At 42.0% G+C, this 72,089-nt stretch overlaps 2 protein-coding genes across 2 annotated transcripts; one reads left to right on the top strand and one right to left on the bottom strand.

The window, feature by feature from the left end:
- The first annotated feature begins 19,061 nt into the window (after positions 1–19,061).
- DNASE1L3 (deoxyribonuclease 1 like 3) lies at positions 19,062–40,710 on the top strand. The gene is made up of 8 exons (XM_061622022.1): positions 19,062–19,243; positions 23,413–23,501; positions 25,835–25,918; positions 28,544–28,656; positions 30,025–30,137; positions 30,918–31,075; positions 37,054–37,150; positions 39,301–40,710. The coding sequence occupies exons 1-8, from the start codon at positions 19,112–19,114 to the stop codon at positions 39,448–39,450; spliced, it is 936 nt and encodes a 311-aa protein (XP_061478006.1). The 5' UTR covers positions 19,062–19,111; the 3' UTR covers positions 39,451–40,710.
- Positions 40,711–64,209: 23,499 nt separating this feature from the next.
- Positions 64,210–70,377, bottom strand: LOC133380637 (protein SPMIP1). Its single transcript, XM_061618327.1, has 2 exons — positions 69,551–70,377; positions 64,210–66,343 (listed from the first exon to the last, which is right to left on the bottom strand). The coding sequence occupies exons 1-2, from the start codon at positions 69,987–69,989 to the stop codon at positions 66,225–66,227; spliced, it is 558 nt and encodes a 185-aa protein (XP_061474311.1). The 5' UTR covers positions 69,990–70,377; the 3' UTR covers positions 64,210–66,224.
- Between the last annotated feature and the right edge of the window lie 1,712 nt (positions 70,378–72,089).

Raw genomic sequence — 72,089 nt, 5'->3', positions numbered from 1 at the left:
AAAAGTAGGGGAGGCCCTGAAAAGAGCTTCTGAAGCAGCTTCACCAAGCAGGGACCTCTGTTTCAACAGGTGGGGGTCCAGAGATAGTAAAGGAAAAGCCAGCTTCTGGCTGGCTAAGTGATTCAGCAGGCAATTTCAGGTAGAGTGATATTCAGCAGAGTTGCTGACCAAGACCCAGAGCCCAGAACAGCGATTCAGCAGGTGATGTCATAGTGGGACTGGGCAACTGGCAACCAGCAACCAGAACCCCGAAGATGGCTCTAGGAGTCCAGTTTTTATACCTTTCTGGACAAAAGCCTCATAGGAGAATGCAGAATTGATTGGATCAGGCTGGTATCCTTCCTTAATTTCCATACCTCCAATGAGTCGTATGGTCAGGGTAATGAGCTTCTCTTTTGTGAGCTTTTCTTTTGTGACGCTACCTTTTAGCTAGCTGGATAAGATTTGAGCAATGGGCTCCTCTCTTGAGGGCCAAACTTTTACAATTACTTTTGGGATTGCATTGCCTGGATTGCCAAAGGTCATGTCCTGTGCACATGACTGGCATCATCCTCTCGGTTGAAATGATAGCCTTAACTCTTTCAGCTACTTTTTCCATCAGGTCTCAACCAGCCTCTGTGCAAATGAACCAAACTGAAGCCATCTTAAAAATCATATAGGGCATGATGGGGTGAAGTAGCTCTCAGGTTTATAGGTTCATAGCCAGCCTGCCAGAGGCATAATGCTATCTGCCTTTAACAGAATGTTAAAGAGCATAGGGGACCACACAGCCCCAAAGCCGTGTAATCACACAGCAATCTCCTGGTACTACTTTCTGGTAGCAGCCCGATCCCACCTCTTTCAGTCACTTCAGAATGACATCGTCAGCAGTGACAAAAGCCATTGAGAGGTCAAGGAGGACCAACAGGGCCGCATTGCCCCCCTCTCTCTCCCAAAACCAGGCTGGCAACCAGACTGGAATGGATTTAGATAATTTGGTTCCTCCACGCATGCCTGCAGCTAGCTAGCCAGCCACCACCCTCTCAGTCACCACGCCCGGGAAGGGAATATTGAGACAGTAGTCTCTAATCTCTGGATCCAGGGAGCACCTCTTCGAGAAGGGTCAAACCACCACCTCTTACAAGGCGGTGGGCATAACTCCCTCCCAGAGCTTGGAAAATTTACTTTTTTGAACTACAACTCCCATCAGCCCAATCCAGTGGCCATGCTGGCTGGGGCTGATGGGAGTTGTAGTTCAAAAAAGTAACTTTTCCAAGCTCTGCTCCCTCCCATAGTAAGCATCGACCACTCCCTGGGCACATCCAGTCAATCCCCGCCTACTAGATTTTACCAACCATGATGCGCAGGGATCAAGAGGGCAAGTAGTTGGCCTCACTGCCACAAGTGTCCTGTCCACATCCTTGGGCTGCAATAACTGAAACCAGCCCCACAACGGTGTAGTTGCTGATGTGCACGCAGCCTACAGGAGCTCTGCATCTGGCCTGGCCACCCCCTATAGAAGCAGCAGAAGCGCACCGTCCTTCGTGATCTTCCCGAGGTAGCAACAGGTTACCTGACAGAAGCGTCCTGTAGCTTCAAATAAGTAGGACGTTTAAAAATGTAGAAAGGAGACTGCTCAGGGAAACCAATTTATTTATTTATTTATTGCACTTGCATACCGCCCCATAGCCGAAGCTCTCTGGGCGGTTTACAGCAATCAAAAACATTAAAACAAATATACAATTTAAAGCACATATTTCAAAAACAATTTAAAACACAATTTTAAAACTTAAAACAATATAAAAACAATTTAAAACACATGCTAAATTAGTGATTCTCTCCTCCCCCCCCTTTAAGCAAGAGACCAGAAGCCATTTACTGAAAAGGATAGGAAAACCACTGAACAGCTCAAGGATCCTAGTTATTTAATTGCCAAGTAATTCTGGGGCAAAGGATTGGCAGTAATCATTCTTATGACAAGAGATAATTGCCTCTTAGTCACTATGAACTTTGATCCATTTTTTACTAGCAACCTATTATCTCTAACTTGGAGATCACTTCCTCCCCACTAGGCTAGCACAATGCTATATTGTTATATAGTTCTAAAAGAAGAAGGATGTCTTTGTCGGAGGCTAAGCACAATGACAGTTCTTCAGAGACTGCCTTGTGTGCTCCAAAAGGAAGGAAAAAAATATTTTCAGCAACTAGTTGTTCTTGACTCTTGAGGAATATGTTTCTCACCTGAAAGCTTTAAACTATACAGGAGTACTTAAGTAAAGTGGTACAAAAAATTAGTCACTTGAAGGCAGTCCATTTTTTTTTTTAAAAAGACAAATTCATGGAGAGTAAGGCTATCAGTGGCTACTAGCCACGACGTCTGTGTTCTGCCTCCATTGTCAGAGGCAGTATGCATCTGAATACCAGTTGCTAGGAATCACAAGTGGGGAGGTTGCTGTTGCACTCATGTCTTGCTTGTGGGCTTCCCTTAGGGATCTGGTTGGGCACTGCCCAACACTCCCTCCCAATGCAGGCGGCACTGGTTTAAATAGGTCTGCCCACCCCACCTGCTCCTGTGCACTGCACATGCATGGCTGCCATCACCCAACATGGCAGCGGGGACATCCCTAAGGGGCTGACGTCCCTACAGCCATTTTGAGTAATGCCAGGTATGCACGTACGCCGTGCTAGCACACTGATGTGGCAACACAGGGAGTAGGCAGGGTGGGTGGACCTATTTAAGTCTGTGTCACCTGTATGGGGATGTGTTTTCTGGGAGAGTGGAGCTCCTGTTCTGTGGCAGCATCAGGTCCCTGGGCCCTGTGATTTGATGCTGATGTGGAGAGCAAGCTCCACCCTCCCAGCCTAAGAAATGGCCCCTCAAGGGCTACAGGTTCTCCATCTCTGCTTTAAGGAGTGTTGGGTATGGAAATATTACTGACTTGATATAAAGTAGATATCGGTTTATTTCCCGATGACCTGACCCCAAACATTCCAGTGGCTGAGTGAATAAAAGCCTGATTGAACTGGAAATGTGTTCCCCTCCCATTTCCTTGTGCATATCTATACTCTATGTCTTATATGATGTTACCAACTGTATCACAAAAGAATGCCTATGTTTCATTTACATGGTTGTAGACCTTGACACGTATACGCTTACAAATGCAAAATGTAACCTGAGTGTAATTCTTAGTTTAATGATCCCACTTGTAACCGAACCTCCCCTGCTCCTATCTATCCTTTGTTCCTCTGGCTCTGAGTGCTTATCTCAAGGTCGTGTAAACTATGCAAGACTATGCCTGAAGAAAGGAAATATGTTCCTGGCTTTTGTTATCCTAAGCACCTTATCTTCCTTATCTATAATATTACTATGTCTAGCAGTGTTTTTCTTGTAGTTCATGACGTCTGCTCCCCATTTTTGTAACCACTGGGGAAACCTATATAATCTGTTGCATTTCAATAAACGGGGTTCCCACTTCTGAAAGGCATCTTGCTGGCAGGTTTTGGGACCCCTTTGCAAAGGTAATATTGTGTGTTATTTCCTGGCCTCTGGCAATAGATTCTTGCTCTCAACTCCGCACCCTCCCGGGTGGATGTGAGCTGAGTAGACAGTGACAGCTTGTGTGTTGGGTTTGGACCTAACAGGAGTATTCTTTTAGGAGCTATTTCATGCAATCATATGCAGCCAGATTCTATTCCTATATACACTTACTTGGGAGTATATCCTGCTGACCTCAGCGGGGCTTACTTCTCAGTAGAAATTCCTAAAACTGTGTTATTAGGCTAGCACCCAAAACAAATCCCAACAATCCAGAAAGCAGGATGATGATGATGATTATATTGCTATGGGATTGGGGGTTGAGATAGATGATTTCTTTGTGGGATCCCTTTAAGCCTATGATCTAGTATCTGAAAGTTGGGATATGCAAGCAATAAACCTGCTTGTCAGAGTAGTTTCCATTGTTAATCTAATAGAGTGGCCAGTCAGCTTGTGAGTTAATGGGGTTTTTGAGCGATCAATCTGCATATCCAAAAGGACATGGTCAAGAGAGATCCTGTTTCTACTGGGACTCTTTTCAGGGGAAAGGCCCTCCTCCCCGCCATCCAGGCGCCAGAGAGAGGCTTGTCTTTTAGTCTCATCTTGGGGGTGAAGCTGGAAAGACATAGAGGGAGGCCTGTCTGTGTGTACCCCCAAAGCAAGATCTGATGGACTGTTAATGGTGAGAACCCCTTCCATCTTATGCTCAGCTTGTATATATGTGTAATATTTGCCACCCTGGGATCCTACTGGGAGAAAAGGTGGGACATAAATCAAATAAATAAATAAATAGAACCATATATCCTAAAGACACCACGGTCTCCACTGACCTTCTTTCCAAGGAAATCAAACCCTGGTTAAGCGCTGGTACCCCTGGAAGTCTCACACCACTCAGAGATGGGGGTGATGCACAACAATATGATATCCAACTGTGATGGCCCACTTGTGCAATGGACTTCCACTCATGAGTCTTCCCCTTCCTATACTGCCCCCTGCAGTACCCCGCATGCCCCCAAAAGCTGTTCCAGAAAGTTGGGGGACCCTCTGGAGCCGGTTGAGGAGGCATGGGGGCTGCAGGGGAAGGAGAGGAAGAAGTCCCATTATGTCCACTGGCAGAATGTTAGATCTCACCCTATTCCAATCCATGAAAATCACTTTTAAAACAATTGCCTGAACCATGAAACACATCTTGTAAATTGCTGGCTATTCTGAATGGAAGTGCACTTTCAAAACAGCCAAAGCGATTCTTTCTTTGGAACGTGAGTGAAGGATTGATTTGGTGACATCAAGAACTTACAATGGAGAGTGGAGAAAGACATAAGCCAAATCAAAACAATATTCAGTTGCTCAAACATGAGCATTTTTAAATGGGGAATTATAATTCATTACATGTTTTATCCAGAGAATGTTCATTCTATTCAACAGGCAATGAACAATCCCTCTTTATACAAAACTGGACAAATTCCCAAGTGAAGCATGTAATTTATGTCTTTGGTGGAGGAAAACTGACCAGGAGCTAAGGGACACCAAAAATATCCAAAGCCCCTCTAATTGTATAATGAAATCTATACCATTGATCTAGATTGCATTGCACAATCCTGTGATTTAGAAAACCACACAAAACCTTGCTTTCCATGTACATAGAAACCTAACTCAAATTTCCTGTCTTCACTGCCTTGGCATTTCCCCCCCATCTCTATATTTTAAGAAAAAGCATTCCCCATAATGATACTGAGGATCGCTAAAAGATTGGCATGACTAAAGAGTAGACATTATAAATGCTACCACCTGGTGGACACAATTAATTAACTTGAATCCTTCCCTGCTTACAATATAAAATTATACCTATTGTTTTGACAACATGGAATGTTCTTACATATCTGTCAATACTTCACATTAGTTAGTTCAGGAGAGTAAATATGAGAGAAGTAAAGATCCCAAGCTGCCCCTGAGCCATTTCATTGACATTTCTCACATTTTCCCATGGAACCCTTATCCAAGGTGGAAGTTTTAAATTAATTTTAATTAGTTCCACAGTTACCTTCTATCAGGCTGTCACCATGTGATAATTAAGAAGTAACATGTATTGCAAAATGTGTAAAAGGAGATATAACAGGACACAAATTTTGGTAAAATGTCTTCTCATGATCTCAGTTTTCATAGACTGTGGCCTGATTTTCAAGGGTGTTTTTTTTCCATCTTGTCATTATTGGATGATTAATCTTTCTGATAAATACACCTCCAGATGGTAAGATGTGATTATTTCCCATGTCTTAGAGAACTTGACTTTTTATGAGTCAGAGAATGCACTGCAGCAGGATAGGACTGCTAACTGGCCATTGGTATCTGGTACAGTTGGCCATGTATGGTCCAAATCAGCAAACCATCTCAAGAAGGGATTGGAAATCTTTGGCCCTCTAGATGTTTTTGGACTCCAATTCTCATCATCTCTGACCTTGGCCATGCTGACTGGGGCTGATGGGAGTTGGAGTCCAATCAAATTTGGAGGACCACAAGTTTACCATCCCTGATCTAAGGGCACAACAACAATAAAATGAGCCCATTCCAGCCTTTGGTAGCAAACATTATTGGTTTAAAGCCAACCAGTGATTAATTGCCCCTTGTAGAGCAGGGTGCTCTCTATATGTTTGGCTGCACAATAGCATTAACCCACAGCCTGGCCCATAAGTTTCTTAGACTCCCATTCTCTGGGTCCAGCCAGCTTGCTTTCAGAGTGGATTTTTTCTCTCTTCAAAGCTGTTATCAGAAAGATTGTTGTTGTTATGTGCCTCCAAGTCAACTACGACTTATGGCGACCCTATGTATCAGAGACCTCCAAGAGCATCTGTCATGAACCACCCTGTTCAGATCTTGTAAGTTCAGGTCTGTGGCTTCCTTTATGGAATCAATCCATCTCTTGTTTGGCCTTCCTCTTTTTCTACTCCATTCTGTTTTTTCCAGCATTATTACATTTTCTAGTGAATCATGTCTTCTCATGATGTGTCCAAAGTATGATAACCTCAGTTTCATCATTTTAGCTTCTAGTGATAGTTCTGGTTTAATTTGTTCTAACACCCAATTATTTGTCTTTTTCGCAGTCCATGGTATGCGCAAAGCTCTCCTCCAACACCACATTTCAAATTAGTTGATTTTTCTCTTATCTGCTTTTTTCACTGTCCAACTTTCACATCCATACATAGAGATCGGAAATACCATGGTCTGAATGATCCTGCCTTTAGTGTTCAGTGATACATCTTTGCATTTGAGGACCTTTTCTAGTTCTCTCATAGCTGCCCTCCCCAGTCCTAGCCTTCTTCTGATTTCTTGACTATTGTCTCCATTTTGGTTAATGACTGTGCCAAGGTATTGATAATCCTTGACAAGTTCAATGTCCTCATTGTCAAGTTTGAAGTTACATAAATCTTCTGTTGTCATTACTTTAGTCTTCTTGACGTTCAGCTGCAGTCCTGCTTTTGTGCTTTCTTCTTTAACTTTCATCAGCATTCGTTTCAAATCATTACTGGTTTCTGCTAAGAGTATGGTATCATCTGCATATCTTAAATTATTGATGTTTCTCCCTCCAATTTTCACACCTCCTTCATCTTGGTCCAATCCTGTTTTCCATATGATATGTTCTGCGTATAGATTAAATAAATAGGGTGATAAAATACACTCCTGTCTCACACCCTTTCCGATGGGGAACCAATCGGTTTCTCCATTCTGTCCTTACAGTAGCCTCTTGTCCAGAGTATAGGTTGCGCATCAGGACAATCAGATGCTGTGGCACCCCCATTTCTCTTAAAGCATTCCATAATTTTTCATGATCTACACAGTCAAAGACTTTGCTGTAATCTATAAAGCACAGGGTGATTTTCTTCTGAAATTACTTGGTCCGTTCCATTATCCAATGTATGTTTGCGATATGATCTCTGGTGCCTCTTCCTTTTCTAAATCCAGCTTGGACATCTGGCATTTCTCGCTCCATATATGGTAAGAGCCTTTGTTGTAGAATCTTGAGCATTACTTTACTTGCATGGGATATTAAGGCAATAGTTCAATAATTACTGCATTCCCTGGGATCCCCTTTCTTTGGAATTGGAATGTATATTGAACGCTTCCAGTCTGTGGGCCATTGTTTAGTTTTCCATATTTCTTGACAGATTTTTGTCAAAATTTGGACAGATTCAGTCTCCGTAGCTTGTAGTAACTATTGGTATGCCATCTATTCCTGGTGCTTTGTTTCTTCCAAGTATTTTAACAGCAGCTTTCACCTCGCATTCGAAAATGTCTAGTTCTTCATCATATGGTTCCTCCGTGAATGAATCTGTCATCCTGGCATCTGTTTTATAGAGTTCTTCAGTGTATTGCTTCCATCTTCCTTTTATTTCACCTCAGTCAGTCAGTGTGTTCCCCTGTTGATTATTCAACATCCCTACTCTTGGTTTAAATTTCCCTTTTCCTTCTCTAATCTTTTGGAACAGGGCTCTTGTTCTACCCTTTTTGTTGTCCTCTTCTATTTCTATACAGTAACTATTGCAATAGTTCTCTTTGTCCCTACGTACTAGTCGCTATATTGTTGCATTTAGGGTTCTGACTGTGTTTCTGTCTCCTTTTGCTTTTCTTCTCTCTTTAACCATTTTAAGAGTTTCTTCAGTCATCCATTGAGGTCTTTCTCTCTTTTTAACTAGAGGTATTGTCTTTTTGCATTCTTCCTTGATAACGTCTCTGACTTCATTCTTCTGGTTCTCTGTCAACTAAGTTTAAAGCCTCAAACCTGTTCCTTATTTGATCTTTATATGCTTCTGGGATGTTATTTAAATTGTATTTTGGCATGATGATTGCTTTGTTCTTCTTCTTTAGCTTTACTCTGATTTTTGATATGACCAGTTCATGATCTGTACTGCAGTCTGCTCCTGGTCTTGTTTTCGCAGAAAGTATGGAACTTCTCCATCTTCTGTTTCTAATTATATAATCAATTTGATTCCTATAGTGACCATTTGGTGATGTCCACGTGTACAGTCATCTTTTTGGCAGCTCAAAAAATGTGTGTGCAAGAAACAAATTATTGGCTTCACAGAATTCAGTAAGTCTTTCTCCTGCTTCATTTCTGTCTCCTAGGCCCCATTTCCCCACAATTCCTAATTCTTCTCTGTTCCCTACTTTTGCATTCCAATCTCCATCAGAAAGATGGACGTTCTTAATAGGGATAGTCAAACAGCAACTCTTCAGTTTCATCCATTCTCAAAGCTTTCCTTCTGGCTTCTTGCATCTCATAGACTCCTCAATCATTATTATGCATCTCAGCCTAATTCTTCTGCATGAGCTGGCACTTCCAGCTATGAGGGATTGTATTTTTACCACAAAGGAGGGGTAGGGGTGCTTGTGATATTTTCTACCTCAGGTGCCAAATGATCCCTAGCATCAAATTCACCTTTTTTTCCCACAGCTGCTGCACACTGGGTCGACATCTCCATCTTACACAATCCTTGGAGCACTGAAAAGGAGCACCCAGGATCTATTTCTTTTGAATGAGGTCACTGGAGGTGTGTGGCATTTTTGCAATATATGGTATTATTTACACACACACAGGTTGTGCATAAGGGCAAATACTGCTTAACTCTCCAACAGATCCCCCATAGTTCACTGTTACCAATAAGATTTCTAGGGTGACAGAGCCAGCCCCCGAAAGCTGTTAGTTCCCAGAATGTAGAGCTCACGGCGACAGAAAAAAGCACAAGATAAAAAGCACTGAACTCAAGCTGTGCCTATAAAGGAAGAGTCAGGAGCCAAGGCGCAAGTTCAAAAATTGCCAAATTCAAGTCAGGGCTACAAAGGAAGAATCTTCCTTTGCAGTCACTTGCAGTCATGGCTTGATTTTTCAATTAGCTTGCATCCAATTACATCAAGTGATTGGCAGGTAGGTGGCCCTACCACTTGTCAAAGTAGCCCACAGAAGTTGGCCACTTTTGAATCCAGCCCTCTGGCCAAATCCAGCTCCCCACTCATGATTCAGACAAACCCCTCATTTCATTGAAAATGAAATGGAAATGGAATGCCTTCAAGTTGATTCCGACTCATGGCGACCCTGTGAATAGGGTTTTCATGGTAAGCGGCATTCAGAGGTGGTTTACCATTGCCTTCCTCTGAGGCTGAGAGGCAGTGACTGGCCCAAGGTCACCCAGTGAGCTTCATGGCTGTATGGGGATTTGAACCCTGGTCTCCCAGGTCATAGTCCAACACTCTAACCACTATGCCACACTGGCTTTACAATATTTAAAAAGACACACATGAGAAAGTAGGCATTAATCCTGAACTAAAGATCAGTTGCAGAATGTGTATGTGTGTTATGTGCCTTCAAGTATTTTACGACTTATGGCGACCTGAATCAGAGACCTCCAGTAGCATCTGTTGTAAACCACCCCATTCAGATCTTGTAAGTTCAGGTCTGTGGCTTCCTTTATGGAATCAATCCATCTCTTGTTTGGCCTTCCTCTTTTTCTACTCCCTTCTGTTTTTCCCAGCGTTATGGTCTTTTCTAGTGAATCCTGCCTTCTCATGATGTGTCCAAAGTATGATAGCCTCAGTTTCATAATTTTAGCTTCTAATGATAGTTCTGGTTTAACTTCTAACACCCAATTATTTGTCTTTTTCGAGGTCCATGGTATCCACAAAACTCTCCTCCAGCACTACATTTCAAATGAGTTGATTTTTCTCTTATCCACTTTTTTCACTGTCCAGCTTTCACAACAAATGCCTTTAAGCTCTGTCATCTGATCCAATAGGAGCTACACTTGAGCTACCGCGTCCAAGAATGTGACCCAGGAAACTCCAGGCCTAACTACCAGTGGTGGCTGGTGCCCTTTCGACTGGTAAGACAGAAAGCAGGGAGCCCAACAGTAACCAGAGCCAATGACGGGCAGTGTCAATCCATTCTAGTTTTGTCCCCATACTCTGTCCTGCTAAGTCCTACAACGGCTAAAAGTAGACTAAGGAGGAGAAAGCTGGCAGCTAGTTCTTACCCCTGGGCTGGTTATAAGGGAGAAGGCAGGCAGGCAGGGACTGGCTGAGGACAGACTGAGGCTGGTGGGTCAGTGTCGCATTCATCCTGATGGACCAGCCTTCACTGCTAACTACTAATCATGTCACTAATGCCATCTGTAATCATGTTGTGCGTGTTTTAAAAATTAAATAGGGGGGGGCAATTGCTATCAAGATCACAGTGCATAGTGAAGGAAGGTTTAAGCCTTCCCTCCCCAGCCATAATGGCTGCAACCCCCCCCCATCCCACACAGCATTAAGAAAAAAGGGTTTTTTTCACTAATATCGTCACGGGGAAGGGGGGTAGCCGGAGCCTCCCCTCAACATGCCGTATGTGCCTGAGGACAAACCTTTTAAGTGAAAAGCTTTATCCTAGTCTGCATCGGTACTGGAACTATTTTTAACTGTTTTTATACATGGAATTGTTTTTAAATGCTTGTATTATTTTTATAAATCAAATTATTTTTAATTGTTCTATATATGAAACTTTATATATGGAACTGTTTTCAATTGTTTTACACTTTTCTTGTTTTATGGTTGTGTTTTACTTGATTCAAAATTATATGTTTTTCCAATTTAAAAAAATGTATTTTACATCAATAAAAAACACATCAAGAACAAAAAGTTATATATTTTAGAGTTGAACCCTCCCGATGTTATGGTAAAGATAAATATTTTTTCTGGTGTTATTGACAGTTTCAAACAATTTGTATTGTACAGCCATGAGAGTGGCTGTATGCTATAGCCAGTATGGATTTTTCGCATTCCGCAATGTTAAATTGAAAATATCCCCATGCCATTCTGATCCTTCCCATAAACTCATTTCAAAACAAAACCTTACAAAACTTATAGTCCTGAACTCAGAAATGGTTGCTTAACAGTCCTCTAAATTTTTATGGCAATACACAAAACAGTCATAGAGAACAGAGAGTTCAAAGTGTAAAAAGAGAGAAAAACCAGACCCCTTTTGGACTTTTTTCTGTCAGAGTTCTCATAATCTGTTGAAATTAATTAAAAATCAGCCATGTTCACAGAGTACCTGTAATCCTGTTACTGACCTCTCCCCATACTCTGACCTTCATCTTCTGCAGTTTAAAAGTAAAAAAAAAATGCCTGGCTGATTTTTAATCAATTTAAGAAATTTTACATTGAACTCAATGATAATGTCGGGCATGTTCAGTAAGAACCAACTGTCAGTGTTCTAAAAGCCAGACTCCCAGCTGCTGGGCTTGCCAAATAAGGGGGGCACGCCCACACCAGACTTTGATTTCACATGAGACAGTCATGGCTTTCCCCAAAGGATCCTGGGAAGTGTAGTTTGTGAAGGGTGCTAAGAGGAGACTCCTATTTCCCTGACAGAGCTCCAGTGGCCAGAGGGGTTTAATACTCAGCTGCTCTGATTGAAGCTCTGTGAAGAGAACAGGGCATCTCCTAGCAATGCTCAGCACCCTTCACTAACAACACTTCCCAGGATTCTTTGGGAGAAGCCATGACTGCCTAAAGTGAAATAACAGTCTGGTGTGGATGTGACCAGGGATAGCTTTAGTTTAAATTTGGGTAGGAGGCTACATGTGCCTGATGTAGAATAAAAATGTGGGGGAAATGCTAAAAAGAATGATACTGTTCACAATGTTTTCCTTTTGGAAAGGAAAGGGGTTTCCCCTCTGTCCAGTGCCCACCCACCCAATCTCTTCCCCTCCCACTCCCCTCCCCTCCCCTTCCTGCCCTCTCCCCCCCACCGCTTCCCCAGGTTAGTTTCACCTATCCTAAGCATGATTGCACAGGAGTAAATCCCACTGAACTCAAAAGCATGTAAATTATCAAACCTGCCCTTCCCTCCTCCTCCCTCCTATCCCCTCCCTCTTGCCCCTTCCCTCTCCCTTCCTTCACCCCTCTCTTCCCCTCCCCCATCCCCTTTCAATCCTCTTTTTTCCCCTCCGCCCTCTCCTCCACCCTCCCCCTCCTCCACCCCATTGTCATTTTTGCCTATCCTAGGACTACAGCCTAGGAGACCAGGGTTCAAATCCCCACACAGCCATGAAGCTTACTGGGTGACCTTGGGCTAGTCACTGCCTCTCAGCCTCAGAGGAAGGCAATGGTAAACCACCTCTGAATACTGCTTACCATGAAAACCCTATTCATAGGGTCACCATAAGTTGGAATCGACTTGAAGGCAGTCAATTTCATTTTCAAGCATGATTGCACTGGGGTAAATCCTATTAAACTCAATAAGTAGGCAAATGATCCAACCTGCCCTCCCATCACCACCCTTTTGCCCCTTCCCTCTCTCTTCCTTCACCCCTCCCCCTCCCCATCAATCCCATCCTTTCCCCCCCACTCCTTCTGCTTCCCATCCCCCTTCTTCCTTCCCTCTACTCTCCCCTCCCCTTCCTCCTCCCCCACGGTCAGTTTTACCTATCCTAGCCATGATTGCACAGGAGTAAATCCCATTGAACTCAATAAGCATGCAAATGATCAGACCTGCCTTTCCCCTCCTTCTCCTCTCCTCTCCCTTCTTCCTCCCTTCTTCCTCTCCTCCCCTCTTCCTTCTTCCTCCTCTCCTGCCCACTCCCGGCTTCCCTTCCCACGGTCAGTTTTACCTATCCTAAGCATGATTGCAGGGGAGTCAATCCCACTGAACTCAATAACCATGCAAATGATCAATCCATTCTCAGCAAACTTGCACAGAATCCCAATTCTTACCTCCCAGACTAAAAAGCAGGGAAATTCACTAATAGGCAAAAAAAAAAAAACCTTGCAGCTTAAGAACGTATCTATAGCCCACAGATATTTCTATCAAACTTTAAAAAGCAGGGAAATTGGGCAGCTAAAGTGAATGCACCAGGGGAGCAGGAGACCTGACCTCTTCTCTGAGATATTGTACTGCCCTACAAATTTGTCAAAATACAAACACAATTTGGGTTGGTCTTTTACAGTCCAATCCACTTCCTGTGTAGCTTGGAAGAATTGCAGCTTTACTCCCAGAAAAGTTTCATAAATGGAAGGTTTTCAAAACAGGTCACAAATAAGACAAATAAACTGCCCTCTTCAACAGTCCAGTGCAGCATGTACACTTTTTAAAATTATTTGAAAGATAAAATGTATAATGTGCCATTTTTTGCAAGTAATTAAAAAAGCCTGCCTATACGCTATGCCTACCAAGATCCTGCTGTGATCTTCTGTTGTAATGCAATCCTTTGCATGTTTACGCAGAAGCAAGTCCCAATCCTGTACAGAGAAAGTACTCTTTATGCTGCTGAAAGCTATATATGTACTGAATTCCTGACACAAGTCACAACCCTGACTTCACTTACTGGCTAAAATCCTGACAGGGCAGGGATTAGAGCAGCTGGTACTAACAGAAATGAGGGGGTGACATTTTGGTTTATATCTTTTGAACCAGAACTTTTTTTAATGAAAGCGAAGAGTCTGAAGATTAAGGTGACACACCTGGAGACCTGGAGAGGACCCCCCAAAACCAGAGTCTCCAGGCAAAACTGGACACCTGGCAACCCTATCCCTTACTGATGCATTGCAACAATCAATACAGATCTCCATGTGTTGCCTTTCAGCTAGATCTACTATTTTCTGTGTGCATACTTGAGCAAATGTACCAAGATCTTGTGAAGTAAGGAAAACTCTCTCTCTCTCTCTCTCTCTCTCAGGCATATTCATTTACATTTCACCTTACCATGCATGATTATATACTAAAAGCTGAAACACCATCTCACACACACATTTTCTCTCCTTCCTCACAGGTATTTTTTTCTCTCTTTCCCTCCTCCACCCCTGGTACTCCTGGCCTTGGGCTGGAACAAAATCACACATCTTCCCCCTCTCTCCCCCTTTTTGCTGCTGGGTTGAGAATAAGATCCTTGTTAACAAACAAACAGGAGGCCATGCAGCAGAGGGAGAACCCTTTTCAGCCCAAGGTCTCCCCTCTCCCACCTCCTCATTCACTTTCCCCCCTTGCTTGCTCTTTGTTGCCGTCTCCACACTCCTCGCTCCATCTCACGTGCACATTCTCCCACAACAACAGACATCCCTAGGAGCCAACCAGCATGAAAGAGGAGTGTGTTAGCTACTGAGAAGAATCTTCTCAGTGTCCAACTCACCTCCTTTCACTCTGATTAACTCCAATCAGCAGGCAAGGACACTAGAGTCATAGGGACCCTGCTGGGACCCTGCTCCCCAAAAGGTAAGGGGTCTAAGACCCCACCCCACCCCAGGACCTGGATGACTACACCCCTGCAGAAGACTCAGGTGGACAGATCCATTCCTATGCTATAGTGACTACAAAAGTCAACACATACACTGCGGAGGGGGAGATCGGCTTGAACACACCAGGCTTTAAGGAAAGGGAATAAGCCCAGTATGTATTGCACAGGTTTATTTAGCCAAGGACAATGCTTGCAGTTATGCCTGCCAACTTCTGATACATTGATATTTTAGCAACTAGAAAAAATAGCACAAAACCCATCATTAGTATCCAAGGGCGAGATATGGGTTAAAAATATCCTATGGAATGCAGCACCATGTTTTCTATTCCACAAATCTCCCTCCCTCCCTGCAATTTCCATTTAAAGTTCATGCCGCTCTTCCTTCACTGTCCCGGTCCCTGACTCAGGTACTGCTTGTCAGGTTTCATGCTTTCCTTTCTCAAAAATACACCCAGCTTGCTTTTATCTCTTTGTCTATTTTTGGAACGCTCCCATCTGTGCCTCGACCCCAGAGCTATTTTAGAAGATCAAAATTTGCCACCTAACTGGAACTGATGAAAACCTGCCAGCCACTGCTTACTGGCATCTGTAGTGTATGACAATATAGAACTGGGGCTAGAATGCCAGTTTAGTGTTTTTTTTAAGCCATTTCTTACACTTTCCCCTGAGCAGCCCCTCTCTGGAAAATGTGTTCCAGTTTGGCTGTTGCCAGAGAAGCGATTTGCGCCACATTTCTCTGCTGCTGATCTCTTATCTCTAACCTCAGACTTCCTCTCTCTGCCTTGGAAAGGATCGTCAGAAAAATTGCCAGGTGGCTAGAGAACTAGCATCTGTTCCTCTTGGAAATCCCTTTTTTCTTCCCTATTTTGCTATGAGTTTCCCCCATGTGGCTTTGGGCTTCTCTGCTTTTTTTCCCCTTCACAGCATTTCTGCTGTGAGGAGAAACTCTTATATAAGAACATAAGAGCTGTGCTGGATCACACCAATGGCCCATCTAGTCCAGGATTCCAGTCCTGTGGGAAGGTCACAAGCCAGACCTGCAACAGCACTCTCCCCTCCTGCAATTTCCTGCAAGTGGTATTCAGAAGCCTCCGTCAGTACAGGTAGAACATAGCCATCATGGCTAGTAGCTATTGGCAGCCTTCTCCTCAATGACTACTAGCCCTGATGGATGTGTTCTTCCTCCACTGCTGAAGGCAGGCCCTGCATGTGGACTTCTGAAAGGCATCTGGTTGGCCACTGTGAGAACAGGATGCTGATGGACCATTGGCCTGATGCAGTAGGGCTCTTCTTATGCTCTTATGTTTCTCCTTATTCTCTGTGCACCTCATGTGCCCAAGGATTTGTAGATTTACACTGCAATCCTGTGCATGTCTACTCAGAAGAACATCCCACTGAATTCAATAAGACGCTCCCAGGTAAGTAGGCATTTAGGTTGCAACCTTTACATTGCAGGGGTGGGGAACTAGACGTTGTTGGATTCCAACTCTGATCAGTCCCAGCCAGTCCCAGCCAGCATAGCCAATGGTCAGGGCTGATGGGATCTGTAGTGTAACAACATCTGGAGGGCCACAGGTTCCCCTTCCCTGCCTTACCAGCTTCCCTTTTTCGGGTCTATGGAGCTAGCCATGACAGGGACACAGCTGCCTGCTTTAACACCCATACCTCTCACAGATCATTCCGGAGCGTGTCTCATGCTGGGAATATCCCATTGCTCTCTCTGGAGGTTCTTTTCAAAATGGATACTACCAAGTTTGAGGGGGAGTCTTCTCAGTGGCTGACTCACCTCCTTTCACTCTGATTGCCTCCAATCAACAGGAAAGGACAAGGCATGTTAGAAGACTCTTCTCAGTGGCTAACACACTCCCCTTTCATGCTGATTGGCTCATAAGATGCTGGAAGCATAGGGACCCTGCAGGAACCCTGCTCCCCCCAAAAATAAGGGGTCTAAGACCCCCCCTGAGACCCCGGATGACTACATCCCTGATAAGGACTGTTTTAAAAATATTAGAAGGGGGGCTTCATTCCCTTCCCTGCTAGCCACCTGCCTGCCTGGTTACTCTCAGTTCCTCTCTCCTCTCCTACCCCCATGTATCTCTCAGTCTCAGTTTCTTTTCCTCTTCCTCTCCCCCTTACCAGGTGGCAGCCTTCCCACAATGGTCTCTTCTGTGACCTTTCTACATTCTCAGAGTGCCTCTGGACCCTTGTGGGACCCAAGAGCGCTAGTCTGGGGAATCAAAGATGTCAGGCGTGACTCTCTGCAGCTTTATTCCAACTGCAGTAGTGTCCCTGCTCAGTATGTTGTGGGAACTGCAACTGTCATTTGTGTGTGTGGATCTCCAGGGGCTGTAGGGTTCCAGATTAGGGATGGGCCACAAATTCGATTCCGTTTACGTTTAAAGCCAAATCTATCCAATTCGCACTTTCTGAGACAATATGAGAACCAAAACACAGCTATCCTTTCAAATTTGCACGTATCAAATTTTGCAATGCAGTTCTCCAACCAATTTTACAAAACAGCATATATTTGGGGAAAGTGCATAAACATGAAGATATGAGTAAAAATAACATAAAAAATGTATTACATTTGGATAAACTGCTTGCAAAAATGCACATTAGTCAAAACTGCACACAAAAATGTGTTTAGAGAAATTCATACTAAAACACGGAAGAATATTTATGAGGATTTAAAAAAAACATTTTTTGTGAAATGTGGAGATCTGAATTTAAGATTAGAAAAATGAGAAACTGAGATGGCCGAAATTGACAGATCCTTCCATCCCTATTCCTGTGGTCTGGCCCTACTGGTGCTACTGAAAGGGAGAACAGACATATCTGTATAATAATTCACTAACAGGCAAAACACACCGTATGGTTTAAGAATGTACCCATAGCCAACAGATATTTCTATTGAACTTTAAAAAGCAGGGAAATTGGACAACTATAGTGAATGCACCAGGGGACCAGGAGACCTGACCTCCTTTCTGAGATATTGTACTGCCCTACAAATTTGTCAAAATGCAAACACAATTTGGGTTGGTCTTTCACAGTCCAATCTACTTCCTGTGTAGCTTGGAAGAATTCGGTAACATGTGCCTCTGAGCACCAACCCATATCTCATACACAACACTGTGTAATCTGCAAATCTTTCCCTTTCCAGTTCATGCATTGTTGAGAAAGTTCATAGTCTGTGCGCATCCCACAATAAGCTTGGAGGTGTGGGTCTATGATTTGAGGTGGGCCACAGATCATTTATGGGGACACGCATCTTTAGTCCCTTATTCATTTCTACTTAGATTTATTATTATTGGCATGGAGGCAGTGGCATCAAGCTTGGCAGTGTCTTACATCCCAATAAAGCATAGCTGGCGAACCCTTTTTCACCAGAGGACTTCATTCCCTTGCAGGGAAGCTTCTGAAGGTCACATACCAGCAGTGGGTGTGGCCAGGATCAAAAGGGCAAGGAGCAACAGATGTGACTCTTTCCTTTGTACAGCTGGCTACATTCCACTCACGCAAAAGCCAGAGGCTTTTAGAACCACACACCACTCTCCATCCAGGAAAGTAAGAAGCGTTATCACAGAACAAGCTCACATTACAGCTAGGCAAAAGCACTCAAGGAAGACACAGAGTAGGGCTGGTGGGGGACATGACCTAGAGACAGTCCTGAGGGCCAGATGGAGAGGCCTGGAGGGCCACATTTGGGCCCAAGACCTCCGGCTGTCCACCTCTGCAGGTGGATGCAGTTGTATGCCATTTCATAGGGGACACTTTCTGGAGATGAGGGTGTGTGATTTGGGATGCTCCAAACTTATCTAGGAGTGCACACTCCCAGTTCCTTATATGCAGTCATCATCTGGGGTCTTTGTGCATTAATGAGTGTTGCACCAAATCTTGTGCATCTGAAAGCAGACACACACGTCCTGCCAGTTATGAGAATATGATACAGGGTGTGCTAATGCTTATTTGGGGGAGCAAGAGCACGTAAACCATTTCCTTATTAGGTCTTTTTATTGTGTTTTGTTATGAACTTTTGTGCAAATAAGGAACTGGGAACAACTTCAGCCCTGCATCTCCCATGAGGTTCAGAATGAACCAAATCAACTGTGGAAGTTGGCTCGAACTTCAGGGAATACCCTCGGCAGAAGTTGAGTTCCTCAACAACAGATGTTATTCTCCAAAATAGAGAAATGGACTGCGGAAGGAGCCAGTGACATGCCTCTTAATTTGCATAGTGATCATGAAATATAACAGCTAAATTCCACTAGTGTTTGCATAGTGAGTGTTGACAAGTTAAAGAAGTATACCTCACCAATTTTCTTTTGGCTAAGGTTTAAATATGTTACACATTTCTCTGTTTCTGCTTTTCTCTTTTCATGCATCTCTGAGCCTAAAAATCTGCTCTTTCAATGTGAGGTCATTTGGAGAAGCCAAGCGAACGACACCAGGAATCTTGGACGTCATTGTAAAGGTATGTTATTCACTCTCCGGGATTAAATTAATACTCATCTGAATGAAGGGACCCTTTAACTAGCTCATCTTTCAGGATATTTTATCTTTACACAGCTGAGTTCCAAGCTAATGAGAATGGTTGAGCATTAATAAATCTGTTGTGTTTCTAACAGCGAAAAAATCAATTTGCAGACTTGAAGCCATATGTTCAGCAAGATTTATTTACACATTAGATCTAACAGAAATACAATGTGAATGCTGTTGTCAACATACATGAGGAATTATGAGAGCATTTGATGTGCGAGCAAAATAGTTATCTTCTCATCAACAGTATCATCAGTCATTGTTTCATTATTGGCATGCTTAATTTGTTTAATCACCACTATGAAGTACCGTGACCTCATTAAGGAGAATCAGCAAATAAGTAGAGCCCATGCAGGCAAAAGCAAATGTATTATAAACACCTTCCAAGGAGATGAGTGATTTAAGCATTTTGAAAATGAAATGGACTGCCTTCAAGTCGATCCCAACTTATGGTGACCCTATGAATAGGGTTTTCATGGTAAGCGGTATTCAGAGGGGGTTTACCATTGCTTTCCTCTGAGGCTGAGAGGCAGTGACTGGCCCAAGGTCACCCAGTGAGCTTCATGGCTGTGTGGGGTTCCGAACCTTGGTCTCCCAGGTCATAGTCCAACACTCTAACCACTACACCACACTGGCTCTCTTAAGCATTTTACTACCATTCAAAAGTCTGCACATCTGATGCTCATAAGCAAGAATGATACATTTGCATTGCAGTGAATTCTGTTTGAAGTCATTTAGGGCTTCTGAAGAGTACCAGAAAATGTATCAGTGCAACCACTGTTCTGAATGCTTCATCTCCCAGTAAATTATGAACTTCAAAATCTTTTGCTTGACGGTGACAAAATGAGGACATATATAGCTTTTTCTGACATGACTATTTTCATATCCGCGTGCAGACTCATTGCTGTAATTTATTTTTTTTAAAGTAGGCCAAAATGCTAGTTTGACTGAGTGGATTTACACCAGTTATTTCAGCACATAATACATAAATATTAAATTCAAGTCAGCAATTGAGATGGTTTGGTGGATCTTCTGTCATTATTAGAGCTAAAGTCTCAACTAAGGCATTTATAATTTTATATATAAGCTTAGGAACACAGGAAGCTGCTTTATACTGAGTCAGGCACTTCGTCCATCCAGCTCAGTATTATCTACACTGACAGGCAGCAGCTCTCCAGGGTTTCAGACTGGGGGCTCTCCCAGCCCTACCTGGAGATGCCTGGGATTGAACTTGGGGCTTTGTACAGTGCTGTGCCATGGAGCATCATCCCTTCCCAGTATGAAACTTGCAAATGGCTTCATACTGGTACTTGTACAAAGCATGCATTGTCTCTAAACTAAACACAATATTATTCTCTTATTCGGTGTTTAATGTTTCCCTTAAAGGGTCTCTCTCCTCATCCCCTACATTGTCCTTGTTTCGTTTTTATTTATACCTTCTATACATGCCCTATTTAGGAGTCCCACTGAGTTAAATGGGGCTTACTTGCAGGTAAAAGGGTACTGGATTCCAGCCTTATTTTATTCAAACCCTGCTTTTTCATTTTGTGAAAAAAAATATCATGAGATGGTTTGCAATCACAAAACAGGACAATAAAATAATATTAAAGAAGACATCATGAAATCATTGCAAAATGCATGGTGCTTTTCCATAAAACAGTAGGAACACAACATATAAACAACAAACAACAATGAAATAGCAGTAGAAATAGAGCATAGCAATAAAATAGGAGAGCTTAGTAGTTAAAGCAGTTTTTATCCTCACAAGTATTCTGTGGGGTAAGTTACGCTGAGAGATAAGTAACTGGCCCAAGGTCACTCAATATGGAATATTGCTAAACTGTGTTTTAACTGTCTCTCTCCCATACCTCCCCCCCCCGCCCCATAGGTCCAACAGCCTAGCCACCACATGCTATTTTAAGCTGGTAAACAGCCAATGAGTGGTTTCAAATATTTGAAAGAAGCACCATGACAGTTCAGGTTGCAGCAATCTAACCTGGTAGGCTTCAGGAGAGAGTCTTGTTATTTAAAACATTCTTCCAATATTTCGCCAACAGTTTCTACAAGAAACTGAGAAGGTTTGTGTCCCATGTATAACCAGATCCTCTTCTTCCCACAAGAAATCCATCTCAGATTATTGCTGCCTCATGGGCAGAGCAATCTACTTTGCTGGAGCAAAGCTGGTAGAGCTGGAGCTGGTGGAAGTGGCTGCCACATCCAGTTGCCACTTGGAGGCCTCTTGGAGGGAAAGATGCCGGCTGTGCCAGCAGGGCACAGCAGAAGGAAACAGAAGAAATGTTTCCTTCCGCCACCCCTTTTCACAGCATACTGGCTGCTGGGATGGAGGGCCGTGGGAGGGAGCTGAATGGGACCTGGATATCGCATAATTCTCCCCCTCGGCCCCTCATCTGACATCCCCCCGGAACACCCTTTTTGCAGGCCTTCTGGTAGCTTCTGCTATCTCCCCTTACGCCGGGCTAGGCTTCTCTAGTGGATCTCCAGCTGAGTCGACTGGGTCCCGGTTCAGCCATGGCTGAGTGAGGATGAGGGACTTATGCCGGCATAGCCCACTGTAGCCCGGCATAGCCTGGCTGAGCTGGGATCCAGCTGGCTCAGCTGGAGGTCCACCATATCTAACTCCCCTCAGCTCAGAGTAAACAGCAGTTGGATTGTGCTCTTAGTGTTGGTTGAGGCATTTTGTAAAGACCTTATTGTGCTTATATTTTTTTAGTTGTTGTTGTAGTTGTATTTTTGAAGTTTTATGCCTTAAGAAAGAGTTCTGTTCAGAAAGGCAGCCTGTAAATGGTTTAAATAAATAAATAAAATTATAAAAATAATGTTTTTCGATGTTCTTAATGTTTTATCTTGTCAAGTTCCTTTGAGTCTTTTTTTGCATAGAGTGACTAACGGACTAATTAATCTGAATAATAACCATTTTAAAAGTTAGGTTTTAAAATGTGATAAACTTGTTTTAATTAATTTTTAATTGTATTGTTTTTCTCCTTGTTGATTGCCACCGTGGGCTCCTTTGGGAGGAAGGATGAGATAGAAATGTAATAAATAAATAAATAGGTTTGCCACTCAGATAACTGCTGTTATTGTGTGACTAATGCACTGACTGAAAGAATAAGCAATAACGTCATCAGGGTAGAGCTCAGTGAATTGGTGTCTCAAAGGAACAACTGTATACACACTTACTAGGAAGTAAGACCCATTGAACACAATGAGACCTTCTTCTATGTAAACATGCACAGGATTGCATTGAAAGTCACGTTCACGATTGCGCGTACAGAATCAGGGGATGACCCTCTGTTCTCGATAAATGCAAAACGCACAGGCATGAACTTGCCTGTGTGGCTTCAGAGTCTCTTTAGAATTTTCACTTATACAGTCTCTTGGATCTTCTTCCCATTTGTTGAAGAATTGTCTCATGTAGTCTTCAACCCATTCTTTTCCCCTGGCTTCACAACTAAAACAGTAGGTACAAATACCAGCAAATCAAATACAGGTTCAGCTATCAGCCTTCAGATATTTGGAATTCCACAATATATAAGACATGAATAGGCATTGCTTATCTCAAAATCTGTTAATCTGTCAGGAACAATGACCCTCCATGGCCCTGTGCTTCAGGTGGGCTGTCCACCTTCTAAAAACTATGTTTTTAAAATAGTCATATGAATGCTCCTGCTTTTGTCCATTTATTTGACACCTAAGAAGAGAAGTGCTTTTAAAAGTACAAAACTACTCTGTGGATTGGGGATATAGGTGATATCACATAGGGGTCAGCCAATCAGTACCATGCTTCAGACTTGCAGAACTTCCAGAACCAGTCTTTCTCCAGAGGTTGGATTGGGGAAATGGTGCATACACTTGGATTGAACACAGTTAGAGTGCTTCCAGAGTAGTCCTGCTGCTCTCAAACTTTTGCTTCTGTCTTCACTTTAACACAGGAGCTTCCTACCAAGACCAGGGTTTTTTTGGAAGATTATTTCTGACAGATAAAATGTTTTGTAGGTTTGCAGATCCTGTTGTTTTGTACATTCTAGCCATTTTGAATGTGTCAAATAAAATATCCTTAGGAAGGGTCTTTGTTTACCCCTGCAGGTTATTTCTCGCTGTGACATCATACTACTAATGGAAATAAAGGACAACAGCAACAAGATATGCCCTTTCCTGTTAGAGAAACTAAATGGGTAAGATGCATAACTGATATTTACTAAAATATGCAGTGTCAGCTCCAGGTTTGGGGGCGGGGTGTTTTAGGCAAAATGCTTTCAGTGGACCCATTTCTCAGAGTCAGCCCACCTTCTTGCCACTGTTACCACTGCCCATTTGCTGACCCTCCATCTTAGAGATGTGGGAAAAAATGGAAATGGACTACCTTCAAGTCAATTCTGACTTATGGCGACTCTAAGAATAGGGTTTTCATGGTAAGCAGTATTCAGAGGGAGTTTACCATTGCCTTCCTCTGAGGCTAAGAGACAGTGACTGACCCAAGGTCACCCAGTGAGCTTCATGGCTGTGTGGGGATTCGAACCCTGGTCTCCCAGGTTGTAGTCCAACACCTTAACCACCACACCACACTGGTTTTTTAAATGTGAAGGACGGGGGGGGGGAGAAAACCTGGGGGAGAGGACATTTCCCACCTTTTTTTCTGAATTTTTCTTTTTTTTCACTGGCCTTCAAATCCCTTCCCCATTCTGAGCCCAGTCTGCCCAGGAGATGTCAAGGCAAATGAAGGCTCCTCCTCCTTCTCTGTCTCCTTCTTGTTATTTGTGCCCTTGGAGAGGGCACTTGAACATTCAGAGCTGTAGCTCAGTGGCAGATCATCTGCTTTGCATGCAGAAGGTCCCAGGATCAATCCCCAGTATCTCCAGGTAGGGCTGAGAATGTCCCTTGTCTACAACCCTAAAGAACCACTGCTGGTCAGTCTAGACCAGTATTCTTCAACCTTGGGTCTCCAGATCTTGCTGGACTACAACTCCCATCATCCTTGGCCATTGGCTAAGCTAGCTGGGATTGATGGGAGTTGTAGTCCGACAACATCTGGGGACCCAAGGTTGAAGAACAGTGCTCTAGACAACGCTGAGGTAGATGGACCAATGGTCTGATTCAGTACAAGACAGCTTCCTATGTTTTTAAGCATCAACAACAAGGAGGAAAAAGAGAAGAGCCAGTGGGGCCCCTGCTGGATTGTAGGCCTAAATTTACAAAAGACCCACTTAGCCTACAGTCCTAAACATGCTTAAATAGAAAGTGCAGCTTTGAAATCAAGAAATGCATGAGATCTAAAGTTAGGATTACGCTTCTGCACTTGTTATGGGCATGGACACACTAATGTCATCTCAGCCAGGTCTACTGTGGACAAGTATAGAAGTTACACTCTCCACAAATTTCACACTCCATTCCCCACCACAACCACATTGTTTCAAACTATTCACTGCATGAATTGGTGCCATCACATTATGAGCATCCTCCCCATTCACCATTCACATGACCAGTGGTGGTGGAGAAACTTATCACATGATGTCTGACTCTCATGGTTAGTTGTTTTAACCAATCTGCCAGGGAAGGGGGAAAAATGTCTCGAGGAATTTGCCTTGGGGACATCCATCCCATGGTACACATAACATCTAGGCAATCTCCCTTTTATTGCCATGAAGTAGTACAAGTACATAAGAAGCTATTCCAACTTCCATCTCAAATATTCTGAGCGCTGCAGGAAGGGAGGCAGCCTTTGGCAAGTTTCTGGACTTAACAGGGTGTCAGAAAACTGGGTTTCACTTCCTCACTTATGAAAGCATTAGCCCAGAGTTTACCCACACTTTCAATACCTGAGGTACAGGTTTTCTGAATTAAAATTGGAAGCATCCTTCAGGTTTAGAGATGAAAACATGCTTCTGGGATAGCCTCATGGCTTTGTGGACTAAGCTGCATTAGGGAATGCTGGTGCACCTTTACTTCTTTTCTTGGGATAATGGCACTGCTCTGGCACAGAGGGAGGGAACCAATGATGAACGAGGCCTTCCCTCTTCAAGCATACACTGGTGGATGTGTCCAATATGGCGGCTTCATTCTTTAAGGCGCAGTTCAGGCCCTCTCATGGCACCCTGGGAAATCACTTCACTAGTCCTAACCAGTACATCTCTCTCTGTGCCAGGGATGGGGAATCTGTGGCCCTCCAGATATGGTTAGACTACAGTTCCCATCACCATTGACCATGGTGGCTGGAGCTGATGGGACATGGAGTCCAAGGACATCTGGAGAGCCACATGTTCCCCATCCCTCCTTTATGCTATTCCCTCCAGGACCATTCCCCACAATGCATCCCATCCCACCCAGCAGAGTGGCAGAACCCTGCCATTGACTAAGGCAGTCCAGAAAGGGAATTACACTCAGATAGTTAAGCAGTGAACCCTTCCTTTGAAGGTCAAAACCAGAAGCACTAACCACTGTCTGTGTTTTAAGATACGTGTGTTTCCATGTATTCCATCAAATATATCAAATATAATCATTTCCCCCCTAGTCAATCACAAGAAGAGTACAGTTATGTGGTCAGCAATAGATTAGGAAGAAAGACCTATAAGGAACAGTATGCTTTTTTCTACAGGTAAGTGAATTCCAGAATTTTGTGCATGTGACCTTATTTGGAAACTGCCAGGAAATAAGCTAGTATAGCTTGTAATTCCCAATTAAGAGTGGGACCTGTCTTTTGTATACTTAACAAAATTCTATGTACACTGAGGTCACTAAGAGTGATAAATAAAATACTCATTAGGGACATCCAGACTGGTTTGCCAGATAACAGGGTTTGACTTGGGAGCAGTTGGAGCAGCTGTAAAGTCTGTGTGAGAGTAACCTTAGATTTTAAGTCTAGTTGTGTCAAGTCTACTTGTTAACCACTTGAAAGGGGCAGGCATCAGATGTGCAGTGCAATCCTATGCATGCCGATTCAGAAGGAGTTAGTCCCTTTGAGTTCAATGGAGCTTACGTCCAAGTATATTTAGGACTGCAGCCTATTTTTAAATGAAAAAAGATGGATATCTGTGTACAAAAAACATGCAAAAATGGCTACATTCATGAATGTTCCTTGAAGCATTTCTTTTAAAATGACAACTTTAGCTTATGAGACTACAGGAAATTGCAAACTTAAGTAGCCTTGGGTTAAACTTGAAAGACTTCTCTAAGGATTGTGTTCCTCAGTGAAAATTGCATTTCATTGATCCTTTCTTTGGGAGAAGGTGACAGTAATATAGAGCATTAGTTTGCAGTCATGAAAACATCTTTTCTCGTTAGTTCAAGTTAAAAGATTTAACTCTTGGCATCCAACAAGCTGAAGTTCCTTACCGTGATGATTTGATTTTTCACCATTTTCTTAAAATCAAACTTTTCTTGGAGAACAAAGGGTTGAGAATGGAAGAAGGAAGAACACTCTTGTGGCCAATGCATTCATACAGTGAATAAAGAGTATTAGATATATCATAAAGCATATGAAAAAATCAAAGGCACAAATCAAAACAGCGGTCCATCAAATCATAAAGACAGCAAAATGTATTTAAGTCCACATACGGTGAGATATATTGTCTCTTGCTCTGAGAGTTAAATGTTGTCTTTATAATGTTGCTGTTGGAAGCTGTGATCCTGTAATTCACTTTACCGACTTGCAGCGTCAGACCCAGTCTAGAAGCTCTTGAACCAAAAGGAACAATCATGCAGCTGAAGAGCTGCAGGTTGCGTTGGTGAGCAAATGAGATTTGTAAACACCACCCTGCACATTGAAGGAAGGGTACTGAAGAGGGCAGGTCCCAGTGAACCAAACAAACAAAGGGGGAGCAAGGGTTTTTCAACAAATTAATGGGACAGCAGGAGGCTATCCTGTGTTCTGCTCAGAGACCTGAAGGGTCTGTTTCTAGAAAGCAGAGAGGAATCAAGAGCACTAGATTTTACCTCTGTCCAGTTTTACCCCTGGACAATAGACAATAAATACTACTCGGCTGACATCCATCTCTGCATTGTGACAAATACGTTCTTTGTGACAGCTGAAATTGCTGAGTCAGTGCAAGCCTTCTTGGTTTATTTTGACAGCACAACAGTGAGTACTTCAGGACTTCAATGCCTGCCTGTCTTGTGTAAAACTGCTATTCATTTTTTTTAACTGCTATTTGGTTTTGCTTGTTAGTTTGTTTTGTTTTAGGTTGTAAATTGTCTTATTTTTAGATTCTATTTCTATTTTATTTTGTTCTGTTGTCAATTTTGTGTAAGTCACCTTGGGTACTTTTGTAGAAGTGTGGGGTACATACTCATAAATAAGGATGATGATAGATTTGCAGGGGACTCCTACACTGAAACTGAAAAGAACAGTCTTTGCTTGGCCTTGGGTAAAGGTCTATGGAGCATCCTAGAAGTGATAGCCTGGGTTTAGGTTAGGGTTTGCCTCCAGTGCTACTCACTATACAGAGGCAGAGTTCGTATTTGTTTCAGATACTACTGGAGCCAAAGACAGGTGTCTGCCATTTGCCTTTTTTCCCCCTTCAACAAAACAGCAAACACTAACTAACTTGCAACAAGTCTTCAAATCTGCAAGACTGCTTTAAGGTGTACCTACACCAGGGGTAGCCAATGTGGTGCCCTCCAAATGTTGTTGGATTCCAACTCTCATCAGCCCCAGCCAGCACAGCCAATGGTCAGAGACAATGGGTGCTGTAGTCTAACATCTGGAGGACACCATGTTGGCTAACCCTAATTTACACTAACATCCCCTTATTGCATCTCTTTTCTTTTCTGATTGCCCTCTCACTGTATCTCACTAGCTTCACCGCACCCAAGCACTACGCTTTATGCATGTCTCATATAAATGTGCTTCTGTCCTTGGGACTGTGAGCTCTGTTGCTGCTTTAAAAAACTAACAACATAACTCTGAGCATTTGAAAAGAGAGAGGATGATGACTTTCTGCTCTAGAATCAGGGTTAGTACTGGAGCACCTTTTTCACTATACTGCTGTCCGTACACTGGTTTCATAGCTTCAGGTTAACAACACCTGTCTTCCTCACCAAGAAAATATGAGACTAAGAAAAGTAACTTTTTTTATTATAGCATTTTCATTGGTAATTGTAGTCTTACCTGTTAGCTACCTTGGGGCAGATTGGTAACCGATACGTTTTTAAATACATAGCTAGAATAATGGCTATCTCAAGTATGGATAGCTTAGACCTATGTGTTAAATTACATCTGTAGATTGAAAATGGTCTCAGTGAAGCAAACCTATCAATATCCTGATCGGCAACCTGGCAACGAAGATGCACTTTCCAGGGAACCTTTTGTTGTCTGGTTCTCTTCTCCAAAAACTGGTGAGAAATTGCTGAGCTTGCACTATACTCTTTCCCTCTGCAAGGAGTAAGCAGAGATACAGAATAAGGATGAGCACTGGGAAGCCCTAGATCTTTGTTTCATTATTTTAAACTCCACTTTGCCTCTGATGAGCTCAGTATGACAAGGCTTTGTGTATGGCCTGCCATCTAGGCAGCTTACAGGGCCAGAGCTGCTTAGCTTAAGCAGTGGAATGAATGCATCACCAGCCTACATAGAGTTCAGTGAGCCACAGAGAATTCTTGGATCCCAGTTTGGCTGAGATTACTTTGTGTAGCTTATTTAACATCATTATTAATCCATCCTTGATTGCAGCCTTTCATGGAACCATGGGAGTTGTCCAGAGTTCATTGCACATTGACTTATTTATGCCAAATTGAATTAAGTCCCTAAACACTAAATAAGCCAGGCTGGAAAACTCTAAGCATTTTGCAATGAGATCTGTCAACTTCAGTATTTCCCAGTATTGGATAACAGCTAGGGTTTGACTTATGATTTATGTCCTAGACCTAGATAGCTGAATACAAAAAACATATGAAGACAGAGTGATAGATAGTAGGATGAATACAGCTTAGCACAAGATTTAAATTGGTGAGTTCCAGTTCTCACATTAATATTTTTGGTCTTGAAGGTCCATACTTATGAGAATGTGCATATTTTGCAATGCTAACATGTCCACACCACAATGTTCTTTTTCATCCCAATTCTCAAATTGGGAAGTAGCTATAAAGATAAGTTTCCCAACTCACATATTTGGATGGGAAAACATGCTGGGTGTGAGTAGTTCCAGCACAGAAGCTAAGTGGTTCTTGGGCCTAAGCACTACCTGAATAAAAGAAAGGCCATCTGGAATCATCTGTAACCCACTCAGTTCTTTAAAGGAAGTGCAGAGTCCAAGAGTATCAATGAATGAAATGAATAAATATGAAAAATACAATTATTTGGGAATGTAACTTTATATGTACAAAAGTGTAACACAAAAGCCTTCCCTAAACAGAAATAAAGACAAGATGGGTCTGCTAAGATCTGGAAACCATTATTCTAGCAATCAAACTTGCGATATAATCACAAAACGTTCATGTAATGTACACTTAAAGAAGGCCTTTAAATGTCTTGATACTGGAAGAAAAATGCACAATGTCTTTTTTCTTTTCTGTCTTTGGAAACAATCCCGTCTATAATGCTTTGGTAGGCTCAGGTGCCACATGTGCTTAAGACAAGACACTCAGATATCCATAACCTTTAAAAGACAATATACATGATAAACATATTAATTATGTCAATTTCTCTAATCTTGATGAAGTGAATGTAAAAGTGCTGATAACCTTTTTTAATGTTTACTTGCCAAGCGGTCAGGGAATTTGTGATAATCCCTCTGCATACAACACCTGAAATGGCTGTTCGGGAAATTGATGAACTCTATGATGTGTACTTAGATGTTAAACAACACTTGAAGTCTGAGGTCAGTCACTGTTTCCTTGGGGTGTGTGTATTAAAAGGTGTGCTGCACATCTCCACTCCATGCCTCCTTCCACACTTTTACCGGACTCTTCGGCCCCTGCCAAAGTAGGGGAGAGATGTATTTGGGGACTTGAGGCGGTGGACAAAATGTGGGGGTGGGGGTGTCTTAATACAAGGTGGCTAAGGGTTTTCTCATTCTTTTTCTTTATTTTTGGTGGGCGGGCGATTTTGCTGTTGCTTCATGCAGTGGCTTGGTTGCTGTGAGCAGCCTGGCCGTGTTCCTGGGGGCAGAATTACTACTCTTTGTAGTTTGTGCTAATGAACGTAGTCATAAGATCAGGTCCAGTCAGGGCACACAAGATTCCTGTCTGTAAGGTACACCAACTCAGAAATAAAGGTCTAGTTTCTTTTATCTCTCTCTCTCTCCCCCCTTCCTCATATTCTCTCCCCCCCTCTCTTACACACACATTAACTTTCTTCTTTTTCATTTCTTTGCTACTGTCCATAGATCTCACTTCACACTTGAAGATCTATAGGGATACTTCTCGTATATGGTTGAAACTCCCAGGGAAAGTGAGCAAATCTGATCTGGATGCACCCACTTCCATGATGGGGCACCTCTGCAAAGAAACCCAAAATATATGACTCCCCTTTTGTTCCATCCTCTTGGACTTTTGCAATCATGAAAATGGGGGCTGGGACTGTTGTCATACATTTCTGTCTTGCTTTTTTGCAATCCTATCTTTTCAAATTTGCCTTTTCACAATCCCCTGCCTTTTAGAATGTCATCTTCCTAGGGGACTTTAATGCTGGCTGTGGCTATGTTGCAAAGAAGCACTGGAAGAATATCAGGCTGAGAAATCACACTGAATTTGTGTGGCTGATTGATGACAAAACTGACACGACGGTGAAAGCAAGCACCCACTGCCCCTATGACAGGTAAGAGTTGACTTTACAGCTGAGTCTGACTCATGAATCTTCCATCCAGCACCTCTACTAAATACTACCTATTATATGCCGTGTTAGAAACCTGCTTGTTACTGTTACAAAATGCATGCTGATTTATAACAGCTCATGAATATAGTGCGATAAAATGTGTACCACAGGCTATCTAGCTACCCCTTGTGTATGGAGAAATAATTGCATGTAAATTCTCTTTCCTGTGGGACCAAATGACCAACATCACATTCAGCTATTAATCTACGGATAGCCAACCTGTGGCACAGGTGCAAGAAGCAGCACAAGCAGCTGTAGCGTGTGGCTTGCCTGGACTGGAGTAAATTGACCCATGGACCTGCTTGGAGTCAAGTCTTCACTGCTCCATCACTTCATATGAACAAACATAGGAATGTAAGAAGAGCTCTGCTAGATCAGGCCAAAGGCCTATCATAATCCAGTATCCTGTTCTCACAATAGCCAACCACATGCCTGTGGGAAGCCAAGACTGCAAGCAAGATATGCAACTCCCAGCAGTAGGTATACAGAGGCATACTGCTTCCAACAGGGGAGGTGGAGCATAGCCATTGTGGCTAGTATCCGCTGACAGCCATATCTCCCATGAATTTGTCTAATCCTCTTCTAAAGCCACCCAGGTTGCTGGCCATCACGCTACCTCTTGTGAGAGCAAAGTCCATAGCTTATGTGCTATGTGAAGAAATACTTTCCACCTGCTCCTTGACTCAGAAGAATATATGTAAAGCTACACCAAGGCACAGTGAGCTTCAGACATGCTGCAGGGTGCACTAGAGAGGCACTGCCTCGTACTTTGTACCTGCCCTGTCATGCACATTTTCAAATATATGTTTTATTTAGACATTTTTAAACCGCCTTTCCTGCAGCATCTGGTGTACAACAAACATTAATGAAAATAACCGGAGCAGTCTCCAAAACAGCCAAAATGCCACAACCGAGCAAAACAGGTTAGCCACAACTGCACTAATCCAATTAGAGGAAGCCAGAGAAAGAAGCACCGGTAACCGACCAGCTTGTTGGGCAAGCCAATTGCAGCATATGCAACTAAAATATAACCGGATTGCGCATTGTCAGTCCTACCTTTAACAAGCCCTTCTGCCAATTTCCTGAGAGAAAACTTTTGACCTTCATTAAGTCTGGCAGGATAATCACCTGAACAGAATGATCCACATGAGCCAATTCCCTGCTGTTGCCCAAATGATCTCCCTCTGCCTACCTTTCCACCATTGGCAGGATTGCCTCTCCTCACCTTGTTCCTGAAGCAGCTGGCAAGCAAGTGTGCTGTTTTCAATAAGTGTACTCCTCCTGAGTCACAATTCAGCCTCCTCTGCCAGCAGCAGCATGCATCAGATAATGTCAGGATGGTTAGTGATGTCTAAACATAGTCCTGCAATGATGAGCAGTTCAGGAGAAAGCAAGAAATCACTTGGGGAAGCTTGCCTCCAACTGCTCTTTGCACTAAGCTCTGTGCAGAGAGGCAAATGGGAAAAAATCTCTCAGAGGCAACCTGAAGTGGAATAACCTTCACCCAGCTAAGAGCAAAGGTTCAATTCCAGAAGATGCCCTGAGCTTCAATTTACACACACTATCCCTTTAAAGCACATTCAAAGCACATACCCGCCCTCTAAGAATCCTGAGAACTGTGGTTTATCCCTCCGTAGAGCACAACAAACTAGAGTTCCCAAGATTATTGGGCTTTGAATAGGCTGTAAAGGTATGGTGTGTACACAATCTAAATCAGCATTTTTGACACATGCAATTTTGGTTGAGAGTGGAGACTGCCTCACTGAAAATGGCATCTGTAGCTTAGCTCCGTATTGCAGAATTGAACTGAAGAAATGCTGGAATCATTGGGCTAGTATCTTAAAGCTGCAATCCTAAATTCAGGCAGAATGAAGACAGTTCATCCATCATACCCAACAGCAAGGCTTTCACCAGCAGGGCAATAGTGAGGGTAGAGGAGCATTGTGTGCACTGCCAGTTTTTTAATGTTTTATTTGTATTCAACTACCCCACCACTGCCACCAGCAGAAACAATGGGAGGGAAATAAATGGGGCTGAGGTACTGGGCTGACATCATTCAGTCGTTAGCTTGGGGATTTGTTGGGGAACTGGGAAGGCACTGGGTCCTTTGGATGCCCCAATCCACCCCTGACACAAGCCCTTTTTGGCCCTACCAATCCCTGGCACTGGTAGAACCAGGGCTGAGGAAGATGCTGCAACAGGGAAGAGGAATCCAACATTGTATATCCATCTCCAAGGTTAGAGTTCTCAGAGAGGGATATCAGATGTATCCCAGGGCCCCTGGGATGTCCTCCCAGGACCATAGGATTGCAGGACAAGCTTTTTTTCTGTCTATGTTATGGACAGCTTTGAGAAGAAGGGCAGGGTATAAATTTAAAAACATACACATGTACATTCATGCATACATACATACATATAAATGGCCATAATATGGCCACAGGTGCCCCTTTGTAAGATAAAAAGTATATCTGAGATTTTGAGACAGGTTGAGGAATCTCTTTCAGCCAAGGGCCACATGCCAGTGATGGGCAGGGCCAGAGACAAAAGTGAGCAAAGCCACAAATGTGTATTTTACCTTTGTGTATTAGGCAAGTTTACACACACACACACACACACACACACCCCTCTCTGTCCTTCATTCAGACAAGCAGGAGTCATTATCAGAGTTCAAGAACTCAGTCCAGCCAGGCAGAAACACTCAAGGAGGCTGCAAAGCAGGGTCAGTAAAGGGTATGACCTGGGGACACAGATGTAGTTGGGGAAAGATGTGTGGCCTGGGGAGAGTCATAAGGGACAGACAAAGAGGCCTGGTGGGCCATATTTGGCCCTTGGGTGTGAGGTTCCCAAACCCTGATCTGAGACATGCAATTGGCTAACCTTCAGGGAGATACTTTATGTATCTCAGACAGTGTGCAGTGTGGTTCTGCAGGGTGCTATTCTCTCCCCAGCGCCATTTAACATCTATATGAAGTCATTGGGAAGACAGAGGCTCTTTGGGTAGATGGTTCTCATGTCCAGGTGATAGACCTGTTCTGGATGGGGTCAGGCTCCCTCTGAAGGACTCGGTCTGTAGCCTAGGGGTATTCCTGGATTCAACTTTGTCAAGTATCCTACTGCTCCTACTGGGAGAAAGGACAGGATATAAATCAAATAATAAATAAGTATCCTCTGTGGCTAGGTGTGCCTTCTACCAGCTTTGTCTGGTTGGTTAGCTACAGCTGTTCCTGGACAGGGATTGTTGTTGTTGTTATGTGCCTTCAAGTCGATTACGACTTATGGCGACCCTATGAATCAGCAACCTCCAGGAGCATCTGTCATGAACCACCCTGTTCAGATCTTGTAAGTTCAGGTCTGTGGCTTCCTTTATGGAATCAATCCATCTCTTGTTTGGCCTTCCTCTTTTTCTTCTCCCTTCTGTTTTTCACAGCATTATTTTCTTTTCTAATGAATCAGGTCTTCTCATGATGTGTCATATAAGAACATAAGAACATAAGAGCCTGCTGGATCAGGCCAGTGGCCCGTCTAGTCCAGCATTCTGTTCTCATAGTGGCCAACCAGGTGCCTGGGGGAAGCCTGCAAGCAGGACCTGAGTGCAAGAACACTCTCCCCTCCTGAGGCTTCCGGCAACTGGTTTTCAGAAGCATGCTGCCTCTGACTAGGGTGGCAGAGCACAGCCATCATGGCTAGTAGCCATTGATAGCCCTGCCCTCCATGAATTTGTCTAATCTTCTTTTAAAGCCATCCAAGCTGGTGGCCATTACTGCATCTTGTGGGAGCAAATTCCATAGTTTAACTATGCGCTGAGTAAAGAAGTACTTCCTTTTGTCTGTCCTGAATCTTCCAACATTCAGCTTCTTTGAATGTCCACGAGTTCTAGTATTATGAGAGAGGGAGAAGAACTTTTCTCTATCCACTTTCTCAATGCCATGCATACTTTTGTACACTTCTATCATGTCTCCTCTGACCCGCCTTTTCTCTAAACTAAAAAGCCCTAAATGCTGCTACCTTTCCTCGTAAGGGAGTCGCTCCATCCCCTTGATCATTCTGGTTGCCCTCTTCTGAACCTTTTCCAACTCTATAATATCCTTTTTGAGATGAGGCGACCAGAACTGTACACAGTATTCCAAATGCGGCCGCACCATAGATTTATACAACGGCATTATGATATCGGCTGTTTTATTTTCAATACCTTTCCTAATTATCGCTAGCATGGAATTTGCCTTTTTCACAGCTGCCGCACACTGGGTCGACATTTTCATCGTGCTGTCCACTACAACCCCGAGGTCTCTCTCCTGGTCGGTCACCGCCAGTTCAGACCCCATGAGCGTATATGTGAAATTCAGATTTTTTGCTCCAATATGCATAATTTTACACTTGTTTATATTGAATTGCATTTGCCATTTTTCCGCCCATTCACTCAGTTTGCAGAGGTCTTTTTGGAGCTCTTCGCAATCCCTTTTTGTTTTAACAGCCCTGAACAATTTAGTGTCGTCAGCAAACTTGGCCACTTCACTGCTCACTCCTAATTCTAGGTCATTAATGAACAAGTTGAAAAGTACAGGTCCCAATACCGATACTTGAGGGACTCTACTTTCTACAGCCCTCCATTGGGAGAACTTTTTGTTTTAACAACCCTGAACAATTGTCTAAAGTATGATAACCTCAGTTTCATCATTTTAGCTTCTAGTGACAGTTCTGGTTTAATTTGTTCTAACACCCAATTATTTGTCTTTTTCGCAGTCCATGGCATGTGCAAAGCTCTCCTCCAGCACCACATTTCAAATGAGTTGATTTTTCTCTTATCCGCCTTTTTCACTGTCCAACTTTCACATCCATACATAGAGATAGCCTGACCTCTGTAGTCCATGCATTGGTAACCTTGAGGTTGGATTACTGCAGTTAGTGCTATGTGGGGCTGCCCTTTGCCCTGGTGTGGAAGCTGAAACTGGTGCAAAATGCAGCAGCCAGACTGCTGATGGGGGCACATGGCCAACAATAAGTGACACCACTCTTAAAACATCTGCACTGGCTGCTCTTTCACCACCGAGCCAGGTTCAAAGTCCTTGTGTTCATTTACAAAGCCCTGAACAACTCTGTTCCAGGGTATCTTAGGGACCCCCTGAACCCTTATATCCCAGATCAATCACTGAGATCATCTGCAAAAGCGGCCTTGGTTGTCCCCTGAGTTGATGAGGCTCACATAACATTGACACAAAATCGAGCCTTCAGTGTCATCAGCCCAGTTCTCTGGAATGCTCTGTCAACAGAGATTCAGCAGGCACCTTCTGTTTTAACTTTTAAATTCCTGCTGAAAACCTTTGTTTTGAACTTGTAAACTGTGCTGGTGTTTTTAACAAAATAGTGGCATACAAACATATTTATAAATAAATTAAAAAATACAGTTAAAAATCAGTATAAATATTTAATGCGGATGTGCAGCAAACCGCCTGCATGAAGCTCATGGACCACAGTTTGGGAGTCCCTGCTCTAAGTAATTTACATGAGAGTAAGATATGCTGACCTCAGTAGAAGTGACTTTTGCAAACACATCTGTGCCCATGGAGGAGAGAAGCAGCAGAGGTAGGTAATAAGCCAGAGGGAGAGAAAGAGACAGACAACAGAAGAAGCATGCACTGGGGTGTGATGGTATGGGGGCAGCTCTAGGGAGAGAGTGAGGGGTACCTCTCCCACAGTCTGCGTATTATGTTGCTGGGTAGGAGGAGGGGTGGTGTTATGAACATTGGAATTTTCAGCCAAAACATTGACTGCAGCAGACCTCTGCTACTGTCACAACTTCATCTTTGTGCTATCATCAGCCGTGCTCTACTGCTAACCGTTCCTTTCCAAGAGTAACAGTTTTCTTTTCTGTTCCTGAACAACCTATGGCTAATACCCAGTGGTCTTGTTTTCGCCTCTTACAGGATTGTGCTCCGTGGAGATAAGCTCAGAAGTGCCATTGTGCCAAACTCGGCAAACATCTTTGATTTTCAGAGTGCCTTTTCAATGACTGAAGTTCAGGTTTGTAACACACCCGGGTAATGCATGAGTGGAGTGTTTTTGTGTTCTCATCCTGCAGGGCTTCTGTCCATAGTTGTGCTTCATCAGAGCTGGGAAAACAGACTAGTGAGACTATACTCCCTGTCAAGGAAAAACAAGAGGCAGGAAGAGCAGAGAAGCAGGAAGAACCAGCAGCCAAGAAGACGGGAATATCCATGATAGAGTTCTAGCCCCATCTGCATGGGCATTGAGAAGAGAGACAGATGTGCACCATGTGTTAAAACCAACTACACTGACCATGCACCCCTTACTTTATCCCCCACCTCTCCATGTTTATCAAAGCAAACCAGAGATCTGGGTGGATCAAGCTGTTTGGACAGCTGGAGTAACACAACTCTAGTCAGGGAGATGCCAAGGACATGATTTAGTACCTGCAGCTGTGTTGGTGCTGTCAGTGGATAAATCATGAGCTAATAACTAGGGATGGAAGGATCTGTCAATTTTGGTTCTCTCTGTTTAGTATTTTTCCAATTTTAAATTCAGTTCACCAGATTTCAGTAGAAATTTGTGACTAAAAAAAACCCTCATGAAAATTCTTTGGCATTTTAGGGCAACTATCTCCTAATAAACACTTTTTGTATGCAGTTTTGACTAATGTACAGATTTTTGCCAGCAATTTCCCCAGTACAATGCATTTTATATGTTATTTTCAGTAACATACTCATTTTCATGCATTTCCCCTGAAATGTAAAACATTCCCCTGAAATGTAAACATTTGTAAACATTGATTGGTTGGAGAACCACATTGCAAAATCAAACTAAGTGCAAATTTTGAAGGATTGCTGTGTTTCGGTTGTCATATTGTTTCGGAAAGTGCAGATTTGATAAATTCTGCTTTAAATGCGAACTGATCGGATTTCTCATCTATCCCTACTAATAACAGAATTCACCACTTTAAAGTAAAACTTTGGCACTCTTCAGGCAAATTGCTCACATGCTCTGTCAGCACAGAAGCTGATATGGCATACTCCAACTAGCGCCTGCCCCCTAGCATCTGCACATACAGCCTGAATGTCTGCAAGGAGGGAGCATTTGCGCATACATGCAAAGGATGCCATATGAACCTGGAATCCTGGTCGTCCAGGACATGCAGATGCCAAGTGTGGGGCTAGCACATGGTGTTAGGGACAAGGCTAGTCAACATGGCTCCATTTGCATCTTGACAGAATGCATGAGCAGTTGGTTCACCTGAAAAGGGCTAATGTGGCACGGAGGAAGCCCAATACTGACACAATGCATAGTTTACAGTCATAGACATTCTGTTCCCAATCAGGATATATTTCCTGTTTCATGGTGTAGATCATGCAGGTTGGTTGCATATCCCAAGTACAATTGACCATCCCGTATTTATTTATTTATTTATTTTATTTTATTAAGCTTATATACCGCCCGACTAGCAACAGCTCTCTGGGCGGTGAACATTAAAAATACAATAAAAATAACACAATACAGTATATCACAATACAAAACTGTACAAAAAACTGTACAGTCTAAAATCAAATTATAATAATTTAAAATTAACAGGAATTAAAATACCTCAGAGAAGAGAAAGGTTTTAACCTGGCGCCGAAAAGATGATAGTGTCGGTGCCAGGCGCACCTCCTCAGGGAGACCATTCCATAGTTTGGGGGCCACCACTGAGAAGGCCCTAGATCTTGTCACCACTCTCCGGGCTTCCCTATGAGTCGGAACCCAGAGGAGGGCCTTCGTAGTAGACCGTAGTGTACGGGCTGGTTCATATCGGGAGAGGCGTTCCGGCAGATATCGTGGTCCCGCGCCGTATAAGGCTTTATAGGTAAGTACCAACACTTTGAATCTGGCCCGGAAGCATATTGGAAGCCAGTTTGTGCTTGTAGGACAGATGCATCCAGAGCCTTCCTGAACAATTCCACTTAGGATGTTTATAAGCATACCAGCTAGCTGTATGGGTGGATTGCCTACAATAAGGACTATATGTACCTCAGTTAGTACAAACTGGGGGGTCAGGGGGGTTCTCTCTGCATGGTTTCATATCACAGTGAATGGCAACTATGTCTAATATTTGTGCAAAAATACTTGTCAAGGTATAAGATGACTAATTAAGCCATCTATTGTGCCAAATTACTCCACAGGCTTTGGCAGTGAGTGATCACTTTCCAGTAGAGTTCCAGCTGAGAACCACCAGACATTCCCCAAGAAGACCAAGAGCAAGCAATCGTAGACGCCGTTTACAACAGGCCCAGACAGTGGACTACTGTTCTCTGAAAACCAAAAAGAACTGATTGAATATTCACAAGAAAAGATTGGAGTTCAGTTTTTGACATTTGTCTTTATGTATATTTCTCTCCAATATGACATACTTCACCAAAAATATGCAAAATGAAAATCTTTTCATGGTTAAAAGCAATCAAGGATGACTAAAATGAATGAGCTAAAATTAACTTTGCCCATAACCTAAAAAACAAATGCAGTGAGAGAGTGTTAATGCCTTAACAGTATCTTTGGCAGGGGTTGCTTGGTGACACTGTTCAGAGTTCTTAAACGCCTCTGCCCATTCCCAGTGTCCATCTTCAAGCCAAAAATATTTTAATGTTTATATTTTAATATAACACTTTTTGCTATATACTTGTCCTAATCTTGCAGGCACATTCACAAGGCCACATCACTCGTTTGAAGTTAGAGAAATGTGAAATTGCTGGTTTGTTTGGGACTCCAAAGGTCACCAAGATAAAGGGTTTTATTCAACTAAGCCCTACTCAGAGCAGACTTACTGAATTAATGAACTTAAGTTAGTTGTGGCTATTGATTTCAGTGGGAGTAGGACTAACATTGAATACCTCCCAAAATCCCCAGCACTGAGACAATGAGCATCAGCCGAACCATCCCTCAGATCAGGCCACAGAAGAATACATGCTTTGATCAAACCTAGGGATGGATGAATCTGTTCATTTGAGTTTCCCTCAGTTTCTCATATTTCCAGTTTTAAGTTCGGTTCTCCACATTTTCACATCAGTTAGCGGGAAAAAATATTTTTAATCCTCATGAAAATTCATCATTTCTCCTAATGACCACATTTTTGTATGCAATTTTGCCTAATATACATGTTTTTGTAAGCAATTTTCTCTGATATAGTTCATTTTTATATGTTATTTTCACTAGTACACACATCTGTGTACATTTCCCTCTAGTGTATGCATTTCTATATACATTATTTGGTTGGAAAACTTCATCACTAAATTTGGGGAAGTGCGAATTTCAAAGGATAGTTATGTTTCAGTTTGCATATTGTTTTGGGAAGGGTGAATTAGGTAGATTCACCTTTAATGCTTTCTCCCAGGCATTTTAATAAATTTAATAATTTAATAATTTTAATTTTAACATTTTAACATCTCAACTTATTTTTAGCATCTTAGTATGCTAGTATATTTGTATTTTAGTATGTTTAAATTGTTCTATAAATGGTTTTAATTGTATTTTGCTGTCTTGCTTGTTGTGAACCGCCCAGACAGCTTCGGCTATGGGGCGGTATAGAAATTTAATAAATAAATAAATAATGCAAAGTGAATTGAATTGCTTCCCCATCCCTTATAATCAAGCCCAAATTCTCAGTCTGGATGAACCAGAGTTTGCAAGTAGATTGGAAAGTGTGTGCATCAAATGCTGTACATTTGCCCTTCTAGTAATGCATATTGACTGAGATGAGACCAAGGGGAATATAATAATAATAATAATAATAATAATAATAATAATAATAATAATAATAATAATAATAAACTTTATTTCTACCCCGCCCTTTTTCCAATAGGACTCAGAGCGGCTTACAACTAAAAACAACACCATTAAAACATACAGAGTATATTATTAAAAAAGAATTAAACTATGAGAAAAATTAAAACCATAAAATATAGGTTAAAAACAGCAGACAATTTAAAATAATAAGATCATATAATGTAATCACCAAACCTATGACACTTAATCCTGGTTGTTCTCTATCCCAAATGCCCGTTGAAATAAAACAGTCTTTACCTGTCGCCGGAAAGACGGCAAGGAGGGAGCTGATCGCACCTCACTTGGAAGGGAGTTCCACAGCCTAGGGGCGGCCACCGAAAAGGCCCTATCTCGTGTCCGCGTCATATGTGCTTGCAAAAGTGTGGGGAACACAAGAAGGGCCTCACCTGAAGATCTCAAATCCCGGACAGGTTCATGTAGGGAGATACGATCTGTCAAATAGTCTGGACCTGAGCCGTATAGGGCTTTGTAGGTCAAAACCAGCACTTTGAATATAAACATGAAAGATGTTAACCATTATGAAGATGGGCCAGTAGGATTAGTGCTGCAATGCAGATCTAAATTTTATCTCACAGCTTGATTTCGCTTAGATGCTCAGGATCTAATTTCTGACCATATTAAGGTGACAGTGAAAATTACCTGGAGGTTAGACTGATTAATGAGTTTGGTGGATATATTTTTTTTTCTGGTCTTTTTTTTAACCATCTCTTTTATCTTCACTAGTGTTCTGTTTTGTTTTGCATACCATGTGTAAGGTGATGTCTTTTGTTTGATCAATTAATACTCAAAATGTTGGAAGTGAGATTCAAGTACAGAGGACTCTTCTTCACATGAAAGTTTTCAAGCTAAAAATGAAATGTAGGATTACATGGTGTGGCTGATATACACCTGGTAAAAATGAGTGTCCTTAAAAACAAACCACCAAAGAGATGGGAAGTAAACAGGAGGAACATACTTTTGTTTAAATCTGTGCCCATGTCCAGACAGTAGCTTCTCACCCTCCTGTTTGAATGTTGCAGCATATTACTGAGAGCGTAAGAAACATCCTGAGGTAACTGGTTGGTACATTTTACCCTTGCCACACTCCAGCACTCCCTGTCGGAAGATAACTGCATGAACGACAAAGCACATGTCAGTCATATGGGCCCAGAAGCAGAAAGATGAACATGGGGATGTCCTGCACTTACACGTATTGAAAGCATTGAATCAGAGCTCCCAATTCCCAGGGTCAGAGCCACCCGGGCAGGTCCTCTGTCAGAGATGGGGAACACGTGGCACTCCAGATGATGCCAGATGATGCCTGTTGGACAGCAGTCGTGGGTGTGCTCTCGGTGCAATGAGCTCCTGGCTCTCCGGGAACAACTTCATTTCCTTGAGGCCAAGGTGGCAGACCTGGAAAAGCTGAGAGAGGCAGAGAGGTGTGTGGAGGAGGCCTTCAGGGACGTTATAGCTGTGTCCCACTCCAGCGATGATAGCTCTCCTGCTATCATGGAGAACGATGGTCTCGGGGAAGGAGAGCATCCAGCTGAGGAAGAGGGAAACGATCCCTTAGAAGGGACCCATTCCTTGGGGGATGAGCAGCTATCCTCTCGTGCCGAGGATATATCTCCAGGGGGTGGAGGGATCCTTGTAGTGGGTGATTCGATCATTAGGAACATAGACAGTGGGGTGTGTGATGGGCGTGTAGACCACAAGGTGTTTTGCCTGCCTGGTGCGAAGGTTGCAGATATCGCCCGTCGTTTAGATAGTTTGGTAGACAGTGCTGGGGAGGAGTCAGTGGTCGTGGTGCACGTTGGCACCAATGACATGGGGAAATGCAGCCATGAGGTCCTGGAAGCAAAATTTAGGTTGCTAGGTAGGATGCTGAAAGCCAGGACCTCCAAGGTGGCTTTCTCTGAAATGCTACCGGTTCCACGCACAGGACCAGCCAGACAGGCCCAGCTTTGCAGTCTCAATGCGTGGATGAGACGATGGTGTCGGGTGGAAGGGTTTAGATTTGTTAGGCACTGAGGAACATTTTGGGACAAGCCGGGCCTGTACAAAAGGGACGGGCTCCACTTGAACCAGAATGGAACCAGACTGCTGGCACTTAAAATTAAAAAGGTAGCAGAGCAGCTTTTAAACTGACTGAGGGGGGAAACCCGACAGGAGCTGAGAAAGGTCCGGTTCGGAATAAACCTCCCTCCTGGGATAAAAACCAAAGAAATGATGAAATTTTAAAAGGTGTAGGCCTAGAAGTAGGCATTGTGAGAGCAGGGGCACAGGATATAAATTCAGAAGAGCAAAATTACCACAGGCCAAACCACCAGTGCCAAAGACACTTGAAGAGAGACACTGCTTACAAGTGCCTGTACGCTAATGCTAGGAGCCTGCAAACCAAGATGGGAGAACTGGAGTGCTTGGTCTTAGAGGAGAGCATTGATATAGTGAGCATAACCGAGACCTGGTGGAATGGAGAAAACCAGTGGGATACGGTTATCCCTGGATATAAACTATATCGGAAGGACAGGGAAGGACGTATTGGTGGCGGAGTCGCTCTATACGTGAAAGAAGGCATTGAATCCAGCAAGCTGGAAACCCCAAAAGAGGCAGACTCCTCCACAGAATCGTTGTGGGTGGTGATACCATCCCCCAGGAGGGACTTAATACTGGGAACGATCTATCGTCCCCCTGATCAAAATGCTCAGGGAGACCTTGAGATGAGATATGAAATTGAGGAAGCATCCAAACTAGGAAATGTGGTAGTAATGGGTGGCTTCAACTACCCGGACATAGACTGGCCGCATATGTGTTCCAGTCATGACAAAGAAGCAAAGTTTCTAGATATTCTAAATGACTATTCCCTAGACCAGTTGATCATGGAACCGACCAGAGGGACGGCAACCCTGGACTTAATCCTCAGTGGGGACCGGGACCTGGTGCGGGATGTAAGTGTTGTTGAACCGATTGGGAGCAGTGACCACAGTGCTATTAAATTAAACATACATGTAACTGGCCAATTGCCAAGAAAATCCAACATGGTCACATTTGACTTCAAAAGAGGAAACTTCACAAAAAGGAGGGGATTGGTAAAAAGAAAGCTGAAAAACAAAGTCCAGAGGGTCACATCACTCGAAAATGCTTGGAAGTTGTTTAAAAACACTATATTAGAAGCTCAACTGGAGTGCATACCGCAGATCAGAAAAGGTACCGCCAGGGCCAAGAAGATGCCAGCATGGTTAACGAGCAAAGTCAAGGAAGCTCTTAGAGGCAAAAAGTCTTCCTTCAGAAAATGGAAGTCTTGTCCGAATGAAGAAAATAAAAAAGAACACAAACTCTGGCAAAAGAAATGCAAGAAGACAATAAGGGATGCTAAAAAAGAATTGAGGAGCACATTGCTAAGAACATAAAAACCAACAACAAAAAATTCTATAAATACATTCAAAGCAGGAGACCATCTAGGGAGGCGATTGGACCCTTGGATGATAAGGGAGTCCAAGGTGTACTAAAGAACGATAAGCAGATTGCAGAGAAGCTAAATGAATTCTTTGCATCTGTCTTCACAGTGGAAGATATAGGGCAGATCCCTGAACCTGAACTAACATTTGCAGGAAGGGATTCTGAGGAACTGAGACAAATAGTGGTAACGAGAGAGGAAGTTCTAAGCTTAATGGACAATATAAAAACTGACAAATCACCGGGCCCGGATGGCATCCACCCGAGAGTTCTCAAAGAACTCAAAGGTGAAATTGCTGATCTGCTAACTAAAATATGTAACTTGTCCCTCCGGTCCTCCTCCGTGCCTGAGGACTGGAAAGTGGCAAATGTAACACCAATATTCAAAAAGGGATCCAGAGGGGATCCCGGAAATTACAGGCCAGTTAGCTTAACTTCTGTCCCTGGAAAACTGGTAGAAAGTATGATTAAAGCTAGATTAACTAAGCACATAGAAGAACAAGCCTTGCTGAAGCAGAGCCAGCATGGCTTCTGCAAGGGAAAGTCCTGTCTCAGTAACCTATTAGAATTCTTTGAGAGTGTCAACAAGCATATAGATAGAGGTGATCCAGTGGACATAGTGTACTTAGACTTTCAAAAAGCGTTTGACAAGGTACCTCACCAAAGACTTCTGAGGAAGCTTAGCAGTCATGGAATAAGAGGAGAGGTCCTCTTGTGGATAAGGAATTGGTTAAGAAGCAGAAAGCAGAGAGTAGGAATAAACTGACAGTTCTCCCAATGGAGGGCTGTAGAAAGTGGAGTCCCTCAAAGATCGGTATTGGGACCTGTACTTTTCAACTTGTTCATTAATGACCTAGAATTAGGAGTGAGCAGTGAAGTGGCCAAGTTTGCTGACGACACTAAATTGTTCAGGGTTGTTAAAACAAAAAGGGATTGTGAAGAGCTCCAAAAAGATCTCTCCAAACTGAGTGAATGGGTGGAAAAATGGCAAATGCAATTCAATATAAAGAAGTGTAAAATTATGCATATTGGAGCAAAAAATCTTAATTTCACATATACGCTCATGGGGTCTGAACTGGTGGTGACCGACCAGGAGAGAGACCTCGGGGTTGTAGTGGACAGCACGATGAAAATGTCGACCCAGTGTGCGGCAGCTGTGAAAGAGGCAAATTCCATGCTAGCGATAATTAGGAAAGGTATTGAAAATAAAACAGCCGATATCATAATGCCGTTGTATATGGTGCGGCCGCATTTGGAATACTGTGTACAGTTCTGGTCGCCTCATCTCAAAAAGGATATTATAGAGTTGGAAAAGGTTCAGAAGAGGGCAACCAGAATGATCAAGGGGATGGAGCGACTCCCTTACGAGGAAAGGTTGCAGCATTTGGGGCTTTTTAGTTTAGAGAAAAGGCGGGTCAGAGGAGACATGATAGAAGTGTATAAAATTATGCATGGCATTGAGAAAGTGGATAGAGAAAAGTTCTTCTCCCTCTCTCATAATACTAGAACTCGTGGACATTCAAAGAAGCTGAATGTTGGAAGATTTAGGACAGACAAAAGGAAGTACTTCTTTACTCAGCGCATAGTTAAAGTATGGAATTTGCTCCCACAAGATGCAGTAATGGCCACCAGCTTGGACGGCTTTAAAAGAAGATTAGACAAATTCATGGAGGACAGGGCTATCAATGGCTACTAGCCGTGATGACTGTGCTGTGCCACCCTAGTCAGAGGCAGCATGCTTCTGAAAACCAGTTGCCGGAAGCCTCAGGAGGGGAGAGTGTTCTTGCACTCGGGTCCTGCTTGCAGTCTTCCCCCAGGCACCTGGTTGGCCACTGTGAGAACAGGATGCTGGACTAGATGGGCCACTGGCCTGATCCAGCAGGCTCTTCTTATGTTCTTATGTTCTTATGTACCACTTTCATCAGCCCCAGCTAGCATTGCTAATGGAGATGATGGGGATTGTAATCCAATAACATCTGGAAGGCCACAGGTTCCCCATCCCTGCCCTATGTGCAGTCCTTTCTCTGTGACAGATAAAAGTCACTCATTATTAATGAGTTCTTATTCACATGTAGCCACCAATGAGACAAGGTGACCCTACAGGCCACTGACAGCACAATCCTACCCATGTCTGTTCGGAAGTAAACCCCACTGAGTTCAATGGGATTTATATCAGGTAGGATCCCAGGTATAGGATCCCAGCCTCAATCATTAGTCTAAAACAGTATTGATCAATGCATTGTTTATCTCACCAAAAGATTGAAGGGCAACAAGAACTGTAGTCCACCAGTGCCAGTAATTTATATTGTACTGAAGGCTGCTGATGGCTAGAAATGACATGTAGAAACTATATCATGATGAATGGCGAAAACATAGACTTCCACAAGGACATGCACTGATATGAGCTGCCACAAACTCTTTGCTCTAGTAATCTCCTATTCCTTGCTTTTATATCACCATTGCTCTTTACAACTGGGGTGTTTGATATTTATTTTTGCAAGATTTATAAACTGCGTAATAAAAATAATCTAAGTAGTTTACATAAAATAGTATGTTTCATTTTATAAAAATAGCAAATTTAATAGACACTAAAAAGAGTAAAGAGAATAAAATTATTCAAAATATAAAATCAACAGTTTTAAAAACAAATCTACATAATAAAATCACAAGTCTGGGTAGGTTTGCCTAAACAAAAATGTTTTTAGTAGGCATCAAACAGTACAATGAAGGTGTCTGCTTAATATCAATATGCAGGGAATTACAGAGAATATGCGTCACCACACTAAAAGGTTAATTTCTCACAAGTAGAGGACAGACATTATGTGGCACTTGTAAAAGCACAATTTCTGCACTTTTTATTATACAGCCACAAGAGTACTATACTATAGCCAGCGTGGATTTTTTGCGTTCTGGAATGTTAAATTGAAAATATCCCTCCATGCCGTTCTGCTGCTTCCCATAAGCTCATTTCAAAACAAAACCTTACAAAACATATAGTCCTGAACTCAGAAACGCTTGCTTAACTACCCTCTACGTTTTCATGGCAATACACAAAACAGTCAGAGAGAATAGAGAGTTCAAAGTGTAAACAAGAGGAAAAAAATCCAGACCCATTGTACTTTTTCGGTCAGTGGTCTAATAATTTGTTGAAATCAATTAAAAATCAGCCATGTTCCCAGAGTACCTGTAATCCTATTACTGACCTTGCCCCATTCACTGATCTTCACCTTCTGCAGTTTAAACGTTAAAAAAATGCATGACTGATTTTTAATTAATTTAAGGAATTTAACATTGAAGTCTGTTATAGTGTCGGGCATAGGGTTACCAGGTCTCCAGTTTTTGCCTGGAGACTCTGGATTTTTGGAATCCTCTCTGGGTCTCCAGGTGGCTCACCTTAATCTCCAGACTCTCAGCTTTTGTTTTTTAAAAAAGTAAATCTGGTTCACAAGATAAACACCAAAATGTCATCCCCACCCCCCGGCAACTTCTATTAAAGGAGCTCATAGCTGGCTGCTCTAACCCCACCCTTTCAGGTTTGTAGCCAATAAGTGAAGTCAGGATTGTGATTTATTGGCTTCCAGGCAGTGCCTAGACTCCATTGAAAGGCCAGAAAACTGTCATAAATTGAGTAAGTATATAGCTTTCAGTCTTTTTTTCCATTAATTTTTTTATTCAAAGTTTCAAAAAACAAAACAAAACAAAAACAAATTAATAACTAATACAATAAAATAAAATGTTGACTTCCGATTTGTCGCAGATCAGTTATAGGTCTATAATATATAACAAACCTGTCTCTTAATATATTACAAAATCACTTTCCTCCAGTAGTTATCTTAATTAATCATTAAATCTCATTAACATCACTTTATTCTTTCCGCAAAAAGTCAAAGAGAGGTTTCCAGTCCTTGAGAAATATATCCATCGATTTTTCTCCAAATAAACATGTCGATTAATCCATCTCATCAAGTCTGCTAGGTCCAGTAATTTCAATAGCCATTCTTCCATTATCAGTGTTAATTCCATCTTCCATCTTCCATCCTTGCATCCATAATAATCTTGCTGTCATAGTCATAGTCATATAATAAGAGTCTGATGGGAATTTCCTTCCTCACAAATATTTCCTTGCCATCAATTCTGAATGTGTTACTGAAATGTTGTTGTAAAGTCATATCTCTGTTCCTCTTTTTTACGAAATGCACTAGCACATCTCTTGAGAGTTTTTCCATTGCCACATATCTGTAATTAATTCTATAAATTTTCTCTATTTCAAGCTCCATCACATCATTCCAGTCCAAAAAATTTTTTTAAACATTGATAGCTTTATCTCTGATATCTTCATCAATTTCTTCAGGGCAACGCTGAATTCCAAACAGTAATCTTTATCTCTAAGGTCCATAAACTCCAAATCTTTTTCCAGTTCCACATTTGATATATCTGTTCCAATCTCCAGGACTTGCATCTTCCCTTTAATTTTTCTTTCTTCTTCTGTTGCTTGTCTAGTTATATGTTTGATCTCATCAACCTCCTCTCTCATAAAATCCCCTATTTCTTTCAGCTCCTGCTTCATTTTGCCAAATTCAATTTTCATCTCTTGTTTGCCATGTCTCAGTTCTTGTTTCGTTATCTCAATCTCATCCATTATTTTCTGAAACATATTTACTTCCAGGGTCTCAGCCACTTTCTTAATTGTCATTTTTAAAACCAAGAAGAAAAAAAAAAACCTTCAATTTCCAATATAGCACTATTCCCAAGCAAAGAGCAATTTATTTCTTTTTCCAGCAACAAAGGAGTTAATATTCCAAACCTGATGACATCATAATGTAGACAGCACAAACTGCCTTATCTCTTATGTGTCCAAGAATGCAAAACAAATTTAGTTCACAGCATCCAAATAGTTAGTGGCATAAAGAACAAGCAGATTCGTCAAAATGAAGTAGACCAGAAAAAATAGTCCCAGACATATAATACTCAAAAGTTCATATAAATCAAAATTTTTCTCCTCAGATTAGATATCTCTCATCCGTTTGTATCTTTATAATTCTCAATTCCAGGCCAGCTTTTTGCAATAAAAACAAAGATAAGCTATTTCGATTTCCTTCCGCCTTAATTCCGTGTATAAAAAAGTTATAACTCACCCAGGGATTCTTTACTGCTGATTCTTTTAACAAATCTCTTTACTGCAACAATTTAAGCCAAATGATAAGGATAGAAAGAAGAATGCTTGCCTGTTAGAATCTGTTTTTCTTTGAAGAAAAGGAAAACGTCTCGCTTAATCAGTTTGAGCTTGCTTGAAATTCCTTGGCTCCGTCCAATGTTGCTGGCTGGTCCTTCGTTCATAGGCAATCCTAATGAATTCAAGTCCCCCAACAAACACAACGAAGCTTGTGGATGATCTCTTCATTTCTCCCTTGCCTGGGAGAAAGTTTTTACCAGTCAAAAAAAACCTTTTGACTGGTTTTAAAACTGAAAAAGCTTCCTCTGAGACGAGAGCTCATCTCAGAGGCAGGCACAAGCGAAGCAATCCTTCCCGGAAGTCAGCTTTCAGTCTTTTACTTGCTTGTGTGCAGGAGTCAAACAAGTTTAAATTTTCCTGGGTTGTTGAAGTGTTTTGAAAGCCTTCCCAGTATGAAGCTTTAATCCAATACTTGATTTTCTGGGAGTAAAGCTGCAATGCTAATCCCACATACCCAGAGTAAACCCCATTGAATTAAATAGGACTTAATTTTGAGTAGACATGGTTAGGATTATGCTGTAAATTAATGGGACTTTTGAGTGAACATAGCAAAGAACTGTGTTTGTGTTGTAAATCTTTCCCTCCTCCAATCCTATTTTTAAAGCAAGTGGGCAGGGTTTACTTAGGTATCACAGTTTTTGTTATGTAGGAAACTAATACTGATTTAAAAAAAATGTTCTGCAATGACCAACTGGTTTGGACAATAAACTGTTATATGGGGTGTATGCATTTTTTACATCTATAGCGTGTGTATGTAACAATCCTGTTAGGTAGGGCTGCCGACTGGAAACCAAGGAAGCTCACAATAAGGAATAAATCCTTTTAAAATCCAATAACTATTTATTTATTTATTTATTGCATTTATACCCCGCCTTTCTTTTTATGATAGAACCCAAGGCGCTTACATATGGTGGCCAGGCAGTCTCCCATACCGGCATGATTTACATGCAGGCAAAGTGTATTAAGTAGATCCACACAATACATTTAAATCACATTCAATTCACATTTAGAGTGCATGACTTCCCTCAAAGAATCCAGGGAAATGTAGTTCCCCCTCACAGTTATAATTTCCACCACCCTTAACAAACTACAGTTCCCATGATTCTGTGGTGTGATTCAGGTGCTTCAAATATGTGTTGAATGTGCTTTAAATGGATGGTGTGGATCTGTCCTAGGTATGAAGTGCATCCATTAGTGAATTGAAAAGAACAAAGGTACTTTTTTTAACAGGGGAAGGGCTGTAGCTCAGTGGTAGGGCACATGCTTTGCATGCAAAGGTCCAAAATCCAATCTCTGGAAGAGACTATTGCCTGGAATCCTGGAGAGCCAATGCTAGTCCCTGTCATCAGTACTGAGCTAGATGGTACCAAATGGCCTGACTTGGTATAATGCAGATTCTTTTGTTCCTAAAAGTGGAAAGAGACTCAAGGGCCACAGTGACTCCAAAATTTATTTATGCATTTTATTTACAACATTTATATGCTGCTTTATTGTAAAAAAATCTCAAAGTGGTTTACAGAAGGAATTAAAACAAAATTATTGGCAAAAACAGTTAAAGACAGGTATTTTAAAACATTCAAAATAATAAAACCAACATTGAGTTAAAAACAGATAAAATGCACAATAGCTTCTACATGCCTGGGTAGGCTTGCCTAAACAAAAGTGTTTTTAGCAGGTGCTGAAAAGAGTACAATGAAGGCATCTGCCTAATGTCGATAGGCAGGGAGTGCCAAAGTGTAGGTGCTGCCACACTAAAGGTCTGATTTCTTACAAGAGCAAAGCAAGTACTATGTGGCAGCCATAACATGGAAAGCACATTTTGAACTTGGCCTCGTTGCAAATCATCAACCAGTGCGGATTTCAGAGTGGAGGTATTATGTGCTGATAGGGTCTCACTCATGTCAGCAATTGTGCCACAACATTCTGCATTAACTGCAGTTCCTGGGTTAGGTTATGCTGCTTGGGGGTTTCTGTGACCTTGGCTGACTGGCTGCCAGGATTTTTTTAGTTTTGGTTTTTGGTTAGGAATCCTGACTGGTTGTTTTTCTTTTTCTATTTGCACTTCATTTACCTTTAACTTCACTCACTTACATCCACAGAAGCAACGACAGTGGTTCATTGCACTCAGCTCAACCCCCTTAAACCCACTGATGATGCACCTTGTTGGTTGTATGATGGTCTGTTTCTTGCTCAATAGTGGTAAAAGAAAGTTCACATACTGGGAAGTGTAGCTGCAATTGTTGTTCCCAAGCTGCTGCCTGTGAAGGTAGACCAAACCATGTGTAAGTTTTCTCTGTGTCAATCGCTACTCACTAGAATTGGATCGGCTGTCAAAGTGAAGAGAGAAGTATTTTTGTGTGCAAGCAAATAGTATTGCAACAATGCCCTACTTGTTCTTTTACTTTAGTTAGCCAGTTGGTCTTCCTGCCTATTATTCCTCTACACACCATAGATCAGGGCCCTAATGTGGTTTCTTAAGAGAAAAATATGGAAATATCAAATAGCTACTTCGATAGCATAGAGAGTTCCTCTCCCCAGATGTCTCCATAGGACAGTAATGCAGACTTGCCATGGGAAATGTCTGTTAAAGAATGTGATAATTCTGCCTTTCCCTTTGCTTTCCTTTCCCCTCCGTGCAACAACCAACATGATTCAACTTCCATTTATTTATTTTGGCCTTTGGTTTGGCTGTTGGGACAAAAATATACAAAAGCTGACGCTAAACATGGCCGTTTGAAGAAGCAGATAAGAAAAACACCTTGTCTCCCCAAACCAATGCACTTGAACGTTCAGCAGTTGTGGAATGCAAAGACATTGTTTTTAAAAGGAAGACAGACTGGAACATGAAGACACTTATCTGATAGGGAGGATATGCTCAGGCTAGGAGTACAATGGAAGAACCTGATGAGGAAACACAACACAGGAATTGACAATTCCATAATCTCCTTATCCCCCAAGACTGAAAGGCAAAACAATTATAAATATAGAACCTGCTGAGTAGCTCACACCAGAGAGGTTTCAGTTAAAGGTTTTGGACAAGAATTGTCTAGACACTGCTGAAAATGTGGGGTGGGAACAAAGTTCCAGGAAAGACAGGATTTTGAGCCAGAAGTGGAGCCTTTCTTCCCACACCAGGAGCAGGGCTGTCGCTCAGTGGTTAGAGCACCTGCCTACGGTCCTAGGTTTAATCCCTGGTGCCTACAGGTAGGGCTGGGAAAGATTCCTGCCCAAAGGCCTGGAGAGCTGCTTCCAGTCCGTGTCAGCAGTACTGAAGTGGATGGATCAATGGTCTGCCTCAGTATAAGATAGCGTTCCAGCCAAGATCTGGTAGGTTGACTGCCCCCATCAGAGGACCTTCACTAACCTACATTGGATTTGTGAGAGGAGCATGACAGCATCCAATCTTCTCATCATCCCAATCTAATTTGGGAAGAAAGAGGACAAGATGTCCTCTTCTTTGCCAATGCCAGTGCACAGAAAATCAGGGCATTAGGTGGGGGCCATAAGGTGATAAATTTAGAAGGAAGAGGGACCAAGTTCAAAACATTTGAGAAAAATTCTCTCAATAGTTAGCAATCTTCTTAGGCTATTTTATTCTTATTTTTCCACCAACTTACCCTTGATGATACACTCACCCAGTGGTAGCTGGTGCCCATTGGGACTGGTAGGGCAGAAAGCAGGGAGACCAACAGTAGGTGGAGCCAGAACCAATGACAGGCAGAGCCACCCCGACTGGTCATGATGAAGAAGACAGGCAGGTGAGGGCTGGCTGAGGGCAGTCTGAGATTGGTGGGGGAGTGCCCCATTCATCCTCATGGACTAGCCCCTGCTGCACTCACCCCAGTTCTCCAAGGAGTTAGAAGTTAAGACATCAGCGATGTAGCATTACCCAGGTTTGGTGAGATAATTCAGATCAACCCTAGTCCTATAACAATATACTAAGTAATAACTGTAATCAGCGAGTTTCTTTTCCCCCTTAATTTGTGATCTTTATTATTATATGTCCTTCCTTTTTATTCCATGTATTTTTAACTTAATTTCAAAATAAAATTTCATGAAAAAATAAAACAATTTTTTTGAGAAATTTGGCCAGGCATGCAGAATTTACAAGAGGTTTTCAGGAAGAAGTAATAGGCATATCCAATAATATCTGCAGAAATATGGGGGGGAGTCTATGAATTGTTACTACAGGTCATTGGCAACCCACTCCATCCACCATTACATTTAGAATTCCAAGGGGGAAAGTGCTCCCCTTGCCCACCACCCGCACAGACACCTTTGTGCATATCAGTTAGGAAACTGCAGTCCTATGAAAACAGGTTTAGTGAACTACTAAGTCCCTGATTCAAATGTTATCTTACTCACAAATTTACTAGAAGTCATAGGTATGCCATCATTTTCTCAGCTTCGGTCCTCTCCCCGCCCTCCCCCCCAATCGGTAAATTGGCATAATATACGCCTACTTTAAAGGGTTGTTGTATAGACAACAGAGATGGTGTGTGTGATGCAATTTGAACACTTGAAATGTGTGTGTGTGTCTGAGTGTGAGTGAGTGAGTGAGTGAGAGAGAGAGAGAGAGAGAGAGAGAAAGAGAGAGAGAGAGAGAGAGAGGAGGCATGGTGGTTAGAGTGTCAGACTACGACCTGGGAGACCAGGATTCGAATCCTCACACAGCCATGAAACTCACTGGGTGACCTTGGGCCAGTCACTGCCTCTCAGCCTCAGAGGAAGGCAATGGTAAACCCCCTCTGAATACCGCTTATCATGAAAATCCTATTCATAGGGTCGCCATAAGTTGGAATCGACTTGAAGGTAGTCCATTAAAATTAAATATATATATATAAATACTGTTACATACTAGGATAGCTAGCCCTACCATTAGGCAGAGTGAGTTGGCTGCCTCAGGCTGCTTATTTTGGATCTCATCATAGCAAACTGTTAGTATATTGCTGTACTTTTATTTCCAGAGAGAGAGAGAGAGAGAGAGAGAGAGAGAGAGAGACCTTGTGGGATTTTGTGTCTCAGGTGCCAAAGTAATTTGACCAGCCTTGAGTAGTATGTATCATGAGGGAGCACTATTTGCTGCTCCACTTCTAGCAGCAAAATGTCTTGGGCAAGCCCAGTATAGCAGGGTAACTAAGGCCCTGTGCATCCATCCTATAACCCTCATATATGTTTGCTTCATATAGGACATTGCTTGCTTCCATTGGAGATGCAACCAAGTAAGAGCCTGATCTTTCCCTGTAAAAATTAAAAAAACAACAGGATTTTACTAGCCAGTAGATTCTTTATGTTTTCTTATTTTAGTGGTAGCAGAGTAGGCAGGTGGGTAGATTTGTATAGTTTTAAATTGGTTGTGAGCTTCGCTGATCTAAAGGATTGTGCACACTGGAAATATGGCCGGGGCCAGCCAATGTATGGAGCTCTCACTGAGACTTTAGGAGAACCGGGGGGCATGAGGAACTTAATAAATAAATAGAAATATTACTTTATTTCCTTGCTGCATTTAAAAGGAGAAGCATTTTTCCCATCTTGCTTAGATTTTATTTTGTATTACACCATGTTTCCCACCAGGGGGAGCATGAACCCCTTCTTACTATTGAAAAGAAGACCATTCAAATATAAAGCATTTGCTTACTTTGATTTATTTGTTAGACCAAATAAATGTATCTGAACTTTTGTCAGTGTTTGTTTACTTCAGGTTCTCCTGAGATCTACTTTCAAACTATATGATTGCATGTGTGCATATATATATAAATTGATGAAATTGCACTTTTACAACCACAGTTGTCCTCAAGAGACTTAGCGGCCAAGCCCAAGATGACAGCCATGTTGTCATTAGAGCAATCCTAGCTGAGCAAATACAGATAGGAAAAACTGAGGGTTCAGTATTTCATTTCTGACTCAGGACAAACTCCCATTTTCTCTAGTGAAGTCATTTCCTTGTGACTCGACTGGGAATATTCACAGATAATGATTTGCAGAATTTGGTGTGTGTCAACAATGAAATTATTCCTCTAAAATGGCTTCATTCCACTCAGCAGAAGCCAGAAATGCACAACCACACCTCTCCTTCCACCAAAAAGCTATCAGCTCTTGGCCCCCAGTGACATACATTCACACTGAAAACAAACAAATGCAGTTTATGTGGCTCCCGTTTGTCTTCCATGGGGTTTCCCTGTTTGTCTTCCATGGTCTCTTTGGTTTCTTTGTTTATTCATTCAAATCAATGCTTGGAATTGTTTATATATTTTCATTTATGTTGTATTGTGTTGAAAAGCCCCTCACTCACTATCTCACTGAAGAACTCTCTGTCTGCCCTTGACTTCACCAGCTTACAAATACAAACAGCAATTTGTGGCTGGGTTTTGTGGGCAGACTAATATGACTACACAATGTGAAAACAAAAAAGATTTGGGGTATTCACAAATCATTCTCAGAAAGAAGGAATGATTAAATTCTGATGACGTTTTGCCATGCGATTAGGCATACTTGCTTAAATGTCAGGTTTCCCTACACCCACAGAACCTGCACCATTGCCGCTTCATAGGGACCACAACCTATGGAGTTATCAATACACCACCAAACTATAATTCCCATGAATCTTCAGGATAAGCCAAAGTGCCAAAGTGGCATATAAAAGTGTTGGGCCTCTATAGGCAGGGGACCATCGAACGGTCCAGCATCCACAGCCTGTTACACCACTGCACACTTCCCCAGTAGGGTTACCAGGTGTCCAGTTTTTGGGCAGATTCTCTGGGTTTTGGGGGTCCCCTCTGGGTCTCCGGGTGACTCACCTTAATCTCCGGACTCTCAGCTTAATTTTTTTTAAAAATTAAGTTTCTAGGTGGTCTGGTTCCCAAGATATACACCAAAACGTCACACACACCCCAACTGTTAGATTTGTTTTACAGATCTGTTATAGCAGCTCCTAGCTCTAACCCCACTCTTTCAGGATTGTAGCCAATAAGTAAAGCCAGGGTTGTGATTTGTTGACCCAGGCAGTGCCTAGACTTCATTGCAATGTCAGAAAATGGTGGTTTTGAGATGTTCAGTTTAAGTAAGAATATGGCTTAAAGTTTTTTTTTCTGTTGTGTGCAAGAGTCAAACCCTGGGCTGTTGAAGAGGGCATTGCTTTGAAAAGCTTCACAATATGAAAGTATTTAATCCAATACTTGCTTTTCTCCATGTACCCGGAATACACCCCATTGAATTCATTAGGACTTACTTTTGAGTAGACATGGTTAGGATTGTGCTGTAAATTAATGGGACTTTTGAGTAAACATAGCAAAGAATTGTGTTTGTGTTGTAAATCTTTCTCTCCCTCTCCAATCCCATTTTTAAAGCAATTAGACAGGGTTTACCTAGGTATCACAGTTTTTATTATGTAGGAAACTAATACTGATTTTTAAAAAATGTTCTACAATGATCAACTGGTTTGACAATAAACTATTATATGGGGTGTATTTTTACACCTGCAAGTGTGTGTGTGTATGGAGTCTTTCCAACAACCCTGTGAGGTAGGGTTGGTGATTGGAAACCAAGGCAGCTCACAATAAGAAATAAATCCCTTAAAAAACCCATAACTATAAAACAAGTATAAACAGTTGCAAAACAGCTTAAATTGGCATGATTCTGAATTTTGGGTTGGGTGAATGAAGTTTATTTTTATTTATTTATTTATTATTTGGTTTATATCCTGCTCTTCCTCCTAGTGGGAGCCCAGGGCAGCAAACAAAAGCACTAAAAAGACTTTAAAAATAATAAAAACAGACTTTAAAATATATTAAAACAAAACATCTTTAAAAATATTCTTAAAGCTTTAAAAACATTTTTTTTAAAAGAAAAGGTTTAAAAATATATTAAAAAGCCATTCCAACACAGACACACACTGGGATAAGGTCTCAAAAGGTTTGTTAAAGAATAAGTTCCTTATCACTTGAGGCTGCAGTTTTCCCTGGTTGAGCAAGCCCCACTGAATACATTGGGACTTGCTTCTGAGTAAACAAACATAGGATTGCCCTATAAATATCTTTACAGGTTATGTAAATAATAAGCATATTTGATAATCATGCTTATATAAATATTTGTTCATACTGTGTCCCAATAAGTATCTGATTTCACACTATAGTTTTACAATACTTCCTCTACATTTTAAGTAGGCCCTTCTTCCTTGGGGGGTCATGGTTCTCCATTGAGAGATGATGAGTCACCCATGGTCACCCACTACACTGTATAGCTCATTTCCATTTTGAAAAATTAATTAAAACAATTTACATGCAGGCAAAATGTATTAAGTAGATCTGCACAATACATTTAAAGCACATCCAACTCGCATTTAAAGTGCATGACTTCCCCTAAAGAATCCTGGGAAGTGTCATTTCCCCCTCACAGTTATGGTTCTCACCACTCTTAACAAACTGCAGTTCCCATGATTCTGTGGTGGGATTCATGTGCTTCAAATGAGTGTTGAATGTGCTTTAAATGAATGGTGTGGATCTGCCCTAGGTATGATGTGCATTTAGGAGTAAATTGAAAAGAACAATGTTAAAAGATACTTTTTTAAACAGGGAAGGGTAGTAGCTCATTGGTAGGGCATATGATTTGCATGGAAAGGTCCAGAATTCAATTTCTGGAAAAAGCTATTGCCTGGAATCCTGGAGAGCCAATACTAATCCATGTCATCAGTACTGAGCTAGATGGTACCAAATGGCCTGAGTCAGTATAAGGCAGATTCCTTTGTTCCTAAATGTGGGAAGAGACTCAAGGGCCACAGTGACTCCAAAATGTATTTACGTATTTTATTTACAACAGTTATATATTGCTTTATTGTAAAAAAAATCTCAAAGCGGTTTACAGAAAGAAATAAAACAATAAAATTATTGGCAAAAACAAAGACGTATTCAAAAACATTCAAAATAATAAAACCAACAATGAGTTAAAAACACAATAGCTTCTACATACTTACATAGGCTTGCCTAAACAAAAATGATTTTAGCAGGTGCTGAAAAGGGGTATCTGCCTAATGTCAATAGGCAAGGAGTTCCAAAGCGTAGGTGCTGCCACTTTGTTGTTGTTGTTGTCAATTTCGACTTGTGGTGACCATATGAAATGATGACCTCCAACAGCATCTGTCATGAACCACCCCTGCTCAGGTCTTGTACGTTCAGGTCTGTGGCTTCCTTTATGGAATCAATCCATCTCTTGTTTGGTCTTCCTCTTTTTCTACTCCCTTCTGTTTTCCCCAGCATTATTGTCTTTTCTAGTGAATCATGTCTTCTCATTAAGTGTCCAAAGTTTGATATATGTTGAAAATCAGAGGAAGGCAATGGTAAACCACCTCTGAATACTTCTTAGCACAAAAACCCTATGAACAGAGTATCCAAAATGCTGCCATTTTACAGGACTGATTTCTTACAAGAGCAGAACAAGTACTATGTGGCACTCATAACATGGAAAGCACAGCTTGAACTTGGCCTCGTAGCAAATCAACAACCAATGCAGATTTCAGAGCAGAGGTATTATGTGCTAATAGGATCTCATTTCATTTACCTCTAACCTCACTCCCTTACATCCATAGAAGCAACAGCAATGGTTGCAATGTGCTCAGCTCAACCCCCTAAAACCCACTGATGATGCACCTTGTTGGTTGCATGACAGTTTGTTTCTTGCCCAATAGTGGTAAAAGAGAATTCACATATTTGAAAGTGTGGCTGCAATTGTTGTTCCCAAGCTGCTGCCTGTGAAGGTAGACCAAACCATGTGTGTTTTCTCTGTGTCAATTATTACTCACTGAAATTTGGTTGGCTGTCAAAGTGAGGTTATAGCAGCCCACAGGGTAGACAGAAAGGGTACTCATTTCTCAGACCTCTTTCTGAAGTGAAGGGTATAATCTGTAAAGAAGTTTGGAGCAGCCATGTTAAAAGATAAGGGCAGGGCATTCCAGGCAGGGGGTTGTCAACCCTGCTTGGATATGGATGTCGTTGCAGAGGATCCCTAGTCAAGGTTTACCAACAGCACAATCCATACTATATCTACTCAGAAGTAAGTCCTGTTGAGTTCTATGGGGCTTAGTCCCTTAGTACTGGAAGTATGTTTAGAATTGCAGCCTTCAGGAGCATCCACCTTTACTCCTGAATGCTCCCATCTAACATCTCCACAACACTGGGCTCCTTTCTTCCTACAGTGACCTTCTGGTGACTGGCCTGGCCTGAAGGCACTTAAACCCTTCTTGCTGAAAGCAAGTAGGCTAGTTTAAATGTTCCCTACCCAGGCTCCATCTTTTAGCTAAGATTTCTATCTTAATTTCCAATCAGATATTTATTTTTAATTGTATGCTACAAGCAACTGTGATTGATGCTTAATGTATCATGCTTAATGACTTGGGCCCGCCCCCATGACATCACTCGGGTCTGCCCCTGAAATCTCAGGTTTTAGGATGCTTCTGACCTGGCAACCCTATTCCCCAGTGAGGGCCCCTTCACAGTCCCTGAAGCCTATGCTGAGCCCTTACCCACATCCTCTAACCTCTCAAGGTCTCTGCCAGTCCCTTCTCCCTCTCAGGCTGAAGACCCTCCTCCACTTTAGTCAGGCCTTCTCTTATGTGGGCCTCTGAAAGCTCCCTACCAACAGCTGGGTCTCTCCCCAGCTATTTGTCATTTGGCTTGTCTCCCAGCCCTTCTTTCTCAGCCAGTTCAGTTGACTGGGGACCTGATCCTGCATCCACACAGGAATGAAGCCAAGGGGGCACTGGGGCGGTCTCTGATGGTCCTTCACAAAAAGATATACATTTATACTTTTGACATTACGTAATTGTCCATGAGCGTTGTTCCAAAACCATTTCTGTGAAGAAAAACATGATGCTCAGACACCAATTATTTTAGCAGTGAACCCACTGTGGAAGTATCCTCACAGTAGCCTCACTGTTTAGAAATACAGTCTTCTCTTCTGGATCAACCTCAGGGAAAACCAGTTTACTGTGTCTACAGGAGAAACAGAGCTTGGAAAAGTTACTTTTTTGAACTACAGCTCCCATCAGCCCCAGCCAGCATGTCGCTGGCTGGGGATGATGGGAGTTGTAGTTCAAAAAAGTAACTTTTCCAAGCTCTGAAAAGCATATGTCTGCAGTGCCGACTGGCTGAAGAGCAGTAACATCATTAACCCACATACCACAAAGCAGTTTTTTCAGTGTTTTACATTTTTATTCTCCCATTTTGAAAAAATGATGGTTCATGAAGTGAGCCCTGATTTGCCTGTATATTTTTTTTTTCACTCTGGGTTGCCTGGTCAGCAAACTCGGGAATAGCAACCAAGACGTGATCATAATCTGGAGGAAATTGCAAATCACTGGTCTCCCAGCACTATCACAAAGCTGACCATTAGGGGACTGGCCTTTGGGCTGGAAAGCTGTATATGCATGAACTATACCAGGGTTGAAAGTCTGCAGTGACAATATAGCACTTGGACATCCTGAAAACCTAAAGTGATCCTTGATGTATTGTATATGAGCAGCACATTCTAAAATGGGATACTGGCTTGGGGAGCTTATGGCAGATAAGAATCTAAAAAGAACCCTGCTGGATCAAGCCAGCTGCCCATCTAGTCCAGCATCCTGTTCTCACAGTGCTCAACCAGATGCCCATGGGAAGCTCACAAGCAAGACACAAGTGCAACAACGCACTCCCTTCATGTGAATCCTAGCAACTGCTATTCAGAGGCATAATGCCTCTGACAGTAGAGACAGATATGAAGGCTCAGAAAGATATCAATCTCTGCTGTGGAATTTGTGTCCTTTAAAAAATGACAATAAGGAATTAGAAGAGTACCACTCAGCAGTGGTAACTTGTAAATGTTTCTCAAAACCATAACATATCAAATGCTTAGCCTTTAACCACCCAGCCACAATGTGCCTCCTTATCCTTGTCCTGCCTTTCATAGCTTAGTATAGCCAATGAGGACAAAAACAAGCAAGAAGTAAGTATATCTTGTAATGCAAATGTAAATGCAAGTTTTTTTTGTTTTTTTTGCTGGAGCAGAAATGTCCAGGATTCACCTTGCCTTTCCTGTTGACAACCTACATTCTCCTTGTAGGTACCTGAAACATCAGCTCTACAAATTGTATATACTCTAATGCATTAAACAGGGCAGGGAGGTGGAGAAAAAAACTTTCTGTGTGGTCATCGAGGAATGTTATTTTGTTTGGTGTGCTGCTGCTAATGCCACCCAAGTTCTTATTTCAGGCTTTACCCATCTTGAGGCATTTAAAGCATATTGAAAGCACATCCTCCCCCCAAAGAATACTCGGAAGTGTTAATGATGCTGGGAATTGTAGCTCTGTGATGGGTAAACTACTGTTTGGGAGGGGTGATTTCATAAATGTATGGTATAATGTACAAATTTTTATTCACGTTTTTTTCATGGTCTTATACTCATTTTTATTTATATACATTTTAAAATGACTGAACCATTGGAATGAACTCAGGTATGGCAATCAGAGTAATTCCCCAAACTTTCCTTAATATTGGTACAAATGTGAACTCTGTTGACTTTGCATAAAATATAATATCCCTTTCTGAGTTGAACCTATCCCATTTTATAAGTGTCACACATATCCTGCCCTTCCTCCAAGTGGCTTGGTACAGTATACAGTATATACTGGATTCTCATTTTTATCTCACAACAGCCCCGTGAAGTAGGTTAGCTAAGGCTGCAATCTTCATTGCATGTATTGACCAGTAAGCCCCATCAATGTAAAAGGACATTCTTTGTGAGTAAACATGCATAAGATTGTACTGTAAAAGAGGAAAACTCTGTCAGGTCAGTATAATCCCCATATTCCACATGGGTAAACTGAGGCTAAGAAACAGTGCCTTGCCTAAAACACCCTAATGCATTTATGGCTGTGACATTTAAACCACTTGGCTCTCAGCTCACATTCTTAAGAACGTTTACATATGTGAGGTTTAAATAGCCTTTAAGCCTCTCCCATGCTCTTTGTGCAAATATTTGATCATTTTTAACACAGAAGAGAAAGCAGAAGAGAATAGTTTTAAAAAAAATGTGTATGAGCATTCTAAACAATACAGGTTTTACTTTCAAATTACAAACTCGCTTTTTGTAAAAGCCTTGTTTACAAAAATATCACTAATCACTGTAGGTATTGTTATATTTGTTTAGTCACTAGGTGGCACTGGACTTTGATATATCTGGATGGAGCCAGAATTTTTCTCTTGCTGTTATTTTCTTATTTTTCTTGTCTAGCTTCCTGACTGGAGTGTCTTCTAAACCTTCCATGACAGCATCGAACCTGAGTGAGGATTAAATCCTGGCTTCTGACATCCAAACACAACACTCTAGTCACCCTAGTAAAATGGATCCTCAACCCTGTCACTCCTGTACAAATTAGTGACACTTCAAGCCCTAACCACTAAATATTCATACATGTGCTAACTTATAAAATAAATCAAAAACACATATTTGCTATAGCTTCTATTTTAATTTATTAGGCCAATTAAATTAATTAAATGCAGGATTTGAGATAATTTAAAGGCTTGTTTCTGTTAATATTTCTGGGAAAATAAATATGAATTCTGGAAAGACAAAACAAATAAATAACCAAGATTCAAGGAGTCTGTTTTGATAAACTTTTAAAGTAGCTTACTCTCAATTAAAATGAGAGAAAATTGTTTTGGCAGACCGTGCTGCTGCTTCTTTAGCCCAAATTTCTGAAGGAGTTTCCAAAGCAAGCCTCACTTAACTTAGAGATCACCTCCTTGTTTATGTCACATCGTACATTTTTTAAAAAAGTAGATTTGCTGCAAAAGGGCAGAGGGGGGGACCTTCTGCCCATGAGCCAATCTTGGCCCGCCAGGGGGTCCAGTCTGGCCTGCAAGGCCATTTCCCCCAAACCACATGGCCCTGTCAATCAGCTGATGTAACTCAGCATACTTTGCAAGCAGAAGACCCCAGGTTCAACCCCTGGCATTGCCAGGTAAGGATGGAAAAAACTCTAATCTGAAACCCTGGACACCCCTGTCAATCAGTGCAGACAATGCTGAACTAGAAGGGACAATGGTCTGATTCAATATAAGGCAGCTTCCTACATTCATTTACATCTTCCAGAAGCAGTATCAGTTTTTTTTTTTATTAAATTTGCTTTTGCAAGCCAGGGATAGTGAGAGAAAGGGGACAATAATTAACATACTATTTACCTTTGGGGCAGACTAAAACAAACAAGAGAAATGCAGAGAGATGGCAAGGACCAAAACGAAATGCAATAAGGGCTGGTAGATGCAACCTGTGATTCAGTCTATGGATAATCACAAGCTGAATCACAGGTCTAGGTTGTGGCTTCACTGAGAGCAAATAAAATATCAGCAATGTATCACACAATGGACTGAAATTTTCATCCCTTATTTCCATTTGGCCCATTAGACAACATTCCTGTAGTAAACCACAAAACTGAAACTTCATTTCACATTACTATCAAATTTCAGTCACATCATAAAATGAGATGTAAGACATTATATGAAATTCACAACTAGTTGAAAAGAAGCAACGTTTTAGATACATTAGCACACAGAAATTTATGGTTCCATTCACTAAATTTATTTTGCAACACTCTTGTTTCATGATTTTTGTTCTAGTCAAATGGTCTCTGTGGAGCAGTGAGTCATTGGATCTCTTCAACTTCTCAAGTAAAAACAAATATAGCCAAGAAAGAAAGAAAAATTATCATCACCCAGGTTTCAGATAAAATAGGGAGAATAGCTGAAGCTACAAAGTCCATCTTATGAGAATATACATGGAATGGGAGTAAACTAGCTGTGGGGGTGCAGCAATGCAGTTTGTCTTGGCTCCAGAACGAACCTTCAGTTTTTGAGAATCTCAGCTTTCATTTAAAATACCTATATGTTATACCTGTGGAGACAGCCTTGAAAAGTGTGCCTGCCTTGTGCACCCTTAAAAGCATGAGCACCCACATGATAAATATAAGCCTCATTTTAATTTTAAATCTCATGTTTTTACACCAAGCTAGTTCAAGCTGTGAGTAACAACAGAAGTTTTGTTCATTCTTCTGGCAATAACGCAGCAGCCAAGAGTAATGGAGCCCTGTCAGCTCCAAACTTTCAAAACAAGGGGCATTCTGAAGCAGTCATGGCTATTCTACGAAGTGGGAAATTACATATGTGAAAATATCCCTTGGAAAAACAAGAGGATTCTGGTAGTTCCAGATTCACCTCATGGTCCACTCGGGACTCTGTCACCTGATGTAAATGACCCCTGCAAGCCGCAACCTTGGCTCACACAGATCAATCCTCTGCTCAATCTGAGCTTTGTTGTGGATATTATACACAGGAAAGTATAATGGGATCTTTCTCACATGATCTTTAAAAAAAACCAGGCTACTCTCACAAGTTAGGCTGCATACACACCATACGTTTAAAGCACATTCCCTTACCTCCCCCCCCCGAGAATTGTGGGAACAGCAGTTTGGTAAGAATGCTGGGGATTGTAGCTCTGCGAGGGGTAAACTACAGTTCCCAGTATTCTTTGAGGGGGGGAGGAAATGTGCTTTAATTGTATGGTGTATATGCAGGGTCAGTCACATCCATGCCTGAAGATCCACAGGAAAAATAGCGAAAGCTACATAGGTGTCTATCTCTGAGGGCTGTGTCCATCACTTTTACAATTTGTTCATCATCTGCTCTTTGTCTCCAAAACTATAAGCTGATCACCATATCAACATCTGATATACACATAATTGCAGTTATAAATTCTTCATCATCTACCTTTTTTATTATATGAGTGAATTATGGGTTCACTCCCGTAAGTGAACATAGTAAAGTCAATACAATACAGCACCCAATGTCTAAGGAGCAGACTTAGTCCATCTAGTCCTGTACTGTTTACCTGAGGCCTTAGAGAGCAGCAGTCAGAGGTCTTTCATAGACCCACTAATTGGAGATGTAATGCTGAAAATAGAAACTAGTATGCTCTGCCACAGAGTGATGCCCCCTCCTTTTTGTTACCAACTTGTATCCCTTTTGAATTTCAAAACAGTTCATTAACTTCATCTTATTTATTTATAGCATTTATCATTAGCATTTCTAAGTGATCTCAGTATGACTGCAGGTTAATTCACCTGAATGGCATGCTTGTGGTAGATGCTTTTTTTAAAAAAAGTTCAAACCACCACATGTATTTTTTCATGATGCTCTCATCATCTGACTTGTTAGTGTCAGGTAGACACCACAAAGGACCATCACAGGCTGAATGAAAAAGCAGCCACAAGAACTGCAGCAGCCGAGTGAATTGGCTCCAAATCAGGTTAAGTGGTCCCAAATATATGCAAGGTTGTATACATACCCTTGATGTAGAACTCAAATGTTACTCTGCCAAAATATTTTGTGCTGTGCATCCTATTACACAAGAAGTGGTGCTACATGTTACAAGGACAGCAAGGCTAGAGGAAAATCCTAAATATCAAAGAGTAATTATGGAGGGACGTAATTATTAGAGCTGTCTGATCCAATACAACAAATCTCCATGCTGGCCAACACTGCACAAACATTTCCACATTTCAGTTAGCATAGACATTCATGATAGCTTGTCGGTTTGTGATGGACAATAGAAGATTCCATTTTTGAAGTAGAACGTATCCTTTACAATTCGGGATTTGCCATGAATTGGTGTCTTGATGTCCTTAACAATGTCTCCTGGGAGAAAAAAAGGTGTAGCAGAGCTGTATTAGCAGGCAAAATTTAAAACACCTGATGCAGCCTATTATTATTTATTATTATATTGTCCCGTAGTTCTTTAAAGTATTTTGATATACAATAAGGGTGGTGTGAAAATACAAAAAAACAAAAAAACAAGATAAACTGCTTAAAAACACCAAAGGTCAGATTGTTTGCTGCTATAAAGGAAATGAATTTATACATTTTTACAAACAAACATTTAAATACTGAGGTTTTAGAGATTATTAAAATATTTAATAAAATAGATGTATATTTAAACATGTATATATTTAAAGATATGATGAAATACAACTGCGATGTTAAAGGTTTTGTCTCAAGATATTACAGAAATATTGAAAGGTTTACAAAATAGGTGGTATTGTACTATATTTATATTCTTACTAATACTTACATTACAACTTCCCAAGTTTGTATGGCACATATAATGTCTATATTCGTTAAATAAAGTTTATATTAAAAACATGAAAACAAAAACACAAGTCAGATTTTTTTTAAAAAGGAAGATTAAAACCATTAAGTGTGGAAGAGTTAAAGTGTTGTCTGCCCTACGTTTTGCATGTTGTAAGGCTCTAAGCCAGGGATGGGGAACCTGCTGGAGCCCTCCAGGTGTTGTTGGACTTCAGTTCCCATCAGTCCTAGCCAGAATGGTCAATATTTTGGGAGGATGGGAGCTGTGGTCAGCACCATCTGGAGGGCCACAGATTTCCCATCCCTGCTCTAAGTAGTCCTGATGATTTTATCATTGTATACCAGCCTTCCTCAACCTTCCAGATGTTTTTGGACTACAGCTACCATCACCCCAACCAGTCCCAATCCAAAACATCTGGAGGGCACCAAGTTGGGAAGGACTGGTGATGAGCACAATATGTTTTCTATCAGTGCAAAACAAATAATAAATAAATGTTTGAGAGATATAATACAAATGCTTAGATGAAAATAATTCAAAATGTTGTTCAGTCTCCACACTTTAAAAAGCATTTGATCAAAGTTATGCAAATCCAGCTTGTAACTGATTAGGTGTGGGTTATTATTTTTTAAAAAAATAGTATCAGTTGAATCTTGTAGTGCAATCCTAATCATGTCTACTCAGATGTAAGTCCTACTGAATTCAGCAGTGCTTACTCACAAGGCAAACATTCTTAGTTCTGCAGCCTTAGTCGTCCTCATCTCCTGACACTAAGCACTGAACTAAGCACATACTCTTGCCTATTTTCCCTTGTTACTCATCTCCATCTTTCTCTCCTCCTTCTGTAGCCCCCCCTCTTGATTTGAAACTGTAGGGACCACAGGATGGAAATATTTCTTTTTGCTTGTTGCTCTGTAAAATGCTGCCCACATTGATGGCATTATATAAAGCAGCAGTAGCAACAACTCCATCTAATGTTTGCAGCGCATCTAGGATTGAGTGCACCACCAGCAACATCAGTACATAGGAAAGCGGATAGCATTGCAGTTGTTTTCGGAAGATAACCTTGTTCAAATCGTTTTGAGTAGAGCACCAACTGCCGTATGATGTGATTTTCAGATTCCCTTGCATAACAGTCACAGCTTGTAAGCTGATAAGGAAAGAGCAATACTAACATGCCATCCACTTCCTGGATTTGGTGAAATCATCATCAGAATTTACCTGCCATGACTGATGGACAACTCATGAGTTCACCACCGGTAGCTGCAGATGACTGCATAGCCTGCCCAGATCAGGGCTCAGGTACTACCTGCTCAGCTTATAACTGACTAAAATGAACATTTGCTCTTAACTGAAGGGAAACCCTAAAACCCTGTTTTGACTATTAGTCCTTTCTAATGAGGCTGATCAGTTTGAGGAACTGCAGTGTTTTACTGCTCCCACTGAACAAAACTGATCATAAAACAATAAGGCACAAAACAGCAGGTTAGTCTCGCTATAAAGAAAAGATATAAAAGCTTAGTGTGAAAACAAGGATTGCCAACTTTTTTCTGTGTGTCTGTAACAGCAGCAGACTATGCAGAAATTCAGCAGATGCACCCTTTACCATCATTTCATCTCAAAAGCTTCACCTGCTGAATTTCTACCAGTCAGGGAGCAAGCAGACATTTTGACATACTTTTATTTTATTATATTAATATCCTACCTTTTGTCCGAGATGCAGATGGTGTACATGAATCTCCCCTCCCCATTTTATCCTCACAACAACCCTGTGAGATAGGTGAGGTTAAGAGATGGTGAGTGTCCCAAGGTGAGTGACTGAGTGGGAATTTGAACCCAGAGCAGGGCCTGTCAAAATGGTAGCAACCTGATCAAACACCACCAACCTGTACTTCACCATATTTATTTATTTAGTTACCACTGTAACTAAATAAAAATGGGGGAGGGCTGCGGAGGGGGGACCATCAGGTGTTTCCCCCTCATTTTTCCCCCTGGGCCTTCACATCTCTTAAGTGGGAACAGACAGAATGACAGATGTGTGGTAAATAGAGCAAGCAGGACTTACAATATATAAGAACATAAGACAAGCCTGCTGGATCAGGCCAAAGATCCATCTGGTCCAGCATCCTGTTCTCACAGTGGCCAACCAGATCTGGCCTGTGGGAAACCTCAGCAGGTGTAGCAGGGGGCTAATTTAGCCAGGTACCTCAAAATGTGATTTTGAATGAGGCTTGAAACTAAGGTGGCCATGTGACCTACTTTACAGAGAACAGCCCTCTATTTGAAGAGCTGTCCGCTCCAAGTCCAGGTTAAAAGAGAGAGAGAGAAGATGCCTTGAAGTTGCTGATCAGTTAGCATCCAAACATCAGACTGAGCAGACACACAGGCCACCTGGTCATGGTCTTCCCTACTATGGATTACATTTCTGTTTGAACTATGGTAATTTATAAATTTGCATATATAAAAATTAATATATGCAAACATGATGCAGATTTCTGTTCTCTTTTTGGACAATGTATTAATAGTCACCATACTTAACTCTGTTTAGGCGTTGTATGTGTGCATACACACATACACAATTTTTGGGTCTCAGAAACATTGTTATGTTTCCTCAACAAACCTGGTTAAGGGGGGGAGGAGACAAAATTTGAAATATTTCTTATTTATTGCCACTAATAACAACAGATTATCTTAAGCCTACTCAACGCCTTCATGCTGTGTGGGATCCATGTGGTAACCAGCAAGTAAGTGACACTTACCTAAGCGCCAGCCGTATTCCCATGATGACAGCACCGGGTAACAGAATTTCTCCTCGGGGCTCTTCATCTTCCTCTCTTTGAGGTAGAGGTGCCTCCCTTTGCCTTCACGGGAAAAGCCCTGGTAGAGGAGCTGCGTTGTCTGTGGTGTTGGAACCCTCATCTCGGAAAGGGGCTCCTGATGCCTGGCGCCTTCCTCCTCCGCTGACAGCTGCCGCTCCGCTTTTTGCGCAATTACTCCTTGACGCCCGAGAGAGCTTGGGCGCTCCTCAGGATGGCAAATAGCAGGCAAAAAACCCTTCCGCTTGGAGATCCCATAGTCAGTCACCCGACGAGGGTATTTGTGCCCATATTTTGCTTTCCAGCCGACCCTGCAGAAGGCCTCCTTGTTAATAAGTTCCCTCCAGCCATCCTGTTCCTGTGTGGTGAGCAGGCCCCTCATGGCCCCGGAGCAATGACTAGGGGCTGTGTGGTGAGTGACCGCTGTGTGCTCGGTAACAGTTGCTTCCTGCCTCTGGTGTCCAAGGAAACATCCACAAAAGGGCCAGTGAAGCTAGGCTCAAATTACAGCTACTAAACCAGACCTGCCGTTTGTGTGGCTCTCTCTCAAGCACCCCTCCTCCAACTAGGCCACTCTTACAAAGCATAAAGCTACATATGAAGGGGGTTTGTTTGTGTTTGGTCAGTCGCTGAAAACCTGAGCTGGGCTGAGTCTTGCTTCTACAATCGCCCAACAGGTGGAATTAGTTTCCTTATAACCCAGTTGGGGCTGTGTGTCTGCAGAGCTTGTAAATCAAACTGAAAACGGCAAAGAGCCTTGCCTCTTCATTTGTGCTAACCCTATCTGTCTGTCTCACACACACAGCGAAACGGGATTTAAAGGCTCTTGATTTAACCCAAACACTTGTTTGGATGTTTGTAGATTCCATTTTGAATTAGAGTTGTGCATAAGCAAGTAGGGGATTTGCCAATCTTCATTTCCCCGGTTTTAAATTGTGTTGGATTCAACTCAAAGAAAATCAAAGTGAAACTCAGCGGAAGCCACAAAACATTAGATTAGTTACCATTCCATGTGGTGCCTGTCTTTTTCTCTCCAAAACCACAAACCTGGCTGTGTGCCTTGCTCAAAACCCACCCTGGGGTTTGGGTGTATAACAAAGTAGGCAAGTTTTGACTAGTTCTCTGTGTACTACTCAAATAATTCAAACACTTTTTTAAAAGCCCCCTCTTTCAATACAGTAGTCATGGAAATGGGCTGCCTTCAAGTGGATCCCGACTTATGGCTACTCTGAATAGGGTTTTCATGGTAAGCGGTATTCAGAGGGGGTTTACCATTGCTCCCTCTGAGGCTAGTCCTCCCCAGCCAGCTACGGCCTGCTCAGCTTGCCACAGCTGCACAAGCCAGCCCCTTCCTTGTCCGCAACTGCCAGCTGGGGGGCAACTGGGCTCCTTGGGGCTATGCAGCTTGCCCATGGCTGCACAGGTGGCAGGGCACGTAACTGTGGGGGTGATCTTTAGCTGGCCCTTGACACCCAGGAGACAGGAGCGGGGATGACTCTGGACTCCCAGCCAGGCTCTCCTCCCCACTGTGCTATACCAGCTGTTATAGTAGTCATAGTGATAGCTAAAAAATAGCACAGCCGGGAGAGAAATGTTTTTCAACAAAATCTACATCGCACACAGTTATAAGAGTGGGACGTTAAATGCATGCAAATGTACTCTCTGAATCTTTCTTGTCCTGCAGTGTTAATTGGAACTTTCCCTTTAAAAGCAATGCATCTCGATATAACAGAATTTAAAGTGTATGTAACTGAGAGACGGGAAAGGCAGCTGTATAGAGGGGAACTCCATGCCAGCCCTTTGGTTTTCTCCTCTAATTCTTTAATCACAGTGCAAGAACTGCCACACCCATAAAGAAATAGGAAAGTTTAGACCTCTGGTGGTAAGCCATAAATTAAAAGATATAAATGCCTGGCCTCCACCCCAGTTTTAAAGAGTACACATAGTGAGTAAACTAATGTAACAAGAAAAGAGAATATTCTGAACAAATTTTAACTTTAAAACTGTGTGGTGCCTAGGAGTGGCATAGCATGGCAAAAACAATGCAAGCTTTTGAATGCAGCTGTATTAACTTCCCACAGATTTGAGAATTTGACATCCATTAGAAAATATGACACAGCCTTTTTAAGCTAGGCTACCAGTGGAAGAATGTTGGCACCCAACAAGGAATACTGAAAACAAAAAAAAGTAACAATTTTTTCTTGTTAGATGCAGCATCAGTTACAGAGAGAGTTATATATTCCACATACGTTCTATATCTCCTGCAGCTCAGCAGTATGCAAAAATTCCCAGGTTCAACCCTGGCATTTCCAAAGCACGTTAAGAAAGGTTCCTGATTAACACCCTGGAGAGTTGCTTCCAGTCGGTGTAGATTAGAGTTCCCCAGACTGGTGACCTAATGCTTTCTATCAACTCCCACCATCCCTGACAACTGGCCATGCTGGCTGGTGCTGATGGGAGTTGGTAGTCCAAACATCTGGAG

Source organism: Rhineura floridana, chromosome 3 (assembly GCF_030035675.1).
Source record: "Rhineura floridana isolate rRhiFlo1 chromosome 3, rRhiFlo1.hap2, whole genome shotgun sequence".
Classification (NCBI taxonomy): Eukaryota; Metazoa; Chordata; class Lepidosauria; order Squamata; family Rhineuridae; genus Rhineura; species Rhineura floridana.
Note: the sequence above shows the minus strand (reverse complement) of the source record. Positions and strands in the feature narration are given on the sequence as shown.

Excerpts from the sequence above, each read along its gene's own strand:
- DNASE1L3 (XM_061622022.1), top strand. The coding sequence starts at position 19,112 with ATGTTACACATTTCTCTGTTTCTGCTTTTCTCTTTTCATGCATCTCTG. Across the intron at positions 28,657-30,024 it reads GTTCTCTTCTCCAAAAACTG|CGGTCAGGGAATTTGTGATA; the intron begins GTGAGAAATTGC and ends TTACTTGCCAAG. Across the intron at positions 31,076-37,053 it reads ACCCACTGCCCCTATGACAG|GATTGTGCTCCGTGGAGATA; the intron begins GTAAGAGTTGAC and ends CGCCTCTTACAG.
- LOC133380637 (XM_061618327.1), bottom strand. The coding sequence starts at position 69,989 with ATGAGGGGCCTGCTCACCACACAGGAACAGGATGGCTGGAGGGAACTT. Across the intron at positions 66,344-69,550 it reads GGAATACGGCTGGCGCTTAG|GAGACATTGTTAAGGACATC; the intron begins GTAAGTGTCACT and ends TTTTTCTCCCAG.